The sequence below is a fragment of the Mytilus edulis genome, chromosome 11 (assembly GCF_963676685.1).
Source record: "Mytilus edulis chromosome 11, xbMytEdul2.2, whole genome shotgun sequence".
NCBI lineage: Eukaryota > Metazoa > Mollusca > Bivalvia > Mytilida > Mytilidae > Mytilus > Mytilus edulis.
The window spans coordinates 49,310,088-49,382,176 of NC_092354.1; the positions used below are offsets into that span (position 1 = coordinate 49,310,088).

The 72,089-nt window shown below is 32.0% G+C and overlaps 1 protein-coding gene across 1 annotated transcript; it reads left to right on the forward strand.

The window, feature by feature from the left end:
- Positions 1-17,104: 17,104 nt before the first annotated feature.
- LOC139494726 (uncharacterized) lies at positions 17,105-32,425 on the forward strand. Its single transcript, XM_071282936.1, has 6 exons — positions 17,105-17,374; positions 18,727-18,987; positions 27,190-27,450; positions 28,515-28,787; positions 30,530-30,865; positions 31,622-32,425. Exons 1-6 carry the CDS (start codon positions 17,203-17,205, stop codon positions 32,308-32,310), a joined length of 1,992 nt encoding a protein of 663 aa, XP_071139037.1. The 5' UTR covers positions 17,105-17,202; the 3' UTR covers positions 32,311-32,425.
- Positions 32,426-72,089: the final 39,664 nt, after the last annotated feature.

The following is a 72,089-nucleotide window of genomic DNA, read 5'->3' on the forward strand; positions in this document are numbered from 1 at the left end:
AATACATAATGGAATTGCAATTTTTTCGGGACAAATTTTAAGCATCTTATGACTAATGACATCCGGGCCTGACGCTTTTTTTGGATTTATAGTTTTTATGATATCAACAATTTCACTAGTACTAATCACTATATCATTCAATAAATTGTTAGTTTTTTTGTCGAAATCGGGTAATTGAGCATCAACATCTGCTAGCGATGAAATGAAGCAAAAATACTTATTTAGAATGTCGCATTTCTCGTCGTCTCTATCGGCGAACTCCTCAAAACGATCATCATTAAGAATATTTTTTAATGGGGGTATGTTATTAGATCCTCTATTTGGCTTAATAAGCATCTTCATAATTTTCCAATAAGTCTTAGAATCTGAAGCGTTATCTAGTATTATATTTTCCAAGTTTTTCTCAAAATTTTCTTTCGCTTCTTTTTTCATATTATTCACTTTATTCCTTTGTTTCTTATATTTATTAATATCCGTTTCTTTTTTAGATTTAATTGATTTTTTTCGTAATCTATCCCTTATTCGAATTGCTTTTCTGATATTACTGTTAAACCAGTGTTTGTCATTACCACGTATAGTTACTATTTTGGTTGGAATGCTCTCTCTTGCAATGGTGAGGATTTTTTCAGTGAATATAGTGACCATTTCGTCTACTTCCTCAACATTGGAAAAGAGTTCGTTCCATTCAATTGCATTCATCATATTTGAAAACTTTTCAACATCTGTTTTTTCATATAACCATATTTCCCGTTTAAACGACTTTGTTTCGGACTTTGGACATTGTAAAAAAATAATAGAGGCATCGTGATCACTGATGTTAGCAGGGACATTCAGTACATCAGAAAAAGAAAATTGTATAGCATCACTTAATATGATCGGATCAAGCAAAGTACTACTGTGATCAGTTACCCTTGTTGGTTTATTAATTACATTTTTTAAATTAAATTGATGAATTATATTATATAACTTATTATTATTATACGAAAATAAATCTGAATTCAAGTCTCCAGAAATCACAATGTTTTCTGTGTACTGATAACCAAGTTCAATAGCATGATTTAGCCGTGTCCAATATTCAACACCTGACCATTCCGGTCGATAAGTACAACATAATAAAAACGTTTGACCTTTACCTCTGATCTCAACCCAGATAGTTTCGTCAATGTGGTTTTCGAGTACACCTTTTCTGGTGACTGACATATCATCTTTTGTGTAAATGAGTAGGCCTCCTCCGGCGTTATTACGATCTTTACGGAATATATTTTGTGAAAAAGAATCTATCATTAATTCTTCGTTATTTATGTTTGGATCTAAGTGCGTTTCAGTGATTGTTACAATTTCAAACTCTTCTGCGAAATTTTGAATGAAATCAATCTTATTTCGTAAACTACGAATGTTAATATTGCATATTGATATGGAGTTATCAGTTTCACGAGAAAAATCGTTTTCATGTTCAATTGGGCCAGGATTTTGTTCAACGCTTCCAATTATAAGGATAAAATGTAAAACAAATAGAAGGAATAAAACATTTATGTTTGGATCAAGGCTTTGGAGAAGCGACAAGGAGACGACGAGAAATGAACAACGACAATTGGTAAGTAGAATTTCCGAAAAAGTTTCTCCGTTGAAACAAAAATTATCTGATCCGGAAAAATTAAATTTACATGAATTAAATAACCCTATGGCTACCCTGTATTGTTCAATACAGTTACCCATTAGGTAAAAGTACAACAAACAATAACATGTTATAAGACAGGTTGCCATTCAGGTTACACAAAAAAAGTAGATCACACACATCATCATCCAAAGTCTTACAGGTATTAAATATATATACACAAAGAAAAAAAAAGTACATTGGTAAACAAATTAAATTGAAGGAAATAATTTTCGATTCATAAAATGGGAAAATTAGTTCACAACAAACTTTAAATATAAAGTCCGGGTTTTTTTTGGTTTTTTTTTTTTTTAACAAAACTATTCAATACTTTATGCTATTATCTATAGCAAATCTTTTTTAATTGATTTTGATCAAAGCTTTAATATATAAAAGGGGTGTTCTGTAGCTGCACATGAAATATACATATAACATCTGATAACATGATTTGAAATTGATTTCTTACAACTATGATAAACTCAATTGCAATATTTGATAGCAGTATAGTTTTATACAGGTATAAATTTTGGGACAATTATATTTTGTTGTTTATTTAAATTTGCTCCTTGTAACTATAACTGGCATACGGATGCCAGTACAAATATTATTTAAACGAGGTTTCAGGAATTTTATATATTTGTTTAAATTAATAGAAAATAAAAGAAATACCAACAACAAAATCGATATTAGGAAAAGATGTCAAATGGAAAAAAAAAGAAAGAAAAAAGTATAACGTGATTTTTTTATATACTATTTTTTCATTGTAACATAAGTTTATGAATTTATTCAGACGTTTTTTAAAATTGTTTGACACTTTTTGATACAATTGTAAAGTTATACTAGATTTACTTGCTAGCAATATTAATAACACATGAAGCAATTTTTAAAATGTACATTAGAGACATTTAAAGAACAAGTGACAACTGTCAAAGATACATATATTTACACCATTTATGTTTTTGTAATCTAATATGTGCCATTATTGTGGTTCTCATCGCTGTTCTGATTGGTGGTACCTGGGGATAGATCTGGTTCTTGTTGTTGATTGTCGTCGTCTGTGGTTGTCTCAAGAGCTGTTATGTCGTCATAGTTTTTGATTAGTTTTTTGGTGCCTTTCTCTGTTGTTTTGGCAAATATGCGACCATCGGATGTCCAGTATGCGAAAATTTTATGGTTATACTTGAGATCGGATAACTTTTGTGTAAGACCAGTTCTATACTGTGTTAAGTTTTCAGTTATGAATATGCCATCTGCATCACCCTTTAAGGCTTTTTTGTTGGTATAAACTTTGCTTCTTGTACGATATGATAGAAATCTTACTATAACCTGGGATTTACCGTTTTTTACCTTCCCTATAACATGACTACGCCCTATATCGTTCACAGTTAGATTCAGGCCAAGTTTGGAATTACAGACTTGTAATATATAAATATCAGTGTTAATAGGGTGAGGAATTTTACCGGTACGGGGATCGATAGGCACGCGGATATTATGAAAACGCAAACTTGTTCGGCGTGAATATTGTTCTTGGTTTTCTAATCTGGTTTCAAGTTCTACAATTCTTTTGAAGAGAGTGCCAACTTCTGTATCAATTTCATTAACAATTGTGGTGTTACTTTTTACATCCTCGTTGACTTTTTCGACATTAGAATATAATCTACTAATTCTAATATTGTCAGTGTCAAGTCTTTTACCATGTTGTTCGACTAATTCAGCTATCGGTTTTACTTGCTGATCAACACATTTTTTAACCTCCTCTTCAATCATTGAGGAAAAAGATTCACCTATTTTTTCAGCAAGAATGGGTACAATTTTATTAATAACATCAGGGCTAGACAGGGCCTCTAAGACTTTATCTGCAATACTTTTCCTTGGTGCAGGTATTTTTTTTTCCATTTCTCTAAGATCGCCCACTGAGTTTTGTTAGTTTGTTTTGTTGTAGAAATAAATTATTCGCCAATAACTGTTTCTGATTTTATTTTATTTTTTTTATTTTCTGGTGTTAATTTATGTATTTATCTACTTATTCTTTAAAAAAAAGTAATTGCAAATTTTAATCGTAACACTAACAACAAAAGAGTGACAACAACATTTTATAAATTTCATACGTCCAAATCACATTTCTGGATTTTACTTCATCAGGAACGATCAACGCAAAATACAAATATTTTATATTTCAGATAATTTATATCGTTAATTTTGTTATCCTCTTAAGGCCACGTCAGGGAACCATGTCTCCGTTTGAACTAAGCTTCTGGAACTGCTCTTAGGCCGTGAAGTGAGAGTGTTAAAACTATAAATAGCATACCATCGGAAAAAGAAGGATGTCGGTGGGGTTTTACAGAATAGAGAATGGTCGGCTATAAATATGAATAATAGAGAAAATAGAAAAAAAATTAAAAAGAATGGAGAATAAAAGGGTTCTTGAATATAAAGAATTGATAATAATAGACAAAAAGTAGAAAGAATAGAAAAAACCCGGCCTACTGTCCATTAAAGAATACAGAAATGAACGACCCCCCTCCAGGTCCTAATAGATTAATACAATATAACCTAATTTTAAGTTCAGCATCGAGTATATATCTTAGTACATCTGTTTGTAAATGCGCTTATCCTTTCTTTCATTTGAATAAAAAACTTATTTAATATAAAATATGTATTTATTTGTTTATTCAGATTGCACTATTATAAATAATTCTTCTTCGTCTTCTCCCTCTAAACTGTAAAAGTAACGTATGTATGCTTTAATATTCGGTCTATAAAGATTATGTTCGATGACACGTGCCAATAATCCAAAAGTAATAAAATTAACGATCCATAAAATAACGTGGCAATTACAATGGCTATTTCACAGTTATATCATACGTTCACCCGTCATGGTATCATACATGTACCTCCGTATGTGAGTACAAGTTTCTAAATCATTTTTTGATAGCTTCTTTCTAACACTATTGACGACATAGTTCAAACTACATGCACATATCACAAAACCGCAAATTTAGTATAGTTAAAAAGATATACGATATTGAAAATGCATTTTTTTTTCTATCAAAAATGTATGGTCGTGTATTTGTAACTCTAGGTGGTTACCTAAGATGTATAAAAAAATAGTGTCTTTAGAACTAAGAACAAAATATTGCACTAAGGACCTGATGGAATGATAAAATTGACACAAAGGACGTTGCATATATAAGTTAACGTTTTAAAAATAAATCATTTCAAGTTTTATAATCATATCTTAAGTAATTAGAAAGTTATTTAATGTTTTATCGACACGCGCCACACTCAGTTGATTGTAATCTATAGAAATTCATGTTCGTTCAACCATGACCCGTTTTGAATACACTAGTATACTTATTAAAAATGTATATATTATGTTATTTTATGTTGTTCTTGGTTTTTTTATGGTATAGTTATTACTGCCGTATCTATTTTGCTTTTCTGTCTGTTATAGTTTTAGTTCTATGTAAAAGTGTATTTTCTACTTATTTTGTTTCTTTTAATTTCGTTTGGTTGTTCCATAAGTTCATTTTTTTAAGTTCTCTAGTAATATTTTATAGAAATATTTTAAAATAGTAAAAAATGTATAGAGTTTGTTTACCAACTCATACTGACATAGAAGATACACATGTTTCGCAAAGTATAACAGTTTATTACATTTTTGTTGAGCCTGCGACTTGTGTTGCAAAAAGTGAGACATAGCGATCCACAAACCACAAATATTCACTTTGTGGTTAAAGTGTTTGAAACTTTAATAACTTTCTTAAACTATCCTGGATTTCTACTAGACTAGGACCGAAGCTTGTGTATGATAATAAGATAGCTGAAGAAAAAAATGTTTATCCGTATTTTTATTTATAACTGACTTTTTTTGTTTTTCTGTAAGCTGATATGCATTCACTCTGTAAAGTTTTTTTCATAAAAATCACATTTTTATGTCGGGGCCTTTTAATGATCGGTCGACTATATGGAAGGGGTTTTCTCGTTATTGAAGGCCGCATTGTTGCCTATAATTGCTATATATTGTTTATTATAAGTTTTAAAAGCTGCGTCAACTAATCCTGCCTCTTTAAAGGTCAAATGAATGAACTTTATTCTCATAAAACTACATGTCATAGTTACAGTCAAATTACACTTGACCGTTTTGACAAACCAGTAAATTCTTCGCCCGGGGATATGCACCTGACATTAATCTTCCTTCAGTAACTTTACAATACCCAGCCGTGTCATTTCCGTATATTGTACATGTAGATAGCCCGTGTGATACATGTATATACACCAGAAATAGTAACAAATACACATTGAAGTGATTTTTATTTTTAGAAGTACTCCATATCAAGTAACATTAAGTATACATTCACATAAAATTACAATTAAAAAAAAATGTTAATAATAAGTTCAAATGTTGTTTTTATTAAATGCACCTAGGTACGTATTTGTAAACTTATGTTGTTACTTTATTTCATGTACAAGTTTAACATTGTTAAATACTTCATTTATTTTTTATTCTGTTTATTTTATTATTTTGAGTTTATGCATTAGATATCAATTTCTAATATAAAATGATTTTTTTTACATGTAATAGTACTCCTTCTTGTCAAGAGTGTCATATTATAAGTCCTTAGTGCACTTAGGAGTCCTGGTCAGTGTTAAGACACACTTACTTCATAAAATATTATATGAAATGATATATAGATGTCTGTAGATAAGCCTCGGTCCCACCTTACCGGATAGCTCGAACGGACGCCTAACGGATAACTTTTTTTCAATCCGTTCATGTCCGTTAGACGTCCGTTCTTATCCGTTAAACGTCCGTCCACATCCGGTGCATGTCCGTTAAGCGTACGTTTTATCTGTCGACGTCCGTTCTGTCCGGTGTACATGCATACCGATTTGATAACTGTTTAAACACTTGACGCCATATTAATATCATATATGAACATTTCGGAAAAAATATGGTAGATATTTAATCATCGGCTCTCAGGAAGTTGTCTTGTAGGTTTAAAGAAGGGGGACAATAAACCTCTAAGTAGTAAAACTTTAATATTGGTATTCTTTATATTGTATAACTTTCATATTCTGGCTTTCTCCTCAATTTTTAAAATATATTGAGAAGTCACGTTTTAATGCCACTGGCAGATCGTTTATCATTTGTTCTGTTAAATCAAAGACATTTAGTACATGTATTCTATTATCCGGGATAAATTATTCACAATGATAAAGAAATATAAATTATGAACAGTGAAAATGGTAAATTGTATGTAATATGGAGAGAAAAAATAAGATAACCCATTCGATGTTCTTTGTATTTTTCATTTTCAACAGAATATTATATATATAAAAAATTTTAATTTTTGTTTTTTTCTTTGCGAATACAAAATGGCCCAAAAGCTAAATGTCATCACCAGCATGTATAATAGAAGACGATAAACACTTTAGAATATACACCACCTGCTGGATCTCTTTACCTGGGCACATATCTCGTTACGTAACAAGTATGAATGTAAAATTCTCGATATGGTACATGTATATTCAGCCGAATATACACACTCAGTATCTCTGGACTCGGGTATTTAAGATATTTTTATCTGATAATGAAACATGTAAATTTATGTGTGCTTTATGTAAAAAAAATTGCATTTAACCATTTTATTTTTAAAATTTCGTTAAAATAAGTTGACTTTGAGCATATATTTATTCTAAAAACCGGGGACAAATCGCTGATTTCAAATTTTAGACCAATCTAATTATTATCAGCAGTGGGCAAAGTATTTGAAAAAAAAACTTATTTACAAATGTATTTAATTACTTAATTACTAAGTTGTTATATTTCAAATATACAAAATGCGTTTCTGTTTCAAGTTCAAATTCGCCTTTTGAGAATACTAATGCAGGAGTTCCATAAGGCTCTGTATAAGGTTCTTTACTATTCCTTATTCATGTATATGACATAGCTGGTAATCTGATAAGTCTAACTCGATTGTGTGCTGATGAAACATCCCCTTCTCATTCAAGTACTAGTCCTTACACATATCAAAAGGGATACGAAATGTCTTAATTGATAAGTTCTACATTGCATTTAAAACATCCACTGAAATAATATTGTATAAGAAATCATTGTCCGGTGTTGGAAGTTCTGTTTCGCCATTTTTCGTGCTTTTCATAAGACGATGTTTCAGGAGTTTCGATTGTTAAACTCGTTAAATCAAATAACGAACATATTCCATCTCAAACTGAGAAAGAGTGGCTCATTTACATGTATCAATGATTATCGTTTATAAGATGTTGTATTTTCAATGCTATTTATTAACGCCGAGTAAAATTTTTAACGTTTGGTATACAAAGTTTAAATTATTGATCTTAAACAATTTTCAGTAGACAATGGGACATATCGAAGAATCATTATTTATTTATTATATTATAACACTTTTTATTCACAAAGGCTTATAATGATGAATGAAATCAATGTTTTGCTGTCAATATCACAATTTATGTATTGTTCTCTGGTGATGAGTCTTTGAGTTCTGACGAAAATTATAGTGTTTTTCTATCTTTTCACAAAGTATATAAAAGTACCAAGCGTTTTTCTCAACTTTGACAACCTTCTTCTGTAACAGATGTTGGCAAATTTTTTTCAACAGCAATTTTCAATGCGCTTAGACAATTGCAGTGAATCGTTACGATTCAAATATGATGTAATGGTTTAGAAAACCCTTGCAGCTGAGTAAAGTGAAAATAAAATAAAGTAAAACATATTTCTCTCTGCCTGAATGCAATCGTAAGCATTTTTTTTAACTTTTTTTTTATCTATTTGCAAATGACGAAGAATTCTCCTTAAACTGTGAATTATTAAACAGACAGACTAACTTTAAAGGACAAAATACTAACGTGTACTACCATCCAAGGAAATTAATTTCTATAAATTAACTAATCTAAGTGGCCATCGATGTGTAATATTTGACACTGTACATTATTTTTGGAGCAATGCAATACATAGACGTTACGCGCGATGGAAATAATTCATGAAAGCCATAGATTGTTGGAAATTTACACATGGCCTGGGCCGTGATATTCGAATTTTATCCTGGCTTCCATGAATTATTTCGATTCTAATAGGACAAATACGGTCATTAAAAAACTGAAGCGAGGGTGGGTATGCTGTGTGGGTGGCTGTTCTTTTTAACTCCCTGTTAGATAAAGCTCAAATATCTTTATAAATATGTAGCTTGCGTAGGTTATTTCGTGAAAAACTGCTAGAAAAAATCTTTTAATTCTTTAAATTATCAAACCCAACATTTGCCATTTTTAATTTACATGTTTTTCTCGTAAGCTTCCGTCAAATCCAAAGTTGACGATTTGTAACTAAGGAGCCGCCATGTTGACTTGCTGAAATTTGTAAATATGCGAATAATGCCATAGAATAGAAAATAAAACAAAACCTATACCTCAAAAATCAGTTTTAATACAATATCATACGAATTCCGATGGTTCACGTAACAGAAAACTTTCAACTTTAGCGGTTTCATTTGTATGACGTCATGTTTTGAAATGACTTAAATGCGCCAAAAAGATTAATAGACTTTCGCGGAATTTTATTTTATTTTTATTTTGTTGATTTCCCCGAGCTCTTGTGCATTACTTCTTTTTATTATGCATACGAATAAGAATAAAAGTCATTTTGTCTTTTTTTTAATTGCACTTTTTAAAACAATAAAATCGGCAAAGGGTCTGCAGATAGGTTCCAATACATGTAGATTTACACGGGAAGTATATTGTAACAGCCATTATTATGTATATCTCTGAGTCTGCGCTAAGTATATGTTATCGAGAATTTTATCACAGTGTTGTTTACAAAGCTGAAGAAGCACGTCATATTAGAATCGTGCCTATAAGCGTAACGACGTTATCGCTAAAATTGGACGTTTTTCATGGTTTAGGCGCTACAAAAATACTTCTAGAAAAAGTAAAATTAATGTACCTGTCTTGTTAGGTGGAGGGTTGGAATCCCGCTAACATGTTTAACCCCGCCACATTATATATGTATGTGCCTGTCCCAAATCAGGAGCCTGTAATTCAGTGGTTGTCGTTTGTTTATGTGTTACATATTTGTTTTTCGTTCATTTTAAAATAAATACTGCTCTTAGTTTTCCCGTTTGAATTGTTTTACATTGTCATTTCGGGGCCCTTTAAGGCTGCAGGACTATGCAGTATGGGCTTTACTCATTGTTGAAGGACGTACGGTGACCTATGGTTGTTAATTTCTGTGTTATTTTGGTCTCTTGTGGATTGTTGATTGTCTCATTGGCAATCATACCACATCTTCTGCGGGACCCCAATCGCGGCTTCACTTGTTCTCGACAACTGTCGGTATGGTCGCCTTATACTTCAAATAGAATTATTTATGCAGTCTTTGTAAGTACCAACCAAATAGTTTTTACAAGAATAACATGACAGGTACCTAACTGTCAAATAAGCATCGTCCAAAGAAAAAAAAAAAACTTGATAGAGACTTTTAATATTAGGAACGATTTAAAAGATATTGTGTCACGATCTATAATACTTCCAAAATAACTGGATATTCGGCTCTTACAATACAGTAACTTAGTGTCGTTCAAATGTTTCTTTTAAAAGCCCCCGGCTGCGTCCTAATTTCCCTTTCACGAAGTTTCGATATAATTTCAAATGAAAATTTCATATCCGTTTTTGAAACAAATGTCGGTTTAGTAACATTCAAAAACAATTTCGTGACTTCAATTAACTGAACCGATAATATAAAGTGATAATACATGAAATATCCGGCAAACTTTCTACTCAGTCTACCTCTATGTCGATAAATAACGGACACATAGATTAATACCTCGTTGCGCTGAAAATAAGTTTGTTGAAGTTCAAACTTTTCTTTGCAACCGTACTTTTCGGAATAGTCATGAATTATAATACAGTGCTTAGACAATAACTTTTCTTTCAAACATTGAAGTTGTGCATTTTGCCACTATATGTACGGAACTGATGTCCAGCGAGTTTGTATAAAAGTTCTCTAAAGTAATTAAACATATTCTCCGGTCTAGTGCATTTTCTGACAAGTGTAAGTTTTTTCTTAGTTTTCACAGTAATATATTCGTATCGTTCAAAAGATACATTGTGAGCATCATCCGAAACATATTTTTTCCGTAAATTTTAAAGAAGCCTCTGTAGTGCTATATGGTAGAAACGCAAATGAAATGCTCGTACAATTATGCACACAAGTTTTACTCGTTTTAAAAACTTTGCAAGTTCTGCACTTAATTTTAAATTTGAGAGTAAAAATAAAGCATACAGTCTGTTCCGGGTTGAGGGCAACACTTATTATCATTATCACGGAATAACAAAAAGAATCCGAAAATCAGTAACCTATAGATAAATCAAATCGTAGTTTAAAAAGTCTCTCTCTATATAAGTAGTTGAACAATACATGCACCGACAATCGACTAAGTTGTGCGCTTGTTCTGTGTGTTTTATGGCACTGCGTTTTTCTATTGTTTTGGCTATTCGAAACGACGTCAGGTTGCCGCCGTAAGAAATTTAATGCGTGCGACATCTTTTTCATCAATTTTCAAACATTGTTTTCTCGGAAAGTAAGAATGCTATGGAGATCAATAAAGATATTTTGAAAAGATTAGAAAAATAACATGTCTATATAAAAATCATTTTCGAGAATCAAGTGCAAAAGTAAACTTAGTTTACTTTAATAACGACTGTACGCAACGTTTTTGCAAAAAAAGAACGTGTGACAATTATTCACCAAATTAAAAAATTTAGGATCGTTTTTGATTTTGCGTTTGAAATTAATTAATTACAGAAAAACAACATTATACTAGCTATATCATTTTCTCACCTGATGACATCATTTATCCGTATCTTTTAACTGTTTTCGTTAAAGTAGTTTCGAAAATAGAGATGGGACACAATGAAACTTCGCAGATTTGCCTGGCGTAACAGAACAAGACGCCATTAGCCGTCAAACAAATATATCATAATGGGTTGTCATTTCAGGGCAATTCGCGGCAAAACAAATTTTAATTAAAATTGGCAACAAAAAAGTCGAAAAGGAGGCTTATACTTCAGTTTTCGTCGTCAAATGTTACTCGGGACAGTCCATTATTTTTCCAAAATCCTTGATCAAATGCACAACAACTCGAACAAATGCGTTTTATTATGTTTAAATGGAGATAATTGAACAAGGACATTTCTATCCATCACAATGATATCTTTGTTTTAATTAAAATACGTTTTTTCTGCACCTGCAGCGCAATTTTACCAACAATACATACAAAAACGTAAACGGTACGAACATCGCGCGTTACGTCATATAATGTATACTATCAATCAAAATTAAAGACTTTTGCATAATATGGTACAAATCCATTTGATTTACTGAATTTTTATATATTTTTTTTTCCTCTAAATGAAAATGTTGTAAACTGCTCCCAGTTAATATAAATAAGAAGATGTAGTATGTGGGTCAATGAAACAGCTCTCCATCATTCAAGTCACATGGTATAATTTAATAAGAGGTCAAAAGTACGACCTCAACACGGAGCTTTGGCCCTCATCGAACAGCAAGCTATAACGGTCCCTAAAATGACTAGTGTAAAACAAATAAAAATGAAAAACAAGTCTAATCTATAAATGCGGTGTTTTCGCTACGTTATTTTATAGCTTTTTTGTCAATTCCGAAATAGCAAGTAAGCGTCTCACTGTTTTTCAAAATGAGTTGTAACACTGGTGCTTCAAAAAATTTGATACGAAACAGAAATATAAACCGTACATTAGATTTTATCAATCGTGTCTTAACTAACGTTGTTTTTATATTTTTCTATGATATGATTTACTCTAAGACTTGTATTTAGTTCGTGGTTAAAAACAAATGGCGTAAAAAAATTCAAAAGAGTTATCGACATCGGTCTTATGTATATAATGGTCAATATAAACTGTCAATTAGATTTTTAAAATATGCTAATATAATTGTTGCATTTATTCAAAAAAATAAAATAATGTTTTATTTGTAAATGTAATAATTTAACCCGGTTTAACCTTATACATCTTATATAAAAGATAAAACATGGAACTTCATTCATTATACGTCCAGTGACACGAATGGGTAATTATTTATTTAAATAATCCGTTTATTAAAATGTAAATAACTTTCACCAAGCATCTGGCATCTGTGTAAAATTTTAAAATATAAAGAAAATTATATACTTAAAATATACGTTTCTTGACCAAATATAGATAAAAACTATTCCTCTACATTAGAAACAAAAAAATGTTTAAGATCATCTTTGAGATATATTTGATACTGAATTGTTTTTAAAGTTTGCATACTTTATTTAATGAAATAAATATACAGTCATATGAAAAGATCACAAAAGAATTAACATCCAAGATATAGAGATTATATTCATAAAGGGGGAGTAACCCCTGATAAAAACAGATAAAGTGTCGCCCGTTTTATTCAAAATATTTAAAATCTTAACACAACTGAACACGATCTTACAGCAACTAAACAGGTTGTTCACCGTTGGTCTTATTAGATCTGAACGTGATCTAATCAATTCTTATTTGAATGCTAGATGAATCTGTCTTGATTATCTTGACACGACTGATCTGACTGAACACAATATGTCTTAACAGAGTCTGAGTGTCTAAACAGGTCTTAACGTTTTTCTCTAGCGGTAAATTAAGTCGATTAAGACTTGATCAGACCAAACTGACCGTTTCAGACTTAAATCTGGCTACTAGTGCTTCTGCCTTGTACCATGACTCTGTCATCTTTCTTCTTCTCCAAATTACTTTTAATAGCTTCCACAACCTTCTGATCAGTCTGGGACAGTTCTTATATACCCTATATGAAATACCATTTGGTCCTGGTGCTGACCCTGCTCTTGCCTTTCTCACTACGTCCTGCACTTCTTGGAACTTAAGGTCTGACCCATCAAACTGTTCTTTTGGGTCCTCTGGTGTTAACAATTTCTCACACTCTTCCAGGTCTTCTCATCACTGTGGGTCTTACTGAGATGTTCTTCCACTTCTTCCAGTTTACCAGATCCTCTCGCTCCAAATAATCGCTTCATATACTGAAATGGGTTTGCTGTAAATGTTGCTCTCTCCTTTGCCTTTTTCTTTCTATCTCTTCTATGAGTTTCTGCTCTTGTAAGTGTCTTAAGTTTCTCCCTAGTTTTCTTTCTTAACTGCTGTAATGGTAACCTTTCATTCTCATTGGCGACTTTGTACCTCTACTATAACCTTCTCAAGTCTCCTCTCAATTCCTTGATCTTCTTCTGTCTCCGGTTACTATGGCCTTGTTTTGTTGGTTGTTTTCCCTTGTGGTACCACTCCAAATCTGTCCTTTCCTACGCTGTAAATAATGGACGTCATTGCTGTTATCTTTCTGTCTACACTGCCTGCTAATGTTGCCTCTAAGATGTTTTCCAAATCTTCGTCAATAGCTTTCCAAGCTGCTTTGTATGCATTCGTTGGCCATTTGATCTTCTCTTTGCATGGCTAATTCTCTTCTCTACGGGTTGTTGGTTCTATCCTGTCTTCTCTACGGACTGTTGTTTCTATCCCGTCTTCTCTATGGACTGTTGGTTCTATCCTCTGTATCTCTTCTGCCTCGTTCTACCTCTGCAGGCTGTTCCTCGTGCTCGTCCGCACCCTGGGTCACAGGGAGGCTATCATCACTGTGGTTTGCTTCCTGGATGGTCTCCTCCTCCGTCTGACCAGATCTCTCTGTGCGTTGATCGCCAGAATGGGGTTGCACCCATTTCATTCTGCTTTGATGGATCTTCAAACCTCTAGAATTCTTACAGACTTTACCACAAAACATTTACATCCGTTGTTCTGGTTCGTTGTCCTTGTCGGTTCCATAGTCGTTTCCTGATACTCTCCTATGGGCTGTTCATCCTCCCTCGCTCTCGCACAGCCCCGAGGGTGTCTTAGTATATATCGTTCCATAGCGTGTAAAATGGGTTCCCCTTCACAGGAGATGCACTTTGACTTGCCAAGCCTAATGCCCGGTTACCAGTCTCTCCTGGCTGCCTCCTGTCTCTCCACGTTGCCACCGTTCTCTTCACAGTCGTCAATCAGACCTTCCTGGTGGTCACTGGGTTTCCAGAAGTTGATTACCTTGTAAACATCAAAGGAATGCTGATCCAATTCCATCATCAGGTGGAGTCCTCCTTCCTTGGCTGTTTCGGCGCTATTCCACAACAACATCCAGAGGTGCGCCGGCTCAGGTGATCACTCTGAACCTGGAACTGGATGGCCTACACGGCTCCGATGTCTCAGCTGATGTCATTGCTGTTCTTCTGTAACTGAATGCTGTTCTGTGTATCTATATCTGTCCATTATCTACACAATAACTGTGTGGTATTTACTGGCCCCATATATACCGTATTAGGTCACTAGCACACTATGTAACGAATTTATCTTTCCGACTATCTTAACGTGTGAAATTTAGACAAGTGACCTATCAAAATGAGCAAGTCTTCAATACTGTTAGCATTAAGAAACTATATATACGTCCATTGATCCTACAAAAACAGATACCAACAATAACAACTTGTTAGGTTTAAATGTGTTTTATGACTTTATTAAAATCTTAATCATCAATTTCTTCGTCTGTAGAAACTTGTAGGATTTTTTCTCAGTAACTTATATGGTATATAAAGGGACGTAACACCACTACTAACCGTGTATGAGATAAGCCCCGCCTCCCTACTAACCAAATATCGAACGCTTTTAACCAATCATATTCCTAGAAATGTATAGGAGGTAAGATAAATGTTAAGACTTGTATTTATGTTTGCAACATCTGCATTCTGACATCAATTTATTTTGTGTAATGTAATGCATTCCATTTTAGGTATTGGAGAAACTTTGTTTGGTGTGGTTCTTTTTACAAGGTAAGGAAGATCATTTCAATGATGTTGCCAAAATACTTACAGATAAAGGTTTAGATAAAGAGGTGAAAGGTTCAGATGGGTAATTTAAACACACTTAATGTCAAGCAAGTAAGTTTGAAAGTAATGCTAAAAAAGTGTTTTTCATAAAATTAGTATTTTATGATGTCCGAAAATAAAACATGAAAAACAAGATCAGTAAGCAGAAATTTCTCCTGGACACCATGCATTCTTATTTGGGTGATTTTCTTTTCCAGTAGGGTATTTGGCATTTCAATTGGTAACAACTGTGCACCCCTACTAGCCGATTTTTTCGTTTGCTTTCGACAACTGTGAAAAAATAAGAAGGTCAAAGAAGCTAGATGATTTAATTGCATATGCATGTTTTTTCCATTTACAATCTATCATATCTGATTGTCTCTAATTCATATATTTTCCTAAACTAGAGATTTAAGAAACCACACAAACTGCTCATTTTGTCTAATTTATAAACAATTACATCGAAGTTCATAACGGCGGTCATCTCTGAACAAGAATATCTGAAACATTTAATTTTTAAGTTTTACTCTTCTTGGCACCGATGTTACAACTCCATTATCGTTTGGTGTAAACATAGTGAAACTTCTACGATATTCAGGAGCTCGCAGGTATTACTCAAGCTTTGTAGTCGTCGTAAAGTCAAAATATGCCAGGGTTTTTGTCAAGGAATATTTTATCCGATTTCTCAAAATGTTGATCGGAAAGTACCAAGACACATGAAATAAATATTAACTGTATACTTCATAACTAATACTATAACAAGATATCTTGAGTTTAAGATTCTAAGAAAATTATTTGTATATATGTATTAACTCTTATTTAGTTCTGTTGTTTCGTCTGTGAAATATATGTACAAAGCCTTGTAGGCTATATCCCAATAATTATGATATTGACCCATTAGGTCTGTTTGAGTTGCTCACCCTACTTTATTAATATGATGAAATTGCAAACATCTGTTATTCAAGTGAGATGCCTAGCTATTCATGAATTTAAGATTAACCGAACATTTTCTACGGATAATATCTCTACCTACCATGGAATAAAACAAATATACATGTTGAATTTTGACTCGCTCCATTGCTTGGTAACATGATTTGTTTCTGTTATGATGGACTTTCCCTTAATTTTAGTTCTTAAAAGAGTTTATCAATAGTTAAGACCGAATCATTCCCATTATTACATATGTTTTGAATTATTTAGGAAATATTTGCAATATCTATTCTAATTATGATGTGGAAAAAAATATATAGGGTATACATGTTCATGCGCCGTGAACTAATCAGGACATTTGCTTGCGGTTTGTTATCAATCTCCTCAATAACAAGAGCAGCTGCTGACTTGAAAAGCTGAACATAATTTTAAGAAGGAGGCTTAACGTGTGTCACGAGTAAGTTTGATAATAGTAAACACCTTATACAATTGATACATGTACAATTTTGATTCGTTGTTTTAATCATTCCAGACAAATCCATACTTACAGATTCTAGAAGGATATACACTGTGGTTGGATCAACGTTAAATCTGCAATTTAAAGACAGTAGCCTAAGTATTAGGTACAGTTCAAAAATGCATGGACATTATTCTGATGACTTCTTGAAATCTGACGGAATCAAATACGACATTATATTACGTCCAAGTATTATAGAATTAAAGATAAAAAATGTAACAACAAATAACACAGGAATATATTCGATTGATACTTGGGATCCCGCATCTACATTACAGCTAAGTATAACTAGTACGTGTTACACATTTTGTGTCAAATAAATATCTGTATAAACAGTAGATGCGAAACAAATGAATGAAAAATCAAATAGATAATTTGTAAGCAGAATGAATGACATTCCTGTTTGTCTTATATTTATCAAGGTTTGTGGGATATTATTATTGAGTAGAAGGTACACATGTACTGTGAGCAATTTATCTGGTCTTATCCAACCTATGAAATAACATTCGTCACATGTTCATTCATATAAATAGCAGCATCTACAGTTTTGAACTTCGTCTGACGTGTTTGCTTTGGACGTCATTATTCCTACATTTATTACACAAATTTCAGAAAACAACCTCATTTTATTGCTATCATTATTTAGATATGAGCAAAGATTTGACACCACATGATATGTTGTTATATGATTTAAAATGTTTAAGCAGTGGGTTTTTATCCTTTGAATTGTTTTATATGTTATTATGTTCTTGTATTGCTTCCATATTTATGAATGTACAAGGCACAGCGTGAATCTTACTCATTGTTGAAGGTTGTTAAATGTTCATTTGTTGTTGTTGTTTCATCTCATTTCGTCTCTTGCTATTGTTGTCGTATATGAAATCATACCACATCATCTTATTTTAAAGCCAGTTGAAGCCGTTTTACAAACAATCTAGAAACATAGAAAAGGCATTTCAAATGTCTATATTGTTTCAGTTCATGTTGTAGTGCAAATTTGTTAGACTTTTACGTCATTAAACTGACTTTGTAAGATACATGAACTTGTCTAATTTTGATATGATATAAAACAATTAAAACAAAATACATGTATAAGGAAATAGACAAACTGCTAATAATGAATTATTGCTGTTGTTTGTTAGTATACTGGCTACATCAGTTGACTTTGTGCATCACAGCGGATGTTGTTAATTCTACAGTAAAATATAATAAAATTTACAAAATGCACCTATACATTGTATTAGACAGTACTTATATGTAAACAATGTATACTTGTAATGATGCATATATAAATGACATACTAATTTTCATGGGTATATTATAGAGTCTCCTGCTCATACATTCTTCATTATAGATCCTTCATATATAGAACGTGTTTGCAATTTTGAAGGACTTCTACCTTGAAAATAGCGGGGTGACCATTAATTTTTATCATTTTTTTTTATAAAAAGCGTAGTTAAATCTTCATTTTGGCAAAGTTCAAAAAATCTATATTTATTTTTCTACCCCTGAACTACCTTAATACATAAAGATCATACTGCTAAAAAGCTACATCATAACAACTACATTGTATTCAACTATAAGATATTTATTATGTTTGCATATATGACATGCATGATACTATATTCTTATTTTGGTTATAGATATGTCCTGTCCATCTCGTGCAACTAAAGAAGTGTGTGCCAAAGAGGGATCATCGGCACTTCTTACTTTTATAATCGAGGACTTCATTTATCATGAACCAATCAGGGACTTTATTTATTATAATCCATTCGAAGATCCGTACCGACCATTAAGTAATTTTACACTACATGTAGACTTTTACATTTACAATGTTACCCATGAAGACGAAGGGTCTTATAGAAGTCCCTTTATTCTCGATATTATCGGGCTGCAAGTATCAAGTAAGTTTCTAAAGTATATGTCATAACAACAATACAAGTATCGATTATACAAATATATACATTATTATTTAACGCTAGTCGTCAGTTGCGTTTGACATGGATGAAATATTTGAGTACACCTACTGGATCACGAAGCATTGATAACGGTACAAAGATAAATGATTTTATTTCTCTCTATTAAACAGGGGTAAAACTGACGATGTGAGAAAAATATAAAAGTCACTTTTCTTATAAAAAAATCTTTCTCTAAGCAATTGTACGAATAGTTTGTTTAACTGAATTTCAAAATTGTAAGGTACCAGTCTTGTATTACAACTCCAGTGTCCGGTGCATGTCAAAACATGGAGGGAAACAAAATAGTCCATTTTTTCTGATTTTTTTTTTCTTGACTCAATTTTTTCTGTTTGATTATAGATTTATGCTGAATTGAAACATATATATAGATTGAAAAAAAAAATCTTGCATCTTTTTGGGGATATCAATCCAGGAAAGTGGAAGGATTTCATTTTTACTGGAAGTGGTGCGGCCTAGTAAAAACAGCAAACAGAAAGTAGAAAAAAAATGTTTTGACTTCAGGGTTACGTAACTTTTTATTCTTCGTGGCATGGCCCACCTTTTTTTCGTTCAAATCACAATTTCACATTAGTACATACATGATATGAAGATGACATTTTTTTTCTATGTAGCATTTTTTATTTTTTTATTTTCAAAGATCAGCTGTTTAGCATGTAAGCCTATGGAGCAGTCAATTACAAGACTGCAACCTGCATTGGGTAAATTGTTCATATGTTCACTGCAAGGAAGTAGCTCATGTGGACTTTTGTGTGCCCAGAATGACAAAACATCATGATTTCAGGTCTTGTAAGAGAAAAACATCATGCGATATCAAGTTACACTGAATAAACTGAAATTATGTAATAATTATGCTTTTTTATACTAGACACCATTCAAAAGTATTAATAGACATAAAGCACAACAGTTTGAGGCAAATTGAGATTTTGATGGTATTACATAAATGATTTTCAATTAAAAAGAACATAAACAGATTTTTTCCTCTATGAAATTTCCTTCTTGTGATGAGATTTCTAGTTTTGCAATTTTATTGAAAATCAGTGCAAAGTTGAAGAGACAGCTACATACAAAAGTATTTATTTTCTTTAGGGTTATTATTTTTATGACTCAATTGTTGTCATTTAGGTAGTATATGTATAAAATGAACTTTTGGTGAAAAGATTTTCACAAAATGTTCACTTTGCATGAGTCTATACTTCTTTTCCTGTCCGCGGCACTTCATGGTTAATTAAAAATTTCATATTTGGGTTAAAAAGTTGTTTGAAAAGTAGAATTTCTCTAAAACTATCCATATTGACATGGATTTTTGTGATTAGGTTTGACAAGTAATCAATGTTTTTTACCAAAAACACCAACTTGAGTATTCATTTTTTTTTTTTTTTTTTTGATTTTTATTGCAAATTTTTTATGCATTGGGGTGTCAAGTACAGTCTAAAAACCATGATATAGTAGGCATGTATAAAGACCTGTATAGTCGAAAAATGGAAAGGTATGGTATTTCTTGTGTTTAGATAGTTGTATTGTAGCATATTCTTCACTATGAAAAAGTTGTGGGTAGTTTTTCAATTTGACTTAAACAAAAGGCCCACCTGGATAGATTTCATGGAAAAAAGGGGGAGGGGTAAACTATTGAATGTGGTTCAACCAAACAGAAGGAAAACAAATAAAAAAATTAGATAAGAATACTCTTCTAGCTTCACAGTATCCAAATAAAAAGAAAACATTCATAAAGATAGACTAGAATGAAATTTACAGATCATTTAATAGACATGACTGTTTTTCAAATTTTGCCTGTTTTCAGAAAGGGGTACTGCTTTAATATTAGTGTTATTTTTCTAAATACAACTAAACAGGTCTTTTAATAGCCTTTTTATGTTCAAATATGACTACTTAATGAAACTAAGTGAATGATTTATTGTTTGAAGACATGTCATTATTGTTATAGGTACCAGTCTTGTATTACAACTCCAGTTTCCGGTGCATGTCAAAACATGGAGGGAAAGAAAATAGTCCATTTTTTTCTGAATTTTTTTCTGGACTCAATTTTTTCTGTTTGATTATAGATTTATGCTGAATAGAAACATATATATATAAATTGAAAAAAAATCTTGCATCTTTTTGGGAATATCAATCCAGGAAAGTGGAAGAATATCAATTTTACTGGAAGTGGTTCGGCCTAGTAAAACAGCAAACAGAAAGTAGAAAACAAATGTTGTGACTTCAGGGTTTCGTAACTTTTTATTCTTCGTGGCATGACCCACCTTTTTTTCGTTTAAATCACAATTTCACATTAGAACATGCATGATATGAACATGAAATTTTTTTTCTATGTAGTATTTTTTTTTTTTTTATTTTCAAAGATCGGCTGTTTAGCATCTAAGCCTAAGCAGTCAATTACAAGACTGCAACCATAATCTTTGCCGTCATGAGTATACAACATATACAGATCTCTAATTATGGGAATATCAAACTAAGTGCATAATCAATTACAATAGGTATATCTATCATTAGCAGATTAGATTTTTTAGAAATATAGTATGTTGCCTGTTTTAACAATTATAACTTAGCGTCTTCGCTGAATCTGTACCAACAGTGTAAAGATCAATTGTTCAGTGTTCATATGGACGGTTATATGTTGACAACATGTTTTCCACTATATAAGTAATTTTTCAGTAGAAACAGCATTATATTTTCTACATATAAAATTGAGAAAGGAAATGGTGAATATGTCAAAGCGACAACCACCCGACCATAGAGCAAACAACAGCCGAAGGCAACCAATGGGTCTTCAATGTAGCGAGAATTCCCGCACCCGTAGGTGTCCTTCAGCTGACCCCTAAAATATGCATAATAGTACAGTGATAATGGACGTCATACTAAACTCCGAATTATACACAAGAAACTAAAATTTAAAATCATACAAGACTAACAAAGGCCAGAGGCTCCTGACTTGGGACAGGCGCAAAATTGCGGCGGGGTTAAACATGTTTATGAGATCTCAACCCTCCCCCTATACCTCTAGCCAATGTAGAAAAGTAAAACAATAACAATACGCACATTAAAATTCAGTTCAAGAGAAGTCCGAGTCTGATGTCAAAAGATGTAACAAAAGAAAATAAATAAAATGACAATAATACATAAATAACAACAGACTACTAGCAGTTAACTGACATGCCAGCTCCAGACCTCAATTAAACTGATTGAAAGATTATGTCTTCATCATATGAATATCAGGTACAATCCCTCCCGTTAGGGGTTTAGTATCATACTATCATAAAATATATGAGAAGAACATAACCCGTGTCATGCCAACAACTGTTTTTTTAGAAATAAATGTGTTTAGTTCCGATGCAAAGACCCTATCAGTGAATCAATGTTAAAGCCAAAATATGCAATCTTTAATGACCTGACAACAGTATCGTAACTATATCCCCTTTTAATAAGTCTATTTAAAGGTTTTGTTAGTTTCTGAGGAGAATACTGACATTTTTGTGCTTTATAAAGAATATTTCCATAAAATTTTGGATGTGAAATACCTGAACGTATAAGATGTCTGCATGTTGAGTTATATTTACGAATTATTTCCTTATACCGGTGATAAAATTTAGTAAATGTTTTGACCAGTTTGTGATATCGAAAACCCTGGTGTAATAATTTTTCAGTAATACATAAATTTCTCTCGCTAAAATCTAATACATTGTTACATACACGAGCGAATCGTACAAGTTGAGATATATAAACACCATAAGATGGTGACAAGGGAACGTCACCATCTAAAAATGGATAATTAACAATAGGAAATGAAAAATCATCTCTTTTATCATAAATTTTTGTATTAAGCTTCCCGTTTATGATATAGATATCAAGATCGAGGAAAGGGCAGTGGTCATTGTTATCATTAGCTTTATTTAAAGTAAGTTCTACAGGATAAATTTCTTTAGTATACATACTGAAGTCGTCATTATTTAGAGCCAATATATCATCCAAATATCTAAAAGTATTGTTAAATTTTTGTATCAAATGTTGTTTTGATGGGTCTTTGCTAATTTTAGTCATAAATTGTAACTCATGTTAATATACATGTATTTAATCAGTGTTATTCAGGACAGTTGTCATTTTTTAGAGCGATACAATTTCAGATAGGATATTGTGTTGACTCGTCGTAGTCAAATAATATATCACCAAACTTGTTGTTTTTTATCGAAACTAAAATTGCTTCTCTCAAAACCAGTAGAATAGAGCACATCTGTAGTATTTAATAATGTTTTATGCATGTACATGTTACCTGATTGTACTAAAATCTGGTGTAGTTTTTTTTTTCTTCAGATTGATCATTTTTTAACTAGAACACATATAATCCATACACATCACATTCATCAAAATGTTCATCTGAAATGCCACTTCGAGACATACACGCATATCATTATATACCCACTGTACAGCTGGGTAAACGTTTTTCAGTGTATTTTATGGAGTATATCCAACTGTTCATATATATTTTATTTATAAAGTAGATTGTCAGATTGATCTTGAAGTTCTGCCTGCTTATGACCGTGCACTCAAAATAGAAAACGAACTAAAATCCTACCACAAATAAATAAATCATTGTGTTTTTAAGATTTATTAAACAATGTTCATATTAAACTTTGAGTTAGCGAAACTCCAAATTACAGTTCATTCCTGTAAAGCAATTGTTGTTATCACTATGGTCATCTGTTCCTTGATTTGCCAGTTATTTATGTCTCTAAAACAAATAGTCTGCGTGTACTTGTCTTAGTATGTATTAAGGAGGAGATAAACACAACATTATTATAACAAGAACATAAACATAGTGTAAGGTAAATGGTGCAAACAACTTAACATAGTAAGTAAATGGTATAACCACCATACACATAGTACGTAGATGGTATAAACAACACAACCACAGACGAACATCAAAAATATAGTAAATATATGTTAAAAACACCATATAAATACTAAGTAGATGGTATGAACAACATAATTATAAAATGTTGATGGTATAAATGTAAGTACATATGAGTACAAGATCTGCAAGGACAACAAACGCATAGTAAAAAAATGTTATGACATCATACGCATGAAAAATATATTTGAGGGAACATAAACATAGTAAGAAGTTTGTCAGGATAACACTATTACTGCATTGTACTGTAGCAGGTTTCATGATAACATAGACACAGAAAGTAGATAAATAGGAAACATTCACATTAGTAAGTTGGTGTTAAGACAGTATTAGCGATTTAAGTAGATGTAAGGTTAACATTTACACAGTAAATAGATGTATAAACAGCATAAACAAAATTAATTATAGGAATTGAGAACAATATTAGCAGTATATGTGAATGTGGTGAAAACTTTAACACATTGATTTTAGTATAGTCGAGCTGTTTCAAAGCGGTATGACACGATTTTGAAATTCCTTATATCAAAATTCTCCTCTACGATGTAAACAATAATGTGGCTTAGTTGAATTGTCTTTTTATCAATCATAATGTGAAACAACAAATTCACTGATATAAATGTATGCGTGTTGTCACTGGACGTAGTTAAATGTTCTTATGTATTTTTGTATTGGCTTTACTAGGAAATATTGCAAAATACAAAATCATAATGTATTGCTTCAAAGTTAGGATAAGACCACATAACTATAATAAGCTGGCGTGAGGAAAACACACAAAACACAAGAAGAGGTTAAGGCAGCATTAGCATTGCCACCGATTTTAGAACACCAACGACATTGTGAGTAAATAGATTTAAAGAAGACATAATCGGGATGTATAAGTACCCGGCCACGTCTACTTGTATTTTTGTCCATCTGATGAGTTAAGCCTTTTTCAACTGATTTTTATAGTTCGTTCTTATGTTGTACTGTTATACCACTGTCCCAGGTTAGGGGGAGGGTTGGGATCCCGCTAACATGTTTAACCCCGCCACATTATTTATGTATGTGCCTGTCCCAAGTCAGGAGCCTGTAATTCAGTGGTTGTCGTTTGTTTATGTGTTACATATTTGTTTTTCGTTCATTTTTTTTACAGAAATAAGGCCGTTATTTTTCTCGTTTGAATTGTTTTACATTGTCTTATCGGGGCCTATTATAGCTGACTATGCGGTATGGGCTTTGCTCATTGTTGAAGGCCGTACGGTGACCTATAGTTGTTAATGTCTGTGTCATTTTGGTCTTTTGTGGAAAGTTGTCTCATTGGCAATCATACCACATCTTCTTTTTTATATAAACAAAGTAAGGTGATGATAGGACAACATTATCATAGTAATTGAACATTAGGAACACAAACACATTGTAAGTAAATGTGTTGACAACAAGCACATAGTAAGAAGATGTGAGGAAAACATAAACTTAGTACGTAGGTGTTTAGAAATCACAATCATACACAGTAGTTGTTAGAACAACAACACTGTAGTATACTGATTGATTTAAATACAGCATAAACAGAGACAGTTAATGTGAGGACAAAACAGGCATACTAAGTAGATAAAATAACAACATAAGCCTTTTATATTGATTTAAGGACAACATAAGCATAGTGTATAGATTTAACGACAACATAAGGATAAATGTAGATTTAAAGACAACATAAGCATAGTAAGTAGATTCAAGGACAACATTAGCATAGTAACTTTAGTGAATTACAACATACATGTAATCATAGTAAGTAGATTTAAGGATAGCGTAAGCATAGTTAGTACATTTAGGCACAACCTAAGCATAGTAAGTAGATGTAAGGATAATATAAGCATAAGAAGTTAATGTAAGGACAGCATACACATGGTTAGTACATTTAAGGACAAGTTTAGCATATCAGGTAGATTTTAGGACACATACGTATAGTAAGTAGATTTATTGATACCATAAGCAAATAAGTATATGGAAATTAGTATGGCGTTCATTATCACTGAACAAGTATATATTTGTTTAAGGGCCAGCTGAAGGACGCCTCCGGGTGCGGGAATTTCTCGATAAATTGAAGACCTGTTGGTGACCTTCTGCTGTTGTTTTTCTTTGGTCGGGTTGTTTTCTCTTTGACACATTCACCATTTCCATTCTCAATTTTATTTGTAAGGACAAAATAAGCATAGCAAAAAGGACAACAATGGCATAGTAAGTAGATGTTAAGACAGCATTTGAAATATAAACATATTTTAATAAAAAAAAATAGCATAGCAACTACAGGTAAGCTGGACAACGCATATATATTTACGAGAATGTTTGGACAATATGTACATAATCAGTAGATGTGAGGACAACATTGACAAAATTAAAATAGTTAGTTGAAATGAGACTATTATTTACAGTAGATGTAATTCTAATATTAACATAGTAAGACAATTATTATCATTGTTAGTAAATGAATTGACGACGAGACATTAAAATTAGATAGCTGTACAACACAAACATAGTGAGTAGATGTTAGGACAACATAAACATTGTACGAAGATTTATGGACACATATGACATAGTCCGTAGATATTGGAACAATTCACATGTACTATTTAGATGTTAGGGGAACGTCAGCCACTGCTGGTGGAGATCTTATTCCCCGAGCCTTTAACCAGACAGCACTTCTTTGTTGACATGAGTAATCATTGATATGGGCATAACTATGAATGATCTGTTTACAAAACTTTTTGAAAATAAAGTCTTTTCTTCCTCAGGAATATATTACCGTCGATGTAGTTGGCAAAACTGTCAGAAATATTTGGTCTTCAATGCTCTTCAACTTCGTATTTTATTTGGCCTTTTATACTTCTTAGGATTTGGGCGTCACTGATGAGTCTTCTATAAACGAAACGCGAGCCGGGGGTAAATACTAAATGTTAGTCCATGATTAGTTTATACAGCTTATGAAACAAAAGTTAGGCCAACATTAATGTAATAAGAATATATTCTGACACAGTATACATCATGACCATTGAAAGTATATGTCAGGACATCATAGCCAAATTAAGTACAACTACTTCAGCTTGTATATTATACAATAATATATACAAAGAAATTACTGCTATATTTGATATTTTAGGACAACATACGGACAGTAAGTAGAACATTTAGAAGTATATTTAGGATATTATATTCGGTTTTTTTTCTCACAGAATTATGGTTCATTAATCAAACCGATCTTAAAACAATAGTAGGACAAGAAGGTGAAGCATTAGACATCATTTGTTCATCTGACCCTGACCAGTACATAACTGAGTTAACGTTAGAATCAAATGGAACAGTTAAAGCCATTGGTGATAATCAAACTGTGAGCTATTTGTTCATACCATACAGAACCGACCATCTAACAAAATATCAATGTTTGGACAGTAAACATTCGTCGATAATGATTGAAGTGGAATTAATTATACAATGTAAGTATGTAGGAGCATGACGAGATAATAACACTTAGTGATCTGACAACAATGTTAAGGAATATTGTTAGTGATAAATTCATTACCAGTGCTTATCTATTCGGAAAAAAGCTGATCATAATCGATAGTATGGACGTGTTGTTTTGGTATTAGACTAAAAATCTTTATATCACCCCTTTTTATTATAAAAGATTTCTTTCAGGAATATAAAATGAGGCTTTTTCAGCCATACTTTTCATTTAGATTTTGATTCCTCAACATTGTAAGGGTCTACGGACAAATTTCAAATTGTAATCTATACAATGTGCAAAAGTAACAATACTGATTGTTCTTATCTTTTTCTTATTCGTCTAATAACAAATCATGTCAATCGAAGAATAAAATGTATACGTCATTCCTTATGTTTACCTCAATTAAAAACGTAGAAATGAATACTATACTCTTTGTTTCATAGTGTGGTGCATCGACATCTCAATCCTAATAGCACTATAAGGACTTCATTGCTAGTAGCGTACGATATTAAGCTTAGCTAAAATATTATAAGGTTCAACAAGTAAAATCGATGCTGCAAATGTATGTACACTCAAAATCGCAAATTAGTTGACATATACGATATAACGCTATTGGTAAATTTAAAGATCAGACGATCTTTTCCAGAAATGAAATTTCAAAAAACGCAAATCATTTCAATATTTAGTTTCGTCACATTGGATTGTTCAATCGCAACGTGTCGATACCTTTCGTTACAGCTATCACATAGGCAACCATTTAGTATACGTTTGTTATCATCTTAAAATTTTGTACTCGTCTCTGTTTTAAACGACTCCTATTTGATGATTAATCTATAACGCATGACCATTATGGTTGCTGAAAAACCTAGTTAGTCATACATGTTAACCAAATAGAAATTGCTATTGTTTTTCAACTGCAGTAAAGGCAAGATGTCTGATAAAGATATGTTACAACAAAATCTTAATTCTTAAGCACTTGAATAAGTATCTATTGGATGTGTTGTATGCCATGTGTTCTTGCGTATTTCCAACATTTCTTTTTATGAATTACAGATGCTCCAGCAGTTACAATTCGTTATACGAATGGAACAATTGAATGTGATTGCGATGGAGTTCCACCAATTTATAATGTGTATCGGTTAGATCAGATATCAAAGTATGGGGGACTTGTTCGTTCAGTTAATTTGGATAATGAAACATTCGTTTTCAACACAGACCTGTTTCCATACCAACGAAATGGAAGACATATGTGTGTTGTGAGTAATGGTATACCAGATACTAATGGAAAAGAACTACAGAATAGTACGATACATGTAAATTATGAAGGTATGAATTTAATAGAAACAGGTTTTCTTTCGTCCAAAACGAAATATTTAAAAGTTTGGGATGTAAATACATTGGAAATATCAGTTAAAGTGGCTCGGGACTATTCGACTGTGCATAATTTCACGCATGAATTACAAAAGTATTTGTCGTAAATTCGATATAATTTTTTTAAATATTTTGATTGATTAGAAAGGTTAAATCATTGTAGTTATGTGACTAAAAGAATATTTTCGTTATTATCCGTATTTGTTAAAGGGTCAACATGACATTTCTTCCATTTTCACCATTTTCCCGCCAAAATTTTGGTTTGAAGGCAAAATCATTTTTTTTTTCCTTATCGGTGACCTATGTTTTTTATTGGCTCATTCTTTGAAGCTATATTCCAGCTTTTCATATTACAGTTTTGGACAAATTGTCATAGAACGTTTTTTTTTTATATTCCGATAAAAATATGTCAACACCTGTATTTTCCCTATCATTTCATTGAAAAATGGTCTCTTTTACAAACCTGTTTAAAAGTAAAATTTTTAGCTTAAATGGTCCGTGACCCCCTATTTTTTTTTCGACCAATTTGATTCATTTTCTTTAAAGAATGAAATAACCAAAAATCCGGCACTTCTGATAGAAACTTCGAATAAGCCCGAGCCACCTTAAGATCAAATAGGCATAACTGGGGGAAAATGCAACAAAGGTGAAATTTACTTCAGGGAGTTCGAACCTAAATTTCGTTTTATTTTTTTTTAATTTCCTTTACACTTTAAGTATACACACACTTTGGAGTATCCACACTCTTCTGTTATCTGTTGATAGAAATAAAATAAATGAGACAAGTGGATTTTATTTTTAGTTTATTATCAATGTAGGAGCAAATCTAGTAAATTTAGATATTTAAACAATGGTAGCGTTCAAGGATACTTTTCTCTTTAAAAAAGCTTAAATTTTCGAAACAGTTCGATAAATTAAGTTTAGCAATTATGTATATAGGTCACTTAATAACAATTTGCCTACATCAACAAGCAATTGTGTTAAAGGCAATGGCAGGGTTTGCTACAATTTAAAGAAAATGCATTTTATTTGCGACGAATATTACTCTTTTTGATGCAACATACTCGCGTCCGGTGTACACTATCTTTATTTATCAGTCAGAACTATAAATTACCTGTTTACAAAACGTTGGAATTTTCGAAGGATATTTTAATACCAGGAATAGATGAACTTAACTGTAGTTAGCAAAACCATGCGGATTTATTGGTCCTAAGTGTTCTTCAACTTAGTCCTATATTGGACCTTTTCTAGCTTGTGTTTGGTATCACAGCGTTCTAACGTGACTTTTGTACAGAAAACGCGATCTAACAATTTTAATCATTATTACTCCTATGGGTAAATATTTGTTTGCAGTTTGTAAGGTTTACATTATTCTAAATTTCAATTAACATGATTAAAGTGACGAAACATCAAGTGTTTCATATTTTATCTACTTACAGTTACCCAAATATCCGTTTTTTGTAGGTAATTATATATATTTCTAAACGTATGTATTGGTTTTATATATTTATAAAAAATAACAATACACTCATTCAATTGCTGTAGAGTTGTCTCGAAGCATAAACAAACAAAACAAATGATTCAAAATTAATGAATTGCACAAATATTATGAAATAAAGTTATTAAATGAAACGATTTGCATATATACAAACATAAAATCATAGATTTAAACATATTTTAGTATTTTTTATTATAAGGACCACCTGTATTTGCAAAAGAAAACAGATATGTCAAGATTGGAAAAGTGAGGAAGTCATCGATGACAATGTCATTTCTTGTCTACAGTTGTCCTGATGTTGAAGAAATATTCCTTCAAAAGTTAGGACGCATGCGTGGTAAAAAAAGAAAAATGAAAAACTATGTTTTGAAATCTACATTGTTATACAATGATTTGGACAACACAACTGGAGTTCCTGGTTATAATATTTTAATTGAAAGTGACGAATTAGACATAGAGGACTTTCAAGCTTATATTACTACAGTAACAAATCGTTTGGGTGCCAGCGATTATTATTTTGAAATTATAAAGAAAGGTAAGAAGAAAATAAATTTCAGTACTATGGAACTATTTGAGCTAATGATTATGTGTTTCTAGTTCAAATTTCGTTTACACAAGACAAAATATTGTTTACTCATACTCTTTCTAATTCTGACCACTATTGATTTTTTAGCTGCAGCCATCCGGACCTTGTTTTCCTTTGGAGAATAAAGAATAAATTTTTCACTTCATTTTTAGCGTATGTTGTGTTTGTCGAAAATTGCGGATTCATTTATCGTCCTGGATACCATGTTTTTAGGATCAACGAAACATCATTTTCGTCGATAGTTGAAATTGAGGCTTCAGTAAGCTATACAAGCATAGAAAACATCTGTACTTCGTTGAATTTCACAAAATAACAACAAAACCAACTGAAATTGATCTCCCATGAAAACACACGAATCCACAGACCGATTTTTCATTGCATATTTTGAACATAACGGATGTTCTCGGAAAATCAGAAATTGTTTTTGATTTTGATTTTATTTATCTTAAATCCTTTCTACAATTTGTATATTGTTATACTACTGATAAACAAAAAAATAAAATTCATAGACATTTGATCACGTTAGATGAGAAACTATGTACTGTAAATTAAGCCATCATTTGATGAGATTCATATTTTTTTACTGATGATCATGTCATTGTCTTATAATATGACAAAAATGCATGAATGGGAAATTTTTGTACGTATGACATAAACTAGCTCTCTTCTGATACCATCTCAATGTTAAAATTTTATCAATTTCAGAGGACCGTGAAATAGATCAGAGAGAGAAGAAATACGTTTTCACAATTTGCATTATAGCTGCGGTTCTATTCGGTTCGATTATTATTCATGTCGGATTATGTGTACATCGTGCAAAGATTAGGGTTCCAATACATTCCAATATGAATGAGGACCGCACTTATCATACCTATGATGAAATTGGGACAATTTCGTACGGTGCTGTCAGTAACATACGTCCGTCAGAAACACAAGACAATCAAGGTCAGAACCTGACGCAGCAACACGCAGTGACATTTTCAAATACAGCTTATATGCAAACAACTGACAATGATCCAAATGCATTGGATGCTGACTTTCCCAATGATAATTTACAACAACATGGGGTAACTGGCGTGCAAGAGCAACATATGTCTTTATCTACAAATGAAACGAACAGTATAGACGATAGAGAACAATCAAGTGACCAAAAGAGTCAAACTAGCAATGACTCTGATAGTGAATCATCACAGACTGTTATGGTAGGCATTGTTGGTGATGGATATGAAAACCCTTATCAGACTGTATTACTAGATCGTCCGGAGAGTCATCAGTACACTCATATCACAATAGAAAGAAACACCAGTATAGTATCTGCTGACTCAGATTGTGAAATGCAATTACTTGAACATAGTTTGACAAAGGAAGCGGGTTACATCAATCTGCAATTCTAATTTTCGTCGAAATGGGAATACGAATTTCAGGTATTTAGTTTCGCCAGTTAGGAAAGATATGCATGCAATTAGATAGTTAAATATGTAAATAATTGGACGAATCGCTGATATAGTATGATTTAGTATGTACTGTTTTTTTTTAAGTTTATTATCATACATTATGCGATTAAGAAAAGAAGAATGTCTTTGTTCAAATGTTTATCTTCTTTTTATCGTTACAGTTTTTGTCTCTCAACTGTTAAAACCATTCAGTCGCTAACTTGTAAAGTTTGTGTTTCTTTTCTTGAAAAACAACTCGAAGTTAAATAACGTCATGTGAATAAATGAAAACTGTCCTGCAGTAAAATATTGAATTCGTTGATTTTATGTGGCAAAGTTTAGTGAGTACATTATAAAAATTGAATATTTACAAAAACAAACAGTGACAGTCATTTTACTTATAATTAAAAATAATATTCAGCAGTTTCTCTTTGGCCCATGGAAAATAATTCCTTTGACTTGCTTGATTATTGTTTACATAATGCTAAATGAATAAATCTATTCCCTAGTTAAAGCAAGGACACATTTTGTTATGTTGGATGTGGAGTGAGGACGAATTAGAAATATATAATTTGTAACAATTAGCTAAGATTGAATATAACAGTATTGATACGTTAATGTTTGTGTCGTTGCCATAACTTATGAATCATGTGAATGTTGATGGAAAAGTAATAAAAAGTTAAATTGTTTAAGTAAGGACAAAGATACTGTTATCATTTTTATATTACATTTCTTTTGGGATTTGGTCAGGTTTTTTTTAAAGAATAGATTTTAGTTAAATAGTTTTCAAATAAACTATATATTGTATTATTTCATGTTGATATCAATCATATAAATTTTGTGAATCCATTTTTTATTTATCTGTCTTAAAGTTGTTTTCTTGATTGACACGGTTAAACAGTATGATATGCACGGAAAGAAACAGAGTTCCTATATATAACACATTAACGTGCTCAATATATTTGGATATAGTATTGCAATACATTTGATTACGCTCAAACTATTATTTAGACATTTTGTACAATATTGCTTAAGCTTGAGTGCTATTCCCTGTTTTTCCTTGTTTGCTGTCGACAATCAAAACCTTCATCAACCTTTTTGTAAATATTGTATACATATAAAATGTTGTTAATGAACTTTAGCGTAAAATAAAATAGCATTGCTTTACTTGTTTGTTTTATATTAGTCATTTGTTTCGTTATTATGATACTTAAAATCTAACATGACAGTTTCCGTTCCCTTTAGGTAGGTTCTCCAAACTCTTCAATAGAGGAAGTTTTTATTCAACATGTGTATTGTTTAATTTTATTCAGACACAAGTGTGTCCGCGATATCGCTATTAGACTATTAGGTCATTATAACCTTCGATAATTTGTCATTGTGTTTTAAATATTTGACACTGATTCAACAAAAAAAAAAATCAAACCAGATATTAGTTCTCTTTAATCCTTTTCTGGAAAGTCAAACCACTCTGTGTTTTTTTTTTCTTATTTCAAATAACAAATGGTACCATATGAACAAATTCACGCAATAACTGAAAGCGTAAACAAATTACTGGAACATGAAAATTTGCTGAAACATGGCTAGACATTGAACCATGGAACAGACTACCTTGTGACCTTCAAGAGAGTTGTTCGAATAGTATTCAACATGCAGAAATAAATGCCCAACATTAGTCATAATTATGTTTTTTATTATGTCTTGCCGTTTACTATCATCACTATTGTCAGTAAAAATTACTTTAAATTCAATGTCACAACATGTAGCTGTCCTACCAATAGAATTGAACAGATGACTGTTGTTTTTAGCTGATGTTTATTTCTGTACTTTGTAAAATATTTATGTTAGTGTGGTCGCAGTGATCAACTCCTTAGAAAAGAAAGCATCAAAACACTCAATACAACTTTTTGTAACGTTTTGCAACATAATTATCATTTCTCTTTAGCTACTTTTTATGTTATAATGATACACTCATGTTACAAGTAAATTTGAAGTTACCCACTGTTCAAACGTTTAATCGCGCTGCGTTTGGTGAACCTTCTCGTGCCAGGAGCCTGTTGTTTGGTGATTGTTGTTTGTTGATGTGCTTCCTCGTTTTTCGTTTTTCAATATCTAAAAAAAAGATTAGACCGTCAGATATCTCGTTTCAACTGTTTTACATTGGTAATTTGTTGACTCATTATGTACTGCTGTTCGATGTGAGCCAATGTGATTTGTTGAAGACCGTATCTTGGCCTATACATGATAACCTCTTACACATTATGACTTGGAAGGAGAGTGGTCTCATTGAAAATCATATAACATCTTCTTATTGCTATACAAGACAGTGTAGCATATTATTTTGAAAGAATACAATGTATTCTAAACTTTGTGTTTCCTTCAAAAAAACAAGTGTTCATCGAGCAAGATTACATGTACACAAACAACGCTTTACTCTTATTGTAAAGTATTTCAGCCTTATTATTTTTCCTGTTTTGATTTCAATGATAAATTCGTTTAAGATTTAAACCACTCAAAATTTCTATCGATTTTATTTTTAATACAGATTTTTTTATATTATCGAATTCTTTCGCGTATTGATTGTAACAGGTTCGGTATTTTCCAAAGAAAAGAAAATACATATACTCTATGTACATACTTTTACGAAAACAGCTTTTTAATATCAACATTCAAGAAACAAAACAAAACCGATGAGGAAGCTGATACAATCATACACTTTTAATTCAAATGTTCAATTTCTGTTACGTTATCCATAACCTCGGAGTATATGTTTTGATAATATCCGTCTCCTTATTATAATGACAGGTACTCATATGTTGAAAGAATCTAATGTCATGTTTGTTAAGTTTTTTAGTCTGTTATTTGTTGTTCTTATTAAAGTATATTTAACTCCACAAAAGTTGAATGGCAACAAATCTTAGATCAAAATTATTATACACAATGGCATACACAATTAGATTTATAATTGTTAAAAAAAAATGGAAAGAACAACAACGGGATATGAACAATGCTTGTACTACGAATAACATAAAAAAATATCCTCTTATAAAGCTATTAAGAAGCTCGATAACAGTATAAATTGTCCCTCTCGTAAACAAAATATTTGTATCTAAGTTTGCCATTCTATTTTATAAAACCAAGAATACAGTTGCAAAAATTGTAAAAGTCTACAATTCCTACTTAAACTTTGGAAAGTATTTAAATGGGTGCTTCCTGATTACCATATTCACAACCTTTGTTACATCGGCAAACCTATTCGAAATATTTAATAGATAGTGGCATTGTGTACCTCATAGTCCAATTCATTAGTTGATCATTTTTTAAATCATCCCTAATAAAATTAACGGTACCAATTTTCTTGCACCAGATGCGCATTTCGACAATACATGTCTCTTCAGTGATGCTCTTGGCCAAAATATTTGAAATCCAAAGCTTATATAAAAGATGAAGAGCTATAATCCAAAAGGTCCAAAAAGTATAGCCAAATCCGTGAAAGGAATCAGAGCTTTGCATGAGGAAGATACATTCCCTAATTTATACTAATTTCTATCATTTTATAACAGCAAATTTTAATAACACAAAAAATCCGTATTTTCATCCCATTAACGAAGTACTGGCTACTGGGCTGGTGATACCCTTGGGACTAATAGTCAACCAGCAGAGGCATCGACCAAGTTGTAGTAATAAAATTAACGGTACCAATTTTCTTGCACCAGATGCGCATTTCGACAATACATGTGTCTTCAGTGATGCTCTTGGCCAAAATATTTGAAATCCAAAGCTTATATAAAAGATGAAGAGCTATAATCCAAAAGGTCCGAAAGGTATAGCCAAATCCGTGAAAGGAATCAGAACTATGCATGAAGGAGATAAATTCCTTAATTTATAATAATTTCTATCATTTTATAACAGCAAATTTTATTAACACAAAACATCCGTATTTTCATGCCAGTACCGAAGTATTGGCTACTGGGCTGGTGATACAGTACCGAAGTACTGGCTACTGGGCTGGTGATACCCTCAGGGACTAATAGTCCACTAGCAAAGGCATCGACCCAGTGGTAGTAATACAATTAACGGTACCAATTTTCTTGCACCAGATGCGCATTTCGACAATACATGTGTCTTCAGTGATGCTCTTGGCCAAAATGTTTGAAATCCAAAGCTTATATAAAAGATGACGAGCTATAATCCAAAAGGTCCAAAAAGTTAGCCAAATCCGTGAAAGGAATCAGAGCTTTGCATGAAGGAGATACATTCCTTAATTTATAATAATTTCTATCATTTTATAACAGCTTATTTTAATATCACTAAACATCCGTATTTTCATGCCAGTACCGAGTAATTTGTACTAAGACTACGAAGGACCAACAATTAACACGAAATAATAAGGACAACACGAATTGATGAACGAGTAAAGATTACCATAGCAAATAATTTTGATTTCAAAAAGGCGAAATGATTATAACATATGTCTTTTTGCATTTGTTTTTTGAAAATAAATCGTTTTCATAAATAAAGGCAACAGAAGTAACAAGACATAGTATTGAACACAATATTATAATGACAGTTGCTTCTCATTTAATATAGAACAACTACGGCTTTACTTGTTGATTTTTTTTTGAAAGACACAAACATAATCATCAGAATAGACTTTATAACATTCATTTAATTTTTGTTTTGATCTTATGAAATGAAATATAAAACGTAATGTCAGAGTTTCCGTTTCCTTCGACCATTTGTCCAAACTCTTCAACAGAGGAAGTTTACTACAATCGATATGTTTATTGTTTTTTTTTCAAATACAATTATGTCCGCAAATACGATATTATTTTATTGTAGCAATTGTGAATGGGTCATTGTGTTTAAATAACTGGGGTAAGTTATTGTGTTGGAACAATTGTATTTTAGAAAATTTTGGCGTTGATTCAACATTTTTTGGGGGTTAAAATCTAAAGTTTTCCCTTTTATAATCTGGTATGTCGAATAACTGTTTTTTGTTTTGTTTGGCCTGTAATCAAATGCAGATTGCATATCTTACAAAATGACTTATGAAATTTTGTTGAAAAGGACTAGACATTTTTACATGGAACAGAAAACCTTGCAACCTCCAAAAGAGTTGTTTCAATGGAAGTTAACGTGTCAAGACAATAGTTAAAAAAAGAGTCATCATATTAAACGTTACAACGTTGGCAACCATACTTCATGGCTATCTGTTTGTGAATTGCATGTGCATACAAACAATTTAAACAATAAAGATACATGTACTTGTATATTTTCCTGTGAAAACGGCTTCAAATGGATTGACTGGTTCTATATCTTGTGACTGATGATATAGAATGTAATACTATAAAAGCTTGAAACTAAAGTAAAAACATTGACATCTCAACAAACATTTGATTTGTTATACTGTGGATTCATTATTATTCGTAGGATACCAATTTTCCTTGATTTCTTAGGCACAGATGAACCACGAAAATAAATGTTCAACGAATTACAATTTTCATATAGGTTTGTATGCAGACTTAAGCAAAACAAAAAATTGTAATATCCACGAACAGGTAAGTTTTCCTTAATCCAGGAAAATCGAAAATTGGTACCCACGAAAATAAATGGATTCACAGTATGTATTAGTTTTGTATCCGTCATTGTGTCTCTTAGGGCAGGGTATTGGCAGGGTTTTATAATTTCAACCCTGAAGTTCATGTACATGTAATATAAGCAAGTTGATAATGGCAGTGTCAACGTTTTTTTTTATAACTTTAAAAACAAAGTAGAATGTGTCTTTAGAAAGTAAGAATTAACCTTTCTTAAACAGACTATTTGTATCTATACTAGTCATCCTATTTCATAAAACCAAGTATCGAGCTTCAAAATATGTTAAGGGTCTACAAACGACCTGAAGTTACAAATAACTAAGTTTCAACGCCCTGTGACAAAGTTTATCATCAACTGCTTTGGCTATTGGATTAGGTCCCGTTTCGGGCATACAGTTTTTCAACAATCTCGTTTCTTCCGACCTTTTCAAAATATGCTAGATCCTGTTTGTCATTCATTTTATTTTCGTCTGTCTAAGATAATCCATGTATCATCATCGTCAAAACCATTAACAAAATCGTAACCATCATATCACATAATAATATAATTTTTCAAAAATTGCACCTTCTTTTTTCTTTTCATCTTTCTATTCATAGTAGGTATAATCTATAAAATTCATTTTTAATACATGCTCCGATGACATAATAAAAGATAGACGAAACATACCAAAAGGAATATATAAACGATAACATCAAAGAACCAAATAATGAGATGTCAAAAATCTAGAAACAGTACACAAACACTAGCTAATACACGAATCTGCTCAATAACAATGTATGATATCAGGTGGCCCTTAAGGGTAGGCAGAACATGCTGATGTACAATTAATAATCTGTACCAAAAAATTGTACAAATTATAAATTGTATTTTGACTTTTTACAAATTGAAATTGCTACAAAAAACAATTTGTGCACAATTTGACTAAGATTAAAATTTACAATTATAACTTGTACCTTAATTCATAATATAGATTTTATAAGAAAAAAATATTCAATGACCATGTACAACATTAAATCCTGATTTACAACATAAATAGTTATGTATCATTTGCTTGCGCTTGCAAGTGAATAAGGGCATCAGGTTTTGCATCATCATCGTCAACAGGTCTGCTTCTGAACAGACCTGTGGACAAGTCTGCTATTGACCATACCTGGGGACAGGTCTGCTTATGTAATCGTTTTTGTGACTTTTCATATCAGACTTGAGCTTTATTTAAATATGTATAAATAACATTCGCATTGATTTCTCCAGAAGGCCTCTCAGGCTCTGACAGCAAATTTCTTTACTCGCTATACTCTACTAGACATTATTCATAACTGTACAACACAATTCTTTCTTTTTCTTTTATATATTCTTATATACATTAGTCAAATACATAGTGTTATCATATTTTTTTGATTAAAAGGCGGATAGAAAGGTTATCCAACGTATCGGAACAACATTCTTATATCATGGGATATCAACATCTTTGTCGACGTTACTTCGTTCCACGTTTTTTACCTGTCTCTTCCTAATTTTTACTTTATGCATTATACATGCATGGATATTTCATTGTTATTCTACGTGTTTGGATTGGAGTTACTAATCTTTTTCCGCAGAATATTCTAACGAAAATCGTACAGTTGTAAAGTGTCCGGATATGTACGATGTGGTACAGCTACCAACAATCTCGTTAAATTCGTCAGATTTGTCTAGAGATTTGTGCACTTGAATGAAGTAGCTGTCACTTGACGTTTAACTACAAATAAAATCAATCAACCGACATAATAAATTAACAGTATACTATTCCCAGAAGAGAACCTCATATACATTTTTTTATTTTTAAAAAGCACAAATGAATTCAGACATGTCAGTGTTGGTACATGTACTTGGATGATGCGGCCTAATAGTGTTGTTTTACACACCCTAGTGACTGTTCAATATTATGAATACAGAGATGAAAAGCTGACATTCTCAACTGATGCGGAAAAAAATTTGCATTAATTGTTTTCCTTATTGATTACATTTGCCGTCCTACTAACATGTTCGTAGGAGTGCCAGGAGAAGACATAAAGGCGCCATCCAAACAGCGGTCATTTATTTTATACATTGAATCCCGACATAAAAAAAATATGGCTGATTACTATGTGGATATATATAGATTTTTAAATTAAAGTGCACATATGCAGGTCAGTTTTTGGTCAATGCGCATGTGATGCGGTCATTTTGTTGTATAAGTCAGCATGAGGTATCAAAACTACTGAAATTTTGTTACGTATTAATATTTTGAATAAAAGGAGGACATGCTTGCACCCTAAATTAATGCGAACAAAATGTGTTGTTATTATACTGCAATATTACTGTCCATTGTATTATTCATTGAATCCCGACATAAAAAAATATGGCTTATTTACTATTCGGGTATATAGATTTACACATTAAATTGCACATATTGTCAGTTTTGGTCAATGCGGTCAAATACTTTTGCTGTACAAGTTAGCATGAGGTATCAAAACTACTGAAATTTTGTTACGTATCAATATTTTGAATAAAAGGAGGACATGCTGGCACCCTAAATTTATGCGAACAAAAATTTGTTGTTATTGTATTGCAATATTGCTGTCCATTGTATTGTACATTGAATCCTAACACAAAAATATGGCTGATTTACTATGGTGGTATACATGGTATATAGATTAACAAATTAAAGTGCACATATGGTCAGTTTTGGTGGAAGTTCTCATATAATTTTGTTGTACAAGTCAACATGAGGTATCAAAACTACTGAAATTTTGTAACGTATCAATATTTTGAATAAAAGGAGGACATGCTGGCACCCTAAATTTATGCGAACAGAAATTAGATTACAAAAAAAAAATGTTCACGTTATAAATGAACAAGATTGAAGGTTATATGTTAACCTATAGTTATTTCTTCTATGTCATTTGGTCTCTGATAATCAGTATTATCATTGTTTATCATACCTTAACAACCTAATTGTATTAGATAGATGACAAAAAATGAAGTATCATACAATTCAAAATGAAAACATACAAAAAAAAAACATTAATGAAAATGAATCTTCGGCAAGATGAAAACTGTTCAGGTTTTGTTGCCGAAATGATGTATGAGTATATGACTTGTAGGATAATTATAACTACATTTAGTTATAATAGAAAGTAAAATAACAAAAATACTGAACTCCGAGTAAAATTCAAAAAAGAAAGTTCCTGATCAAATTGGAAAATCAAAAACTCTTGTTTTAAAAATGAAATTCTTAATTGGGAAGCTGAAATCATCTCTTTTGTTGTCAACCGACCATCATAGTCAATTTTTAGATATAAGTCATAATCAAATGGCAAAATCAAAAGCTCAAACACATCAAACGAATGGATAACAACTGCCATATTCCTGACTTGGTACAGGCATTGTCTTATGTAGAAAATGGTGGATTGAACCTGGTTTTGTAGCTAGCTAAACCTCTCACTTGTATGACATTCGCATCAAATACCATTATGTTGACAACGATGCGTGAACAAAACAAACAGACACAACAAGGTAAAAATGCCAAAAATAGGGGTACAGCAGTCAACATTGTGTTATTATCTTAATCACTATAAAAGCAACCAAATGTAACAAAGCAGCACAAAAAGACATACATCAAATTAAGTATCCTGATTTTGCTTTATTATTATACGATTTTATTAATCTATGTAAAATTCAGCTATACATAATTAAAAGTTGCGTATAATCGCGCGTTTGACGTCACACAGGTAGATATAAAATAATTTTGTCGTTCAAAGTATGACAGTGATTTTTTTTCAGAAAAAGGACTTGACTTACCCCTGATTTATCAACTTTCTGCTCAGACCCTGGTGCCATTTTACAAGGTCTGAGAAGAAGCTTCAAGCTCTAGAATACCGAATAAGTTGGAAAATGTATATCTTAAATGCAGATGAAGTTGGTATATTCAAACTAAGGTGGGAGAAATTGATAATTATAATCGTCTCGTTTGTTACAGATTCTGGTACTGAAATGACTGTGTATTTCAAATTCGAGGTATAAGTCTAGAAATGAGGCGGAGGAAGCCGTGACTGTTTTTCCTATATTTTCTATTTCTGGGGGATATATTAATGAAACCTAATCAGAAAAGTTCGGATTGTAAATGGAAAGAACGTCATCAATTTATCTGAAAGTGGGTTCTTTAGTCTTCTTGTTTTTGAAAAGTGTCTGAAGGAACTCGGATTCATATGAAAATAAGAAAAGGTCGGCAAGGAGAAGCACACAGTTCATACCCATATGAATGCCGACATTTTGTTGAAAAGTCTACCTCCAAAATCAACAAAGTAGATACACTCACACTCCAAATTTTGATTTACTAAATGGATACGATGTTATACATACAAATAATGCTCTTTGTTATGATGTCTTGTCGTTTGGTGTCCTAATCTTTTATGTCTGTTTTTTTTCTTCATAAAAGCATGATTAGAAGTTACTTTAAACAATGTTAATTAGCACTACATATATCAGCCTTACCTATAACATAGAACAGACACGATGTATTTTTTTGTTTCGTTTGTTTTTTGAAATATTTTATAGTACATTCTAACAAAGTTCTGCCTCTCTAAATTTTATTTATCAAACAAAACAATTCAATTTTTCTTTTTTTTTAACTAGAGTTAGCAATTAATAAATGTTAATTTGCCATCATTGTCAGTGTATCTTGTGCATTCATGAATATACTATTTTTATCTTTTAAGATATCCCATAGAAATTGACAATATACATATAATTACGAATATACATATACTTACGCTTACATGTATTTGTTTGTAAATACATCTGTAAAGTATATGTCAACATAGAGAATAATTTTATAATTCGGACCATGTGACTTTAATTTTCATCTAACACGTCAAAGCGTATTCGTAACATAGTGTGATAAGACCTTTCATTACTGCTTATAATTTTTTTAGCTTTAAAAGAATCGTTCCTTTTGTGATAAACTGTTGCATAGAGTTTATCTTGTAAAACTAAAATTGTCACAAAAATACCGTTGTTAATGTTCATATTTGTTTTACATAATATTAGTTCCCTCGGGTTAACGTTAGCCATATAATTAGAACAACTCAACTAAAAAGACACCCTTACAGCTATGCATTTTTGTCGATAATAGACATGCTTATATCCAAAAAGTCAGCATTTCACTAGTCCTTAGTCTATAAAAAACATCGTAATAACTTTTGAAAAAAATTAAAGATCTCACTCCATTTTGTCAACAGAACAGCTTCCGTAAAAGTGGAATTTTAAGCTACCTTCAAATCTTAATTTAACTGAACCTTTTTTTTTGGAAAAATGCCTATACCAAGTCAGGAATATCATTGTTGTTGTTCCTTTATTTCTATTTGTTTATTTTGTTAGGTTTTATGAACCTATAAGGTCATTTTTTTTAAATTTACATTGTAATTCGATTTTTGTTGATACATTTTGTTTATCTGCCAACAACACCTAATCCCTTAAACTTTAAATCCAACTCGTATACGACACATGGTAGCAACTAACGAAGATCCCGATTTTGGACAGGCGCTCAAAGTCATTGTTGTGTATTTTTTTTTAACATTTTTTTTAATATTTCATGCGTTTAAATTAAAGTATCCGTTGAGTGACTTACTAAAACAACCTTTATCGGACAATTGGTTAGGTAAATCTGGATTTTCTTTTTTGAAAAGACCAGAAAAACACTGTGCATTTTCGATGAACATCAATTCTGTCAAACCTGAATTTTGATTAATCATTAATCTTTTTTTTTAATTGATGCAAGTGTTATTGAAACATATAGGTACAAGTAAACAAATGATTACCAAGCTGTGAAATTGCAGTAGAAAACTACGATTGTTGCTTAATTTCCCATTCCAGCTCAAAAGATATTCATGAACCAAGACACTAGTAGCACAATTTCAGTCTGAAACGGTCATTTTGGTCTGATCACATCTTGATTGACTGGATTTACCGCTAGAAAAAATCGTCAAGATATTTAAGATCGTCAAGTCGCCGTTCAGATCGATAGCCTCATCAGGTAAATCAGTTCGTTAAGGCATGTCAAGACGGTAAAGACTGAATCGTCTAGCGGGTTGTTTAGACCCGTTAAGACCGTGTCAGACCAAAACAGACCATGAATACAAAAGAACATTCAAAATTTGCAGACCCTGTTTAGATCCGTTCAGTATACCGGTTTGATACCACGAGTTGCGCCCCTTCTACTCGATAATGCATTTTAGACTAATACATGTATATATATGTATTTTATTATTAGAATTTGAAGTATATTTTGATTAATTAAAAAAAAAAGATTAAATCTTGTGTTAATTCTTTATTTCTTTTCTTGTTTTGTTGAGGAACTAATAAATTATTCGTCTATATATATATGTTGTTTATTTTTTAATAAATGTTAGTTTATATAAATATATATTGATATTTAAATGCAAGGGCGTACGTTAATTGTATACACACCAGAATGTATGCCATAAATTTAACCTTGAAATGTTGTGAACACCGGTAAAAATGTTTTTTTGTATTTGAAGATTAGTAACGGAAAATCCTAAACGTAACCTAAAAAAGTTAAGGAGATGTGGTATGATTGCCAATGAGACAATCCACAGAAATGCAGCGGAGGCAAATTAACACAGTCATGCATATTTTTGTTTTATGCATGACAGTTTCTTCAATTCGTTTTCTGTTGTTATATGTCCTAGTTTACCGTTGAAGCTGTTGCTTTTTTGGTATGTTTTTTTTTCGTGCGAGTTACTCTATTAAAGTTGGAAAAAAATATTCCCGACATTCGGAAATTCGAAAAAAGACATCCCGAAACCTGATCATATACATTTTGTACTGCATTGAGTCTCTGTCGGGACGGTGTTAAAGTATCACCGTATAAAAATGTTCATTCAAACAATATATCCTTATAATATTTATTTTCTTATCCATATAATATGTATATAGTACTTTGTATATACTTTGTATATATATATATATATATATATATATATATATATATATATATATATATATATATATATATATATATATGGCGTTGATTTAAAATAAAATCTGTTTTAGTTAAAACGGTCGAGTTCAATGGCACGTGTTAGTAATCAACCGGGTCAACAGGTAACAAAATCAATGATCCATAACGTAAGAAAGTACATGCCTATTATATTTTACAATTACTCTCATCATCATTCTTGATAAAAAGGTCTAAACTTTAATAAAGAATGAATGAACACGTATTAGTGATGTCTGACCTTCAGTTTTTAATATAAATTAATGCTTATATATGTTTTTTTTTATATTGAGCAAAGTAACGAATGTGAATCTATTATACGTTAAAGGTTCTTACAATATCATATATGTCTAAACACTATACCAAAAGACCATGCAAAATATTTGAGCGCCGTATGTAAAACCATTAAAAAAACATGTACTGTTAGGAAGTTTGTTTAGTATTCAAAAGAAACGTTTCGCTTCTCTACTTATATAGTTTTAGAGAGCATTCCTTTAAATTGTGTCAGTTATATAAAGTAGTGTGTATTTGTATTCTATTTATTTATCTAAATGTATCATTATAATATATATTTTGTATTTCACAATTATATATACTATAAGTTGTAGTGTGATTGATTGTTGTTTAAAGTCCAGTGGCAAATACTTTATGCATGTTCAGGACCAGCTGTAAGTTTATGACATGTATGGAACTCACCGGTGTAGTTTTCACGTGTTATAATAGATAAAAGAATAATTATTTTTTAAGATATCGAAACATAAAAGAGGCAAGGCGCATGGATTACCCGCACTTATCAGTTCTTTTCTCTTTTTTGTCTTAAATAATTATTTTTTTTCGATTTTTTTTATATGTTTATATAATTTACGATAACTGTGGTGTATACGTGCTGTCAGACGAAAGATACATATGTGCCCTCTAAATATCTTTTTTATTATGGATTGTTTGCTTTCGTATTGACGTTTAACACACAACTTTAATTACTGACTGTGATGTATGTAGAAATTCAAACGTACTGGAGAATGAAGGATGCAAATCCAAGCTTTGAATTAAAATGGTCATTAAAATTGACATACAAATAAAAGAACAAGTATAAGTGTTGAAATGACATATACAATATATCACCATGTGCATTGTCCGAGAATTTAATTTTGATTTTACTTTGGTAACTGGACAAAATTGAAGAGAGGCAGCCCAATCTTTTCTCCTTTTTGTTACGAGTACAAATAGATTGTATTTGCTTTATAGACATCGAATAGAATTCAGGGCATAACATTACGGAATATGATCTTCAAAATATACAATTTAATAACAATAACATGTAACAAATACATTGTTTTTATATATATATATATATATATATATATATATACGAGTCTAAATTGAAAACTACGTTCAAACCTATGACTGCGTTGGATAAAAACCGCAATTTTTATACGTGTGCATGTCAAACAAATTTCGTTGTAGAAGGGTCTAAAAACAGCACAAACAACATTTTCCAAAAGACCAAAAGCGTGAAAAAGTATAATTAAACACAACGCATTTGACTAACAGGTCGAACAACTGATGTTCTTTAACCCTGCTGACTGCCATTGACGATTGCCAAATAAAATTGATCACAAGATGTTAATATAAATTTAATACGTCACAGAAAGAAAAAATTTTTTGTTAACTTGTGGACAGGATGTTGTGCCACAAACATTCGGTGTCAATATTTCTTTAGTACACCATATCCGGATTTCGACAATAAATGTCTCTTCAGTGATGTTAGGGATCGAAACGGTATTTGGAAGGCCATATAAAAAGTACCCTCATTTTTTAGAGAAAGTACCCTCATTTTAAGATTAACTCTTGAATTTTAAGAGTCAATATATAGGATGAACGGATCATATAAACCGGAGGGAAAATATGATACATGCCCAAACAAAAAATATATATATAAAGTAATTTTTTGATCATCAGTGCAAGCAGTAGCGTTTGTTTGATTTTAAAACACGAATCGATCTATACTATTTAAAATTACAATACGCAAGCTGAAACCGTACCAAGTGATTATTATTTTTGCACACGACATCTAGGCTGTCGTCCCACCTCTAACAGTAGACGGTTCTCTTGGTGGGGATATTGTGCATTCAACCGTGGATATGATAAAATATCTGTAATAAACAAAATTGTAATGTTTTGATTGTGTAATGTCTTAATTTTTAAGGTTACGCGGGTTCGGTATTAAGGGGGACAATTGGTATGAACACATTTCGATATACGTGTAAATTATATTAAAAGAAGCTTTCAAACGCAGTTATTTACGAGGATATTTAAAGATACAAATAAAAAAATCTTTTTATGTTTTTGAATTAGGCTTTTAATTTCCATTCCTAATTATATATCATTGTAGAAAAAATTTATTTTATACATTTAAAGTACATGTAATTCTTTATGCTTGCTAGTCCATGAATAAAATTGCATAAATCACAAAAACACACTCGGGAATATGTACACATGACAGTTGTAAGTAACAGCTATATAACTATACAAGAGAAGATGTGGTATGATTGCGAATGAGACAACTGTCCACAAGAGACCAAAATTACTAGTACACAGACATTAACAACTATATGTCACCGTACGGCCGTCAACAATGAGCAAAGCACATACCGCATAGTCAGCTATAAAATGCATTTCAAAGATACTATAATTAGAACAAAAGGTTAACGTACTTACAAAATATGTCATCTTAAAGAATGTGATTTCACAAATAAATTATTTTCAAATTCGCAGTCCAAGTCAACCTAAAATCGGTTACACACATTTTTAATGTTATAAATCCATTCCAACAATATCATTTTAAACACACACTAGCTTGCCTTTTCATTAATTTGAATAATACAAATTCAGCTAAATTTTGTTTATTCCCATCAACAGAGAAATCTCACACTCATCCCAGACGTTAATAATACTCATGCACTTCAATTTTGATAAACAATTTATTGATACGGATGACAACGCTTTAACATACGGTTACATTAGGGTTAAAAAAAATGTGAACTTGTTTTTAATTGAATCCAAAGACAGATTAAACGGTAGCTTTAGGCAGCAACCATTTGATTTTCTGGGGTTGGAAGGGGGGGGGCTATGTTTTTTTTTTGGAAAAAAAGTTTGTTTCCAGTTTTGGAGAAAAAATAATTTGTTTTTGATCCTGAGAAAAAAATGTTTGTTTCACCCTCAGCTGACACTCTATGTAATGCTAATATTGAAAGAAACAAAATTTGTCGCCAAAAAAATGTTTGTCTGGGAAAAAAATCCATAGCCACCCCCCCCCCCCCCCTAAGAAAATCAACTGGTTGCTGCCTTAATAGTGAAATGAACTATTTTTTTGAAGACTCGCCTAAATGTATGTTGCATAGATGTATTTGACCCCAACAATTTTATGTAGATCATGCTGTAAATTATATTTATAAAACCATTTATTTGTAAATACCGCATAAATCAGTCTGTTCACTGTTTGAATATAGAAACTTGTTGATTTTATAATATTGAGAGATATCCGAGATTTTGTAATATGGTGTGATAAACAAGTAATTGAAGATGAATATCATTTTATTTTAGTATGTGAAAAGTATAATGAACTTCAAAAGAAATTTATCAAACCATATTAATGGAGAAAACCGTCGAATCTTAAACTTTTATATACGATCAATGCATTTGAATGGGGGCATATATATACAGTTGGAACTCGCCCCTTTTTTTATGCTCGGTTGAGACCCCCTTTTAAAGTGGTTGGGTTCTCACCAGTATCTGTTCATAATGTAAAGGAACTTACCAATTAAAGGGAAGTTTTTATTTCTGACTGAGAAGGTACGAAATTAAATTCATTCATTAATGCTAAAAATCCATTTGATCCTATTCTGCTGTACTGTTATAATGGTATACCTACGTATATGATTATTTGACTAATTGTTTAAATGTAAATATATTTCACTGATGTAATTGAATATTTGTAATAATTATTTTCTGTAAGTTGTATTGCTTACGAATAAAAGATTATATTATTAATAAAATAAATATTATAACTTTTCTTTTTTGATTGGATGACCATGCAGTGGTGTTGCAACGTATTAGTTTGTGGTGCGTTGGTTAGGTATTTGGTAAACGTGATTGCAGTTTTGTCTGATAGAGTACTAATCTCCTGCTTTCGAATACCATGACTTATAATAGTGTGGTTTTGGTCTTTCACGCTGTCAGACCTTTTGTGTAGACACCTGTTTCTTGTTGAAGACTAAACATGCGCTCTTGATTCATTTATGATTTTTTGTCGTTTGGTTGCTGTCAAATTGAAATATATCCCACATCTCCTATAGTATGTGTTCCGTTTGATTAAAAAAGGTAATTATAAAGAGATAGATTATTTAAATTCCAACGATCACAAATCTAATCTAAATCCGATTTCAATTATTTCGTAAAAAACGTTTTTTGACAGATATTACCTTTATCTGATTATCATAATATTCCCAGTTTAAGGAAAAGAAAAGACATTTTTTCTATATATTTTTTTACAAAGTTGCTAATGGTTTCATTATGCCGTAATTTGCTAGGTCAGTGTCGGATTCCGGGCGACATAGCGTACACTTTCCTTTTAATTTTGAGCGTTATTAATATCGTAATGTTTGTATCCTTGCTATCCTTGCTAAATATTCTACTGTATATCACAGCTAGTGAATAAGTCTAAATGTCCGTACAGTGTATAGTAAGATCTTATTTCCACACATGGACATTTCATTAGTATAGAAAGTTCGCTATAGTGTTCCATCATGGTCTTAGTGCAGTTTCGAGAGCTTATAGTGCACCGAGGCGGCCTAGGTTATTTTTAGACGCACCGTAAAGTCCCAGTCACACCATTGCAACAACGTCCTGTTTTGATAAATTTGTTAAAATGCTGGGACCATGATACTAATAGTATAATATTTCCCTTTTAAATAGTAATTGTTATGAATGATAATATTTTATATGTATGCTGTCTTAGTTTTTAAATAGTTATTTGGTTAATATGGTGTCTCGTAAGTCATTTTTGGACAGGATATTTTTGTTTTATAGTGTATGTAAATTCTGCACGAATAATTTTTATCGCTATCATTATAAAAAACTAGACTATGTAAACCGTATGAGATCGCACACAAGACAGCTGATTGGATAAATGGGATGAATTGTTACGTCTACATAAAACTGATATCCAATCGAATGCCAGCAGACACCTGTCAGTAAAAACAAATTGTAAGCGTGGATGGTAAGAGATTTATTTGTGTATTCGATATTTGAAAAATAAGTTACATAGTCACTATTCGTTTTCCCTTTTTTTCAGCCGGATTTCAATAACTGTTTTTACACTTTCTTAATTAACCGAAAGGTATTTAAATAGAAGCGCACCACATGTAACAGAGATTTACAAGCATTTAATATAGCGACTTGTGTTTTCCGGAACGTCCTATTTTCAATAATTCACAGACTTTTGCAATAATATTAAACCTTTATTTTTTACCTTCAAAAACTGCTCAAACTTTTATTCTCAGACTAGACAGCATGAAAGACATAAACACTTTTATAAGTCAGTGTACACACGGTGTTTTCCAAACTTGGTAATTTCTTCGCCCAGGGATATGAATTTGACATTAAAAGTCCCTCAAAGCTTTACAATACCCGGTCGTGTCATTTCCATATATTGTAGATGGAACGAGTAATATACATACACCAGACATACATGTTCCAATACAGGTAAATTTTACCTTTTTGGAGGACTCCTAAGTGGGGATGCGTTGCATGTGTGCTAATCTAAAAAAAAAATCCAATCTTTTATTTTTCTAAACTGCGTTACATGCAAATGCGAAATAATTAGTGTTGTTTGTTCAGTCCAATTTATTTATAAATATTAATTTATTCTTTTGAATAAAAAAAACTACGCATGTAAACTTCAATGAATACAATAGTATTTAATACTAGTAGCCTAAATGTAAAACGATTGCAGCAAGTTTTGAGGTTGAAGCGGCTCGATCAAAACGTGAATAGATGAGAAATTGTCATCATTCTTCTAATTAATTACAAAGTATTTTGTGAGAACAAATACTTATATTTTAGTGATGGTGATTCATTGTTGTTTGCCTCAGTCACCTCCAGTGGCAAATATTTCATTCGTGTTCATAACGAGAACACAAGTTTTAAATATAATAGGAAGAACTTCAAATAGTCGTTCGACAATAAGATTAAAAGTAAACTTGAAATACCACTGGATAATGAGAGAAAATTTAATACGGATAGAAATTTAGCCTTGCAACAGCTCGCTACAGTGGGATCACTAACATACTTGAGGAAGAGTTTTCAATTTGCAGAGAGCGATGGTCCTCTCAATCTACTCTGATGTCGGCCATCTCTATTCATACGTGTAGATACCAACATCACATAACGGCATCTAATTTAGATAAGATCATGACTTTAAAATCGCATTAGTAACGGTGATAATTCTGTTAAACTGTATTGTTTATTATGCTCGAGTTTTTGGTATGACTATGCGACCTCTCTCTTGGTTGGTCTCATGAGAATAAGTTCACCTCGACAGCGAGAGGACTTTAGTCCGAATCCCAAACGGGTCTAACAAAAGTTTTTTCCTTTCTTTCGAACTGTTATTTTGTGAACTTACACGTTAAAAATCCATCTCAGTGTGTCGGTCTAGTACAAAGCAGGCTTAATTTTCATATTATATTTCCAAATTATAGTTTTGTCCTAAATCTACTGATTTACATCACACCTGCTATAATTTTCAACGATCGAAATAAAAAAAATGGTACGTGAAATACTTCTACGGAACACTTGCATTTTTGTCTAAAAAAAATCACTGCTCCCGTATTATTTAGTCTTGTTGCGGTTTAGGCTTTTTATTCTGTATAGGTTTCTTTCTATTACAAAAATCTGTGTGTTGACTCTTAATGTTTTGATTGATATGTGTCGTTGGGTTGATGTCGTATTAATGTATACCTTTAAAATTGTTTTCAAAACCAAATGATTGATTGGGTATAGAAATATTCACATCTCTTGACTTACCCCGTTCGACAGTATATCTTTGCTAAAATTGGGTGCGGACGTTTGGTTGTTCGGTTGTATAAATAAGCAGCCGCATTTGGTCGAGAAAAAAAATAGTCTATGCATGGTGTAGTGAGAGTTTCGCGCTATCTATACGTTAAAAAAAAATGAATAAATCGTTGAAGGCATATACAAACTTCGATTGAAATTTCTAAAAATGAAAAAGGTCACCTGAATCTCCAAGTAAGCAAGTCGCATGGTTGAATTTAACACTTTAGAAGAAACGAAACGGCCAAAATAAGTTTAGTCATTTTATAAATTGTTGCCAACTTTTTCGTCCGTTTTTGCTTTTATGACAACTTTACCAGATATATATATATAAAGATTTGACAGTAATTGTTTCACCAAAACGAGCTCAACTACATGTCGTTGTTTTACGCTTCAACATTATAAATGCATATGTATGTATACAATGGAGACTGTTTTATGTTCTACTGCCCTTGTCCTAGATTGGCTGTATACAATCTAACCCCTGACATGGACTACTGTATTAAATGTTTACAAACAAATAAATGCAAAGAGAAAGATTCGGAAAGAAATTCTAAAATTTACGCTAAAAAATAAAATGCACAAAAATGGAAACAGTTTTAGACAATTATCATTTGAGAACTATATATAATTAGCATGCATCACTAAATTAAACTGATAAATTGATTGCTCCCTTAAGGTCCAGTGGCAAATATATCACGCATATTCATGACGAGATGCGAAATGGATCGACCTGAAGCAAATGATTGATACATCACCAAGACAGAGAGTTCGCTGAGGTAAAACGTATGCCGTACTAGAATGCTGTATGGATTTTGCTCATTGTTAAAGGCCGTACAGTGACCTTTGAACGACTTTAACCCCCCCCCCCCCCCCTGCAGAGCTATACAAAAACAGTACATTAACGGGTGTTACACAGACTCTTTTTCGATGATACACAGACTCTTCCTAGTTGTTACACGGACATTTTTTATGAATAGAATCACTCGTGCATGATCAGTGAGTTCATGGGCACTTTAATTTTCAATTAGATTTGAACTTTTTGGTTCACCGAGCTATTTCCTGTCTTTTTATTGGATAAAATATTTACGTTAGCATCAATATCTATTTTACGAAACATTTCCAGTAAAATACTATTCATATCAGTACACTAAGGGATTAGACATTTAACTTCAAGGGGGGGGGGGGGGGGAGGGGAGGGTATAATAAATCAAATTGTCATCACTGTTGGGTTTCTCGTCTGAATATTTTACATTAACTGTGTCAGATGCCTCATTACAGGCTGAACCTTTTATAGGGTGCTCATTATAAAGTTTTAGTTTTTGGTCATTGTTGACCTATTATATAGTGACTAACAAGTAAATCACTTGGTCTACATGGTTTAAATGGTCGATAGTCGTCTCACCATATCTCCTTAGGCCAAAATAAAAAATTGTTTGTTTTCCCTCCCCACACCCAGGTCAAAAATAAGCCCCCTGGGATGGGAAACAGACATTCTTTTAAATGTGGCCTTATTCATGATCTTTTTATTGAAATTCTGTAATAAGAAGATTTTACTAGTTTATAAGTATCACATACACTTTACATTATCAATAATCCATTAAAATGAAGTCCAGTCAAAATAACCATGCCAGACAGATATATGGTGTCATTGTCAGATGAGATAAGCCATTCAAAAATGTCAAACATGTACAACTTACATTTATTCCATAATTATGCCAAAAGTAGTGATCCTATACATGTACAATGAAGCTTATAGCTTATGAGAAACATTGATGACCTTCGGCTATTGTCTGCTCTGTAGTCGGGTTGTTGTCTTTTTGGCACATTCCCCATTCCCAGTGTCAATTTTATTAGGAAGTATAAACTGAGAAACAAACCTAACCATGTTAACATTGTATTAAACTGAAATAACCTTAATCACTTAGATTAACCATGAAGGTCAAGGTCAGGTCAACCCAACCTGATAGACAAGTAGATCTTTCAAGATACTCATATACAATAAAATGTATCCAATTACATATATAAAATATACAATATAAGAGAGCATTTCATTGATTAAGTAACAGTATATTTTACATGCAATCATTGAACCATGAAAATGGGGTCAGGTGCAATGTACATATAATGGCAAACTGAAACATCATAACATATTAATTAGCTACTAGCATATGAATACAAGACAAGAAACATCCAGCTCTTTTAGCTTTTAAAATGTAAAGCTCTATAAAATAGCTTACATCATCACCCCAAGACTGTAATACAAATTTCTTGTATACAACTAACTTTCATGACTTTTGTGTAAGGCGAGACAAAATAAACGGACAATGTCATGACAATAAACGGAAAACGATAAAAGACAGAGTTATATATATTTTTTTCCCTGCCTCAAAGTTACTCAAATGCAATTTATATAGGTAACATAAAAAGATAAATGATAATGCATTCATTTACAATATTTAAAAATAGTTACATCTTAAATTTAATTTAACATATTAAGATCACGTTTTCAAGTGTTCACGGCCGACATCCGTTATTATAAAATAAGGGTGTAAAAAAGAATGACAAATTCTTAACCACGTACGGCAGTCTGTAATTGCATATAAAACGTATTGCAATCACTTGTAAACCATTAAATATAAAGGTTCAGGTGCTTATATTCAATAAATAAATATTATTTCGGCAATCTGTTGTTTTTTTTTAGTCAATTCGCGGCGATTTGTTCAGCAGTATGACTTTGAGCTACTTTTTTTTATTTATATAATTATAAAACAATGTTAAATAATTAAATAGGAAGAAGTTAGAATTCAAATTGAATATTTGTTTTATTTAAATAACATGATTAAGGGGACGTGGTAGACTTTCAGTTTCAGCTTCTTTCACAGTTTTATTTTATTCTTGAAAGGGGAGCAACCCCTGATAAATAATGGGAAAGTTTCACTCGTTTTGTGTCCAAATTATTAAAATCTGAACACGACTGGACACGGTCTGACAACATCTTGACGTCAGTTTGTATCCATAGTCTGTTTTGGTCTGACACGGTCTTAACGGATTCAAACAGCTCGCTAGAAGATACAGTCTTAAATATCTTGACATGCCTTAACGGACTAATTTACCTAATGAGACTATCGATCCGAATGGAGACTTAACGATCTGACAAATCTTGACGTTTTCCTCTAGCGGTAATTCCAGTCAATTAAGATACGATCAGACCAAAATGACCGTTTCAGACTGAAATCGTGCTACTAGTGAGAATATCCTGTGTTAAGTAACTTACAATTAGTTTTTTTTCTAGCAGTTCATATGTGATATACGAATAATGCCAACAATGACGTCTATTTCATTAAGACACACCATATCTTTACATTGAAACAGGTTCATAATTGTGTCAAGTTAACAGTACCGATATCATTATTTACCTATATTATGCCTGTTTTGTTTTGTTTACACATTTTTGTCAGTATAATAGAATAATATGTGACTGTCATACAAGTGAGGCGTTAAGCAAGCTATCATACTACATAAGGAAATGCCTGTACTTAGTAAAGAATAAGACATATTTATGCATTCTTTTGATGTATTTCAGCTTTTAATTTTGCCTTGTGATTAGGGACCTCCGTTTTGAATTTGAATTTTCTTTTGAAACAGTTGTGACGTAGTTCCATTTGAGTGAATTTTGTTAAACACTACAAATTATACCCATTTAACAAAGTAAAACATTATCCGTCTAAATACAAGTGTAAACGTAAAAAGTAAACGCTTGGGAATCTGGCTTGACTGTTTGACATTTAAATAGTTAATGAATTCGATGTTTTAAGTGATACCAATTTGTTCATTTTTTGACTTTTGATTTGAGTTCTTAAACTGAGTCGTACTGATGATTTATGATATTTGAACTCTCAAATGATGCTCTTATTAAAACGTTTGAATAACAAAACAACCCTAAGTTGAAAATAAGAAAAAGCCCTGAAGTTCCGAAATGCTACTGGGCTTGTCTGGAACCAGAAGTGGTTCAATCAAATATTGGTAAAACTTTATCAAAGATAACAGGTGTATAATTTGGTCTACGTAAACATTATATGAGGCACTCAAATCATAACAGTAAGAAGGCCAAGTGAAATACAAATTCTGTTACCTAAAAGTCATTATATTTTAACAGCTCTTGTATTTAAAAAAAAACACAGACAATGTGAAATTCTCATTTTTATACAGCATAAAACAGTGTTCAATTTCCTCCGGTCAGGTAATGGGATTTTTTTTTACCAAAATGATTAATTGCTACATTCCCATACAGTGGATAATAGGTGATTAAATTAACTGAACTCTTAAACCAAAAATTCAATATAAATCAGCTGATTTGATATAGACTTATTTTAGTAACCTTTAGCCCGGACTTGAAATATTATACATATGACAGCATTACTAAAATTTGATTGATCAAATTCCTTTGTAGAGTATATAGTTGCTATATCCTATTCAAATGATAAATTATCAAAAAATGAAGGACACTTGACACAATTTGACTTATTATGTTACTTGAATGTAAAACAGGGAAATAGGACATAGTATATACAAAATGGCAATACGAATGGTAGGCTGTTATTAATTATCTTATTATTTCGTTTTTGATCTTCATATTTTCCAAACATTTCTTATTACACAAACAACTTTGGGTAGTTTTCGTGTTTACGGTTTAAAATGTCGGCATAAGTTTTATTGATATCAATAGAGATCTTTCAAATCACGAAACATGTAAGTAAACATTCTACAGGGTAACATGCATGTAGATACAATCACTTTTGTTCTTCATGTATTAAAAGTATCCATTTACATAGACTTTCTGGCGTACAAGGCTTATGCAGTTTGTGTTATCGTAGGTTTAAATCCCAACAGTATATACTGGTTTGTGTTTTGAACGTACTTCACATGTTTACCTTACATGTGAAATCTTGTTATATATCTTGAAGTTAAACCAGACATTTGATTTATGAACAAAACATGCGTTTGTTATAATTGATTCAATAATTTATAGATAATATCTAGTTAAGGCTTGGTGACAGTACTGTTTATACAATTTGGAAATCAATCAAAACACTGTAGATGCTGTACCGAACAGATACAAAAAACAGTTAATGAGATGTTTTCATCCTTACATCCATTCAACATCAGTCCAACTGAAATGTATATTATATATATATTAATGACTGAGTTACGTCCAGTAACAAATATGAATACATTCATTGAGCAAACACTTGTGAATGCACTGTTACAAAAGCCAGATTTTATCTAGACCAACAATTGTATTACAGAATTCGTTATGTATAACCCACACGGTAAACAAATACGAAATGTACATTTAATTAAATAATCGAAAAGAGTAAGCAAGAGTGGTGTTTGGATGCAAATACGTTTTTTTCAACCGAAAGATGTTTTAAGACTCTAACGTTATAGAGTATAATGATATAGTCCACATAAGGTCACGTCTTTCACCCAACTATAATTTTCTAACTTGGTGTAACTTCTTTTTGTAAAATTATTTGCAGAAAGGCAGTTTTGTGTATGCCAAAATTAAAACACTAGACCACCCGACCCCAAAGTTATAAATAACTTATCGTAACGATCAATTAACTAATATTGAAATTACTGCAATACTTTTTATACCAACGATAATGATTCGCAAGCATGATTTTCATTCTTATTCATTTGAAAGTTGATTTTTTCAAAAATCATTCATTCTATTTCAGACCAATCCGTACAGACAGATTCAAGTTTAATTTTTACAACGGAAATGACATCGATAAATCTGACATTTCAAAATTTATTCCAAGAGCTTTATTTCCAAATATCTGGAACAGCATTTTTCTAGCTTCTCAGCGGAAAAATACAACATTGTAATACGTCCAGATATTTTAAAAGTTTCCATAATAAATGTAACAGCAAGTGACATAGGATCTTACTGGATAGACAATTGGATTGGTACATATGAAATAATGCTTAACATCTCTGGTATGTTGATCATTACGTGCATACATTTGATTGGTGTTAGCTGTGTTTTATAATTGTCGTCAGTTGCAAATATTACATATTACATGGAAAATCAAATTGGCAAATTGTAAGCTAAATTTTAGACTATGGTTATCACTCCTTATTTTGGTTTTTTATATATAATTATAAAAGATAGCGTATGATCTGGTTCCTTAAAATTGAACATCAAAATGTATAGATACCTCTAAAGCAAAATTATGCATCTGTTCACACAGTATAGAGGAAAGTATTCCATCTGTTTCTTTCGGCACATTTATGATATATGGAAGCCAAAATAAAACGTGAACTTTTCACACTAATGTGATTTTTTTTATATTAGAAGTACCAGAAACTGATAGACTTGAATATTTACTCTTATTTTGCCACTTTTGGGTTTTTACCTATACACAGATTTTAATGTGGTTGTCTTCAAGTTCTGTCAAAATAAAACAATGTTGTTATTTATGTCTGCATTTATTTATACATATCTTTAATGGTTGTTTTTTCAAAGTGTTTTTTTTTTTTTTTATTATATTATTTGATTATAAAACACTTACTACTATTGGCTTATAAATTTTATATTTGAGGACAGAGTGAGTCGATTAACTCATAAAACATATTTTAGGATTTGAAGACGCAACAGTCAGCCTTCTAATTTTTATTTGCGTGAATCAGTTGGAAAGAAAAAATATAGTAGAAAAAATGTATTTAATAAATGTTAAAAAATGTAATTTAAACGACCTCATGATTGTTATATTTTATAGATTCTTGCACTTTTTTATATATGAAAGAGCTTAATCTATAATCAAAGGAATATATTTTGAACTGCATTCCATTGTGGTATGGGTACAGTAAGCGTAATATCACCACATGTACCAGACATGTAATCAGAAAATTTTCGAAAACTACTCATGAATCAGCCTATTTTGATCGATACCTCTTCGCTAAACATACAGACGTATTATTATTAATGAAATGAATTATGGCTGCTTCAGACATTGGACCAACAATTCATGTTATTTATCTATCAGTATTTCAAATATAACTAAGAGCTAAGTTATTAGCATTGCAAGAAATAAGCAAATCATCTTTGGAGACAAATTGTGTGTTTTGCCATGCCGATGGCAGACAAGATACAGAAGAGGCAAGGAACATGTCGACTCCGGTACTTGTGGAGTACTCTGAAGGAACACTGCACAGTATTTAAAAGAAATAAAAACATTCGAAAGGCTTCTGTGGAACCCAGTGTCTCACCTACTTTTGTTGTTAGTCGCAGTTTGAATAAAATGGGGAAACTATTTCATTCAGATACAATATTGTTTGATTGTAAGAATCTTTTGTCCATATTTGGTTACAATCCAGGATGGGTTATGAATATAAATAATGTTTTACAAAATGTAACTGCAGATTTATGTAATGTTAACTGAAAAAAAATAAGTCTATTTTTAAGTAATATACGAAAAACAGGAAATATATTTTACAAATGATTTCAAGATACATGCTTTAGATCATAAACAAACTTTTACAAATCAAGGATAGTTTGAGAGAGTTATTCAATTTTTTAAAACTTTAACCACTGAGTAAATGTTATATGTTAATTAGTAGAAAATAAACTTAGTTCGATCAGAGAACAGCTCAATACCTACAATGGGTTTTCAGTACAGTGAGAGATTTTCGCACCAAGAGGTGGGCTTCATATAAAAAAGAAGATGTGGTATGATTGCCAATGAGACAACTCTCCACAAGAGACCAAATGACACAGAAATAAACAAATATAGGTCATCGTACGGCCTTCATCAATGAGCAAATCACATATCGCATAGTCATCTATAAAAAACACCGAAATGACAATGTAAAACAATTCAAAGGAGAAAACTAACGGCCTAACAAAAAAATTACGAAAAACAAATATGTGACACATAAACAAACGACAACCACTGATTTACAAGTTCCTGACTTGAGACAGGCACATACACACAGAACGTGGCGGTGTTAAACATGTTAGCGGGATCTCAAACCCCCCCCCCCTAATCCGGGACAGCGGTGTAACATTACAACATAAGAACGAACTATAAAAATCAGCTGAAAAAGGCTGCAAATGTTTGCACCTGTCCCAAGTCAGGAATCTGATGTACAGTAGTTGTCGTATGTTTATGTAATTTATACGTGTTTCTCGTTTCTCGTTTTTTTATATAGATTAGACCGTTGGTTTTCCCGTTTGAATGGTTGTACACTAGTAATTTTGGGGCCCTTTATAGCTTGTTGTTCGGTGTGAGCCAAGGCTCCGTGTTGAAGGGTGTACATTGACCTATAATTGTTTGATTTTTTGGATTGTTGTTTGGATGGAGAGTTGTCTCATTGGTACTCACACCACATCGGCCTAAATCTATTAACTCATCAGATGGATAAAAATACAAATACTACAAATACAAGTGAACTTGTACATCCAAACAATAAAATACACTAAGTACATATATCAGAGTACTCGCAGTTACTGACAGCTAGTTATAAGCCACTTACAACTACAACAACAAAATCATGCATCTAAGACTAAATTATCAATCAGTACACATCCATCATCCAATGGATTTATAGTAAAGTCGTGATAAACAGTCAGACAAAAACATAACCTTGTGCAATGCCAAGATACAGGTATTGACAGAATATCAATGAATGTGTATATGTATATAAAAAAAATATTTAGTTTGCTTTTAATTTACTGATTACAAAATCAATATTAATACCAATGTAACAATATTGATATAATTACAGTTTTCAATTGTTTACCTTTTAGAATAAGTTTATTTAAGTATCCATAAGTTTACAAGGATCGTTTCTTAATTTCTTGGCACGGTAAACAATATTTCCCTAAAAAAGGGGAAGTACTATCCCGTTTGAAATCAGTTTTTTACGGGTACAACCAAGCTTCAAAACCAAAGCTTTTTATCTATGGAGGAATTTTGTAAAGTTTTTCAGTAATTTGTGGTTCTTAAAGAAAAATGTGGACTAATCATGTATGTTTTTGTTTTGTTATAGATTCGTCCTGTCCATCTTCTCAAATTGGACAAGTATGTGCCATTGTGGGATCGTCACCAATACTGAAATTTATACACTATGAGCAGATATTCTATAGTAGATATTACATCCACAGCAGGCTTAGAAAGACACGAAGAGTCAGCAACTTCACAAGGCATACAGACATTCAAATTTACAATGTAACCGGTGAAGACGCAGGCTTATACATATTACATGAAATTGATTCGAATAATTCATATTCTCGAATAGCGCTGCATGTAGCCAGTGAGTACTGTTAATCTTATTGGGTAATTGTATCGTCACTTATTGGTAACATTACTATCTGAAAGCTAGTTGTGTAACACAGTAATGTTTACTTGTACCTCAAAATACGAAACCGATCATGTTCGTTTTATGAAATTTGTTTTGATAATAGACAGAATTGCTTTATTAAAAACTACAAATATAAGTTTTCTGTATAACTTATATCAAGAAACAGAGACATTTAAAATTATATAATAGTAATCGATGTAAGGCGATCTTGATTACCAGGTCTTTATTACTACCACTGGGTCGATGCCTCTGCTGGTGGACTATTAGTCCCCGAGGGTATCACCAGCCCAGTAGCCAGTACTTCGGTACTGGCATGAAAATACGGATTTTTTGTGTTATTTAAATTTGCTGTTACAAAATATTAGAAATTATTATAAATTAAGGAATGTATCTCCCTCATGCAAAGCTCTGATTCCTTTCACGAATTTGACTATACTTTTTGGACCTTTTGGATTATAGCTCTTCATCTTTTATATTAGCTTTGGATTTCAAATATTTTGGCCACGAGCATCACTGAAGAGACATATTTTGTCGAAATGCGCATCTGGTGCAACAAAATTGGTACCGTTGATTTTATTACTACCACTGGGTCGATGCCTCTGCTGGTGGACTATTAGTCCCCGAGGGTATCACCAGCCCAGTAGCCAGTACTTCGGTACTGGCATGAAAATACGGATTGTTTGTGTTATTTAAATTTGCTGTTACAAAATATTAGAAATTATTATAAATTAAGGAATGTATCTCCCTCATGCAAAGCTCTGATTCCTTTCACGAATTTGACTATACTTTTTGGACCTTTTGGATTATAGCTCTTCATCTTTTATATAAGCTTTGGATTTCAAATATTTTGGCTACGAGCATCACTGAAGAGACATATTTTGTCGAAATGCACATTTGGTGCAACAAAATTGGTACCGTTGATTTTATTACTACCACTGGGTCGATGCCTCTGCTGGTGGACTATTAGTCCCCGAGGGTATCACCAGCCCAGTAGCCAGTACTCCGGTACTGGCATGAAAATACGGATTTTTTGTGTTATTTAAATTTGCTGTTACAAAATATTAGAAATTATTAAAAATTAAGGAATGTATCTCCCTCATGAAAAGCTCTGATTCCTTTCACGAATTTGACTATACTTTTTGGACCTTTTGGATTATAGCTCTTCATCTTTTATATTAGCTTTGGATTTCAAATCTTTTGGCCACGAGCATCACTGAAGAGACATATTTTGTCGAAATGCGCATCTGGTGCAACACAATTGGTACCGTTGATTTTATTAGTATGGTTACATGTTACGTAAGTGTTAGCAGACCTGTTAACAATTAACGTAAGAGCATGTCTGGTTCGATCAGACGTGTCCAAATCAAATTTAGCTTTTTGCAGGACCGGTTTCGAAGTTAAAGTAGTAACAGACCTGTTTGCATTTAACATTTTGCAAGTCATAAAATACAGTCATAGGACCAAATACCCTTTTTAAATTCACTTAATTGTCGTCTCAGTAGCAGGTTACCCATGATCATCACTGATCTACTTTGTTTGGAAATAATGTCCAGGAAAATTTTACATTATGAAAAAGTGTTCTAGTCCATGAAATTTTGTCACCTCCTTCTAGGCAATATTTCATTATGAAATTCTGTCCATGACAATATTTCACGATGAAATAATGTCCATAAACAATATATTATATGAAATTTTGTCCGACGAACAATATTGCATTAGGGACAATATGTTCACTGTGAAATACTGTCCATGAAAATATTTCTTAATCAAATTATTAAAAAATAAAAACAGTACATTTCAGAATGCAGAATGCACATTTTTAGATATCTGTAATCATTTTGTAAAGCAAAAACGTATCATTTGAAACTAGTTTTAATTTTGATGTAAGCTAGATTTAAATTTGCATAGATACTTAATACATTGCTAACAGATTAAAAAATTGTCTATTATATGCTCTATTGTAAACATTATACTGTATTGATGCAAGTAATATAATGACATTCCAAAATTGAATGTACTATTTGTATATACAATGTACTAGTATGGCGAATCTTTTTTGCTGGTATGTCAGAGGTACAGAATAATTGAAATGTCCTTGTTCAATATTTCTATTTCATTTCCACAGATAACCTCCCCTTCATGAGACATTTAAAATTTCATAATCAAAATATATCCTTCTTTGGACATAATTTCGTGAATATGGACACTATTTCATGATACATAGTTGTGAAATATTGTCTTGGTGGACAGTATTCTATTGGACAATATTTTGCTTTACACATCAATCTGTAAGTTATAACCACCGTTACTGTTGACTGCCATTGTTAGTTAACTAACAGACATAAATTCAAATAGAGAATCCTAGTACATAATTTAATAAAAGATCAAGAACAGTTCTGTGAACCTGCTTGTTAGAATCCAATGTTCCGAACAATTTGGTTAATGAAAAAGAAAATATTCGATGCATTTCTTTTGATAATATGCATATTAACAGCAAGGACTTGTAAAAGCTATTTACTGACGTTTTTGTTGTTTTTGTAACTGGTATTGCCAATATTGTATTCAATCATGTCATACTCTGGACCATGGAAATAGGTGTGAACGGACACTTGTTAAAATTTCAGTAAAATGTCGGCGGTAACTGTTGAATTGATTAATATTAAAAGATCAGTAGCTACAAGCTTAAATACAGAGATAATGTTGTTATAACTCTCTGACGAAGCGAACAGTTTTACAGCTTCAAGAAAAATATAGGTTTACAGTAATTTTAAGTGTATAAAAATGTGCAAATAATTTAAAAAGAGACAGAAAACAAAACACCTGAAGAATTAATATTGACGAATGCCTTTCAATATCAGTCAGATCAGGTACGTTTTTTAGTATGCATGCATCGCCCACAAATGTGTTTTTAGTAAAACTCTGAAAATCAGTACAATATTATGCCGGTATTCAAAATAGCACAACACAAAGAAAGTAAGTAGGTTTGAGGACAATGCAAAATAGCTAGAAAATTAATGGACTACATAAACCAGGTAAATAGATGTGTGGAAAATATACGATAATTAGTGGGTGTGATATTAACTTAAACATAGCATATAAATGTTATGACAACAAACACATAGCAAACAGATTATATGAAAAAATAAACATAGTGAGACAATGTAAGGACGCGATACACGTATTAAATAAATCTTTAGAGACAACACACACATAGATAGTAGATGTAAGTACAACAAAAACATAGTAATTAAATCATAAGACAGCATAGGCATCGACGTAGATGCACGGACAACAACACAATAGTAAGTAGTTGTGAGGACAACATATACATATATAGCAATTAGATATAAAACTACATCACCATAATAAGTGGATGTAAGGACAACACAAATTTAGCTAGTAGATTTATGGACAATAAATACAAAGACAGTGCATGTGTGGAAAAACATGCGATAGTTAGTGGATATGGAATTGACATAAATAAAGCATGTATTTTTGAGGACAACATACACATAGAAAGGTGATGAGATGATAACACAAACATTGTAAGTAGTTGTGTGGACAACATTAACCTAGTGGGAGATGCAAGAATAACACACAAATAGTAGGTAATTGTGAGGACAATACAGATATAGTAAGTAACATAATCATATTTTAAAAGTACTGTTTTGATTGGACATACGGAAAATATATACACAGAAGGTTCTGCTTTGTTTGGTAGGAGAATATATACGCAGAAGGTCCTGTTATATAATATTTATTGTTATGATAACATAAAGACAGTCAGTAGAAGTATATTTTTGAAATTACTGTTGGTTTTCTTTTTACAGAATTATGGTTCATTAATCAAACCAATCTTAAAACAATAGTAGGACAAGAAGGCGAAACAATAAGAATTATTTGTTCCACTGACACTGGACAGTATATTACTGCGTTAACTTTAGAATCAAATGGATCAACCAAAGCCATTGGAGATAATCAAACTGTGAGCTATTCGTTTATACCAGACAGAACAGACCATCTCACAACATTTCAATGTGTTGACAGTAAACACTCTTCGATAATGATTGAAGTGGAATTAACTATAAGGTGTAAGTCTGTAGCATCATGAGCAAATAGTACTTTTTGTAATCTGACAACAACGTTAAGATATATTTTTCATGGTAAATTTATCACCAGTGCTTATGTAAACAAAAACAAAATTATCAGGATCGATTTTATCACCGTGTTGTCACGTTATTAGACTGAACATTGTTTTTTAAATTTATTTTCCATTCGTGTTTATAAAAGATCCCAATTAGAAATATTGTAATAAGGTATTTCCATTCATATGTGCCATTAAATTAACAATGGTGAGAACATAAAAGATATTTTGATGTACAAGAATTATAACAGCAACTGATCATATGTAAATTGTATTTGTTTGGTCTCAGTGAAATAAAAAATTAATTTTCGAGTCGATTTCAACACTTCTTTGAGATATTCCTACAATTACTAACAATGCATTGTAGATGCTCCTGTAATCAAAGGCCTTTATACGAATGGAACGATTACATGTGATTGCAATGGCTTTCCAGCAATGTACAGTGTGTACCGGTTAGATCAAACATCAAAGTATGGGGAACTGGTTCGTTCAGTTAAATTGAATAATCAAACAATCAATATCAAAACGGATCATTTTCCGTACCAGATGAATGGTATATATATATGTGTATCGTTAGTAATGGTGTACCAAGTATCAATGGAAATGTTCTACATACATGGTCAACACATGTAAAATATGAAGGTAAAATAAATTTTATTTATACGTTGTATATGTCAAGTTTTTATCAGCCTAAAATCATATAAACAATTTCAAATCCAAACATATGTAACAAAATAAAAAAATAATTGTTTCTACATTCTTTATATCTAAGCAGGGAAGTTCTCCAGTGAAAATTGAAAACCCCATAACACTCTTCAGTATACTTTACACCCTATATGTTTATAACCAGAGCGTGTCTAACAATGAACTACAACAAGATGATAATGGTAGATTTTGTGGTTTGTCATGATTGTTTAGTATTCCTATCATTGAAATCCCATCAAAATCACGTAATATTATTATTTAAATTCAATGACATCCAAACCGATTTTATGCTCTTTATAAATCATCTGTACATTGTGGATTAGTGTAATAGATATTTAATGCTCATTAAATGTAAGTTATATGTGCGGAGGGTAAACATAAAAATTTACAGCTTCTTAATAATTTACTGCCCGGCAGATATAAAACAAAATCGCGTACACGTTAAATGTTATCGTTATAGAGTTTCAAACTAAGTTTGAATATAACAGAACAAAATGTAGCAAAATTAAAAATAAAAGTATAAATAAAAGACAAAAATAATTGCCAATGCCATATATGGAAGTCATTCACTCTCGCGTGTAGGTTTATCATAGGATTATGTTTGTGTAGTTTGTTTCACCTCTTGTTATAATATATTCAGGTGGAAATAATCTAAACACAAGATAATTGTATATGAATTATTTAAACTAATAAAAACAACCGTCATATTCCCGACTTGGAACAGGCGTTTTCTGATGAAAAAAAATGGTGTATTTAACCTGGTTGTAAAGCTCTAACTTGTATTGTAGCTGCATATAATTCCATTATATTGACAATACTGTGTAAGCTGAAAAGGTGGACATAATTAGTAACAAAAATATTGATACATCAGATAACGTTGTGTTAGGATCTCTTTATCCCTTTAAAAGCAATTATTTTATTTCAAAACGAAAAAGCAAATGTCATACATAAACTCTAAAGATCAAGTGCATAAGCTGAAAAGAAAGACAATATTACAAAAACACACACAAATACCCTATGGCGGGATGTAAATACAGGGCTACGTCAAAGGTTGTAAAGTGTACACACACTACCCATGTTAACCATATTATTACAACGCATGTTAAGAAAACTGAAATATTGAAATGTATCGAGATTGCCTGCAGCTAACGTGTGTTTTGACAATCAATGTCTCCTTAGTTACAAATGTTTATCCGAGACAAACATATTTAAAAACCCAAAATATATCAAGACAACGAGCTGATAAACAAAAACGTATATACAAATATTAGCAAAGTTGTGAAAGAACAGAGTTTCGCATAAGAGCGATTTGTACATGATACTTTATGCATTTTCATGTCATTACCGAAGTAATTCCTACTGGGCTGGTGCCAAAATTTTAGACATATAATCCACAAGCAGAGGTATCGACAAAGTGGTTGTTATACCATTTTACAGTACAATTTGTGTTTATCTAGATGCGTATTTAATATTGTTAAATTGACATAACATTGCATGCATAATTGATTTTAACGATTTCAAAACATCGTAGAGCATTTTGATTGAAAGACGTTTTCTCTTTTCTGAGGTCCACCTGCATTTGCATCAGAAAACAGATATATAAAAACTGGAACAATAGGATTCTCAATAACAATGTCGTTTTATACCTACAGTTACCCTGATATCGAAGAAATAGTTATCAAAAATACAGGACAGAAGTCCACCAAAAGTAACAAATTCAAACATAACAACTTATCTAATTCTACGTTGCTTTACTCAGAGTTCAACAACATCGTCGGAATTGAAGGTTACGAGATTGTAATCGAAAGTGAAGTGTTGGACATTGATGATTTCCAGATCTATCGTATAACAATAAAGAATCGCCTAGGTGAAAGCAGTTATCATTTTGCAATTATAGATACTGGTAAGCATGGTGAATACACTTCAATTAAGACACCAAAAACATCAATAAAATTGTATAAAAGAAACAGTCAACACATTACGGTATAGAAAACAAAAGACTGGACAAGACATAGCCACAAGCTTGATAGTAGTATCATATGCGTTAGACGTGTAAGTGTTCTGTCAACACGATTTGCTTGCTCGATATGACACTAATGGCAACCCTTATTATATATTATTTTATAAACATGCTACCCCGGTTTTCTTTTGTACAAAACAAGCCTTTTTTTTTTACTATTGTCAATGATATAAGGATTTTCTCGTTACTTTTCATGTTTTCTATTAATTTTACATCTATGTCATGATACTTTTTTTTACTATTCAATTTCTTACGTGATCAAAAGTAGACGACAAAACGTCTGACAGCTCTTTATATAGGGACTATATAAACTATATATTTTTAACAGATGTGTTTATTAATATATCTATTTCAGAGATTCAATCATTGAGCAAAAACAACAGGATGTATTTCGTGGTTCTTTGCAGCATAGCTGTGGTTCTTTTTGTTTATGTGGTTATTACTCACGTCTGGTTGTGTGCAAAACATGTTAAGACTCGGTTTCAAAGATCTCACAATGTAGTTGACGACCACAATTATCATACGTATGATGAAATTGGCACGATTTCGTATCGCGCTGTCAGCAACTTACGTTCGTCAGATACCATCGCCAATCACGGCTTGAACTTGACGGAACAGCATGAAGTTGGTATCTCAATTGCTGCAAGTTTGCAATCAACTGATGATAATTTAGCTGAATTGAATGATGACTTTCGCGAGGATGACTTAGAACAGCATGATTTTACTGAGATCCAAGGAGAAAACGTGTCTCTTTCATTGGGAACTACGAACATTTCTAATACAGTGTAACAAAGTTACTTGGATCATCAATATATTCGTAGCAAATTCTTAATCTGTCCAGTGATTGATATACTTACATCGAGGATATGTCAGTCGAACAATGGAACAATGATTTATCTACTTACCTCGTGATCTTACAAATGACCAATACATTGTGTTATGAAACAATAGAACGCAACACATGTTGCTGATGTCAGCCGAATGTTTAGATATATAAACTGTGTTGTTTTCTAACCAGGGGGCGACTTGGAGCGACTTCTTCGATGCCACTATACGCACGGTGTCTCTCACATACATTGTAAAATAATGTAATAAAGTTTGTCAAATTATCTAGTGTTAGTGTTACACTAGTAATTTTTGGTGCCGCGTGACCAGGATTCGTCAACGACGTCTGCTACCAATTTTGAAGGTATGTCTTTATTTTGAATTGTTTTGGTGAAAAAAATGGCTGACCAGCAAGTAGGGGAAATTTTTCAGGCTTTGGCCAATACCTTGGGGCAATTGTCAGATTCTATTGGGAATCAGGGACATAACCAGCAGGCTCTCTCGGCTCAAGTCGAGCTTTTATCAAATACCGTGGGCACGCAAAGTGTTTCACAAGTTATTCCGTCTTTTGGGGGGAATCCAAAAGAGTTTCAGGAATGGGTTAAGGCCGTCGAAAAATATGCTGTTTTAACGCATGCGATAGGGAACGCGGATCGCGTTAAATTAATTGCGTACCAGTCCAGTAAAGGGGCTGTGAGCGATTATCTTAAGAGGTACTTGACCGCGAATGATCAAGCAACCTGGGAAGAATGCAAAACTCAATTAACGGCAAGATTTTCAGAGGTAACCGACCCGCAACATGCTTTCTCTCTGCTGCGTCAGGTTAAACAAAAGACGAACGAAACGGTCCAAGTATTCGCCGAACGCCTGATGGCTTTAGTTACAGAAGCGTATATAGGACAGCCACGGGACGTCGAACCCGTGGAGAGACAAATTATAGGTTTTTTCGTAGATGGTTTGTTGCTTGACAAACTTAAAATGAAGATTATGCGGGATAATCCGGCTACGCTTGAGGCCGCAATTACTCTAGCAATGACGGAGCAAAATTTGATCACGCGTTTTGGGCTAAGAACGAAAGGGTCCAACGTTCGCGTAAGTAGGGATGAGCAAGTAGGCGCGAGTCATCAACCTATGGAGGTTGATCACTATCGTTCGACCAGACGATGCCACAAATGCGGAAAATTAGGTCATTTTGCAAAAGATTGTAGGAGTAATACTCCACGTAAATACCCGGAAACGCACCGAGTTAATTTAGTTCAACAAAGAAATCTAGCAGAGGTTGTTTGCTACTACTGTCGTGGGAAGGGACACTTCCAAAGATATTGTCCGCAACGAAATCGACAGGGAAACTAATGCGCTCTCTTCATAACGAAGCCAAAGTAAAAGTAAAGTCTCTCTTCAAGCGGTAAACGGTGAGTCTTTATTAATAGATGGTAGCGCAAATTTCACATTTGATATTGGGGGATCAAAAATAAATCATGTTTTTCATGTAGTGTCGGATATGAATAGAAATATAATTTTGGAAAGAGATTTTCTACAACAGCAAGGTGTACGCGTCTATTTTGACTTAAACTGTATAAGAATTGGAAAAGTTTACGTGCCTCTTGAAAATGAAATCCATATTGCCTCGATAGTAAGAGTTGCTAAGAGGACACTTTTAAAACCTCAAAGTGTAAACATTTGTATAGGAAAGATCAAGAAACATTCATGTTTTTTAAACTCTGAATTGTTACAAGTATCTGCCGTGGATTCGGGCTATATAAATTCGGAAGCAGGATTATTAGTTAGTAACTCGGTTACTAAAATACATAAAGTGAACAAGATTCCTGTTTTAATGTTAAACAACACCAATAAAACTATTTGTTTAAATAGGGGATGTGTAGTAGGTAAAGTTAGTGACCTCAATACCAAGGACGTTCCATGTGTAACAAAAGATGGTCAAACAATTGAGTCAATAGATATATCAAATCAGAAAATTGATGTTCCTCAAGATTATCTAGAAGTAGTACGATCTCTTGTAAACGCAAACGAGGACATATTCGCTGATAGTGACAAAGATTTAGGGGGAACTGACACCGTTAAAATGTTTATTGATACGGGAAACCATCACCCTATCAAATTAAAACCATATAGAACTCCTATACATAAAAGGCCAATAGTTGGTAAGGCAATTGATGAAATGATGGAAGCAAATATTATAAGAAGGTCTAGGTCCCCATGGTCATTTCCAATTGTTGTTGTTGATAAAAAGGATGGATCTAAAAGATTTTGTATTGATTTTCGTTTATTGAACCGTATAACGAAAGTTATCTCTTATCCTTTACCATTGATAGACGATATTTTGGCACAATTAGATAAAGCAAGGTATTTTACAAGCTTAGACTTAAAAAGTGGGTACTGGCAAATAAACATGAAAGAGAGTGACAAGGAAAAGACTGCATTCACTTGTCATAGGGGTCTTTTTGAATTCAATGTTATGCCTTTTGGACTTGTTAACGCGCTAGTATTTTTAGCCAACTCATATCTATTGCAATGCAAGGATTAGACAAATTTTCGGTCGCCTATTTGGATGATATTTTAATCTTTTCTGAAACATTTGAAGACCATTTACGTCACATTCAGACAGTGTTTGATAGGTTGAGACAACATAATTTGAAGTTAAAATTAAAAAAATGTAGTTTTATTAAGGAAGAAACTAAGTATTTGGGTTTTGTTATAACGCGTGAAGGTGTTAGACCAGATCAAGATAAAGTAAAAGCTATTCAAACGATTCCGATACCCAAAACTGTGAAAGAAGTTAGAGGTTTTATTGGTATGTGTAGTTACTACAGAAGATTCATTCTGAATTTTTCTAAAATAGCGGAACCTCTTGTCAATTTAACGAGAAAATATGCGAAATATCCTTGGTTAGAGGGTTGTGACGTAGG

Bases quoted from the DNA above. Each gene is read 5' to 3' on its own strand.
- LOC139494726 (XM_071282936.1), top strand. From the start codon at position 17,203: ATGCATGGACATTATTCTGATGACTTCTTGAAATCTGACGGAATCAAA. The intron at 18,988-27,189 runs GTAAGTTTCTAA...TTTTTCTCACAG, and splicing joins TATCGGGCTGCAAGTATCAA to AATTATGGTTCATTAATCAA. The intron at 30,866-31,621 runs GTAAGAAGAAAA...TATCAATTTCAG, and splicing joins TTTTGAAATTATAAAGAAAG to AGGACCGTGAAATAGATCAG.